Source organism: Ziziphus jujuba, chromosome 2, assembly GCF_031755915.1.
Source record: "Ziziphus jujuba cultivar Dongzao chromosome 2, ASM3175591v1".
In the NCBI taxonomy this organism is placed as follows: Eukaryota; Viridiplantae; Streptophyta; class Magnoliopsida; order Rosales; family Rhamnaceae; genus Ziziphus; species Ziziphus jujuba.
In genome coordinates, this window is record NC_083380.1 from 23,922,336 (window position 1) to 23,994,424 (window position 72,089).

At 31.5% G+C, this 72,089-nt stretch overlaps 2 protein-coding genes and 1 non-coding gene across 4 annotated transcripts; 2 read left to right on the forward strand and 1 right to left on the reverse strand.

The window, feature by feature from the left end:
• Positions 1-4,971: 4,971 nt before the first annotated feature.
• On the reverse strand, positions 4,972-18,548 carry LOC107419093 (uncharacterized). 2 transcript variants are annotated; one of them, XM_016027827.4, is made up of 10 exons: positions 18,269-18,548; positions 14,018-14,077; positions 13,654-13,899; positions 10,856-13,509; positions 10,602-10,744; positions 8,136-10,100; positions 7,470-7,518; positions 7,116-7,363; positions 6,894-7,001; positions 4,972-6,714 (listed from the first exon to the last, which is right to left on the reverse strand). In XM_016027827.4, exons 3-10 carry the CDS (start codon positions 13,844-13,846, stop codon positions 6,483-6,485), a joined length of 5,592 nt encoding a protein of 1,863 aa, XP_015883313.3. In that variant the 5' UTR covers positions 13,847-13,899; positions 14,018-14,077; positions 18,269-18,548; the 3' UTR covers positions 4,972-6,482. The 2 variants fall into 2 exon arrangements, with proteins under 2 accessions (XP_015883313.3, XP_015883312.3); XM_016027826.4 differs by having other exon boundaries at positions 13,654-13,903.
• A 23,945-nt stretch (positions 18,549-42,493) lies between these two features.
• LOC107419082 (protein LEO1 homolog) lies at positions 42,494-55,773 on the forward strand. Its single transcript, XM_048473726.2, has 12 exons — positions 42,494-42,756; positions 43,669-43,988; positions 44,469-44,601; positions 44,717-44,902; positions 46,377-46,553; positions 48,658-48,789; positions 49,433-49,612; positions 49,696-49,827; positions 50,135-50,239; positions 50,330-50,587; positions 54,863-55,014; positions 55,461-55,773. The coding sequence occupies exons 1-11, from the start codon at positions 42,640-42,642 to the stop codon at positions 54,995-54,997; spliced, it is 1,875 nt and encodes a 624-aa protein (XP_048329683.2). The 5' UTR covers positions 42,494-42,639; the 3' UTR covers positions 54,998-55,014; positions 55,461-55,773.
• Positions 55,774-64,986: 9,213 nt separating this feature from the next.
• LOC112491890 (small nucleolar RNA Z247) lies at positions 64,987-65,124 on the forward strand. The gene has a single exon (XR_003056227.3). It is a non-coding gene; the product is annotated as a small nucleolar RNA Z247 (small nucleolar RNA).
• The last annotated feature ends 6,965 nt before the right edge of the window (positions 65,125-72,089 follow it).

Here is a 72,089-nt window from a genome sequence, read left to right on the forward strand (position 1 = left end):
AGCAATCATAATGACGTTTTGGATTTGTTCCCTTAGTTGTTTTATGTCTTCCCGTATACTATTTAATGGTTCTAGCTCCATCAAAGAGATCTTGGATCCTTCTTTATGAACATGTTATCTATTCTCTAGATGATGACAAAGATCCAATCTTTCTAACCACCATCCAATTCTAGTTGACTCCACATTTGTTTTTTATCCTTCAGGATTGTATGGTGGGTTCTCAGGTTCTCCCTCACTACTAAGAGCTCTTTCATCCTGCTTGTTTTGATCCAAAAGTGCTTTTTTACAATTAAGATTAGTGCACTCTAATAGAATATTCATGATTTGGTCAAGGCCACCCATGTAATTCTCTAGGGCAGTGAATCGAGCCACATAAGTATGTTTTAGCAATTTCTTCTTTTTAGCTACAAGAGGATTTGGGTCCTTGCTCTTTTCCTTATGACTCACAATTGAGTGAGAGGAAGGGATGATTCATCTTGATTGATGTTGGATTGAACTTCATCGCTTCGTTGGCACTCATGGTAAAGCAATGACTTTGACGTTGAAGTTGTAGCTAATATCCATTTTTTTAGTGGCAATATCGGAATTCTAGTATCTAAGAGCGTCAACACAATCGATTTTCATGAATTGGCTCTATTACTTTATCGATCAATTAACAATATGATTAATTATTTCATTTCCTCAGTATTCTACATGTATAATACAAAGAGAGTATGATAAAAATATGTATATAAAAAAAAAAAATAGCTTTCTGCATGTTGTGTCTAGTGCGTGTAGAACAATACCTACTCAACCATTTTAATTCTTTATGTTATATTTTTCTTCCATTCTTTTTGTTTCTTCATATTTTAACACCTTTTACCATATAGAATAGTTGATTCCCGTTAGGCTTGTCTCTAAAGGGACTATGAAATCGTCTCCTTCATTTGGTCCTCTAGCAGCAGCAATTTTTGGGGTTAAAATCAATTTTTGTTTCTCTCTCTTTGTTCCTCTTTTCCGTGTATGAGATCAGCTTTTTTTGAAAATATGAACAATGACTGCATCCAATACATTTGTTGTAAATTACTGATAATTTTGAAGAAGCTATTTCCTTGCCTATTATTTATTGTGCTTTTGCTGAATACTTCATTGTCATTGAGAATGTAAAGTCAATTCTATTGGAATATTTTCACCCACAAAAAAAAAATATATATATATATATATATATTTTTTTTTTTTGGCTTGGAAATATATATATATATATATATATTCATATTGGAATATGATATATAATTATAACGTGAGAATTTGTGCATTCATCAAAACAAAGTGACAGCTAATTATTGCTTAAACAAATCTTGCTGGCACATGGCACATGTGGGATGAACAAATAATTAGCTTTTTAAGATATAATTTTGCAAATATCCACCACCTCTGTTGACTAACTAATTAATTACGAAGAACCAAATGGCATAAAAATAAAATAATACATATAGCTTGGATCGATATATAGCTAGATAGGGTTAGTAGCAATCCTGTTCTTTTTTTCCTTTTCTTATTTACCATTTTTTTTTTTTTTGGTTTATTGAAAATATTAATGGGTCTAATAAGTAAGGGGGTGAATCAAGTAGAATAAGAAACAATAATGTTATAGATACCACGGTAGTTTATAAGAAACAATAGTGTTTGCATTTTGTTTTAGGCCACAACGCGTGATCATCAGAGTTAGTACTATTAATGTTTTGCCCAACAAGGAAAGGAGTAACTATTGGTATGTAGTTGTTAATTGGTTGCCTTTTAATTTTTTAATTTAAATTTTTTAAAACTAAAAATCCAGTATGGAAAAAAAAAAAAAAAAAGTCAGCATTTTTTGGCCTCTTTTCTATGCAATTCAAGATAACTTGAAAAACTACTTTTATCACAATATTGCAATCAAGGAAGAAAATATCGCCGAAATCATCGAAATGTCGTCGAAAGTTTCGGGTATCGCTAAGCATCGACACCGATAGAGAGGGGAAGAAATTTCTGTCAGTGATGTCGTGGAAACATCGCCGATCCCGTGTAATATCGTCGTTATTGGAAGAAATCGGTTGAAATTTTCGAAAACTTTGTGGGAATCCAATGGAAAACTAATGGAAATCGACGAAATCTCGGCTACCTTTGTTTCTCATCTCTTTCGATCTTTCCCAAACCAAAAAGGTCCAAAACTGACCTCAGCCAAAATCTCACCGATTCAATTGAGAAAAAGATGAAAAATTTTCTAGAAAAATGACCGAAAAATGGAAAATATGAGATAAAGAAAATAAAAAACAAAACCAAGAGGGGGAAACTATAAAGGGAGAGAAAGATGATACCAATGAATCTAAAGATGGATAGATTTGATGAAAACCCTCGTCAAGGGCCTACCCAAGATGTTAGGACCCATCCATTCGACTTCGTACTCACTGAAAAACGGCGATCGGAAAATATAATCCCCATCAGTTTTCATGATTTTCTAGCGAACCTAAACCATTTTATGGCCGAATAAAGGTGGCTATAAGTTCCTGGGAATGTGGGTATCAATTTAATATAAGTATTTTTTGGTGGGTGTCCAAAAATAAAAAGAAATTGTTTATGGGAGTTGCTGCCGTAAGGTTGCTGGTTTCTTTCTATTTTCTTTTGAGTAATCGGGAAGAAGAATGAAGAGGACAGTGGAAGAATGAAAAATATCCCTAGTAAAAGGAATAAAAAAATTAAAAATTAAAATAATTAAAAATAATAAAATATTAATAATTTACAAAATATATATATACACAAAAATAATTAACGGATTGATAGATTTTAATTACCCAAAAAAATAATATTTTAATAATAAATTGTACGATACGTAAAAATGGTAAATGGTAAATGGCAAATGAATTGTAAATGGTAAGTTCTTTGCTTACATATTTCTAGTATTTGCCCATTTGTTGTTGTCTTTGGTTAACAAAATAACCATCATAATATTATATTCTATTTTTTTGTCAAAAATAAACTGATTTTGAAAAAAAAATTGGATTCTTCTTTTTTTTATCTTTTTTAAATTTAGTTTTTCAAAATAGTTTAAAATCAGTTAATTATAGTAAAGATATTAATAAATAATTTTTTGCTACTATAATATGAAATTGCAAATTATATAGATTAACAAATCAATTTAAAACACCAAGGAATTCTTTTTGGTATTGATGATGGATTATAAATTATATTTGATAATTTCATATATCTTAATATTATTTGTTAAATTTTCTATATCTTGGTGATAACAAATATTGTATTTTTTTACTTATAATAATTTTTAATATTTATGAACTATGTTAATATCTTTACATTCTAATTATTGTATTTTTTATATTATTTTACTATATTAATTATTTCATATGTGAAAATATATATTCTAAACTTAATATTTATAGCTTTCATAATTTTATCAATATTTCTATCGATACCGATATTTCTATCGATATTTTCATAAAATTTTACCCTTAACATTTCAATCGATACCGATATTTTCATCATTGATTGCAATAGAGAAACTTCTTTTATAACTTTTGATTCAATAAGGACTCAATAAGAACATACTTAATATTTTATTGAAAACCCCAATTTTCAAATATATCTAAAACTTAAATTTATTATTTGAATGGGTAAGACTTCAACAATCCCTTTTCTACAGATTCCCATTTTCACTAAGCAATTTTCAATATTTTGAGTTTTACCAAAAACAGAAAAAGCCAAACATAAATAAATAAATAAACAAATAATCTATTCTTTCAATTTTGGGCCTTTTAATGAAATAAGTTATCAAAATGAAGACGTACTTTTTTGCGCTTTGATTTATGGCTCTATAAAGGATTTGAATTAGATTTCTTATGATTATTTTCTTTAATCATAGATTTTCAAATCAACAGTCAATTGTTTCAAACAGCTCAGGCCAGCAATTATTCACCAATCGAGGATTCCAAATGCGGCTCCTACGTAAAATATTGTACGATAGAAAATTATTTCTTTGCCTAAAAAGAATAATAAGAATGAATAACATAAAACCAAAATAAAAATACAAATGATGAAGAATAGAATAAGGAATGACAAATTTGCATGAAATATCAATATTTATGCAAGCATAAGGAGATTATAAAAACTGAAAATGTACTTCAATTGCTAAACTTATGTTTGTCAAAATTTAAAACCAAATGATTTAATAGATATGTATTGTTTAAGAAACGTTATAACCACTTCATATTTTTTAAATTTACAGCAATAGCCCACAAGATGTCGAAATCTTTTGCACTTATGCATAAGCATTTTATACTAATAAACACATATCTTCTACCGAAAAAAAAAGAAAAAAAAAAAATGTAACCTCCGCAGAAATGTTTCTCTCTAATATTACTGAATAAATATAAATCACTTGTAAAAAGCAAAATTTTATTAACTACTTGCATAAATTTTTAACTTTTAAGACCAAAACTGCTATGGAGTCAACAAAATTTTTTACCAAAATGATTTGCATGATCTTATCGGGTTCACTTTCCACAGATATAGGATGTAGTTCTTCTATTAACCACTAGTTTCATACCACATTATTTTAGTCAAAAAATTTTAGTGCCTCTAGCATTACCCTTTTCATACAAGCTTGTATAGTTTACACATTATTGACTTACCATTTGACTAACAATGTCAATGAAAAAGATTTCAAACCTGACCAGATATTATTTTTATTTTTAAGAATACAAAGATAATAGGAGAAAAAAAATAGAAAAATAAAACAGTGTTAAACACAATGTGCTACTGTAAATTTCTACTACTTGCATGGAAGACCTCATTTATCTATTTACCACTAAAATACTATCACAACGATGAAGCCCAAGTTATCCTAAGAAAAAATATTCGAGAAGGCAAAAGAATCTTTTAAAGCATAAAATTTTGTATTTGGCTGCTGCAGATGCTTCTTTAAATACCATATAGCACGACCCACAACAACATTCAACTGCTTATTCCTCCAGAGAAATTCTAGTTACAGGAGATTTGAATAATACTAAAAGTAGAAATTAACCACAATGCAGCTTTGATCCCATAAAACAAAAAACAAAAAACACAATGAATTTGCGTATTGTCTCTTGTACCAGCTGAAATGCAGCAGCTTCCTTAAAAACCATATAGCACGACCCACAACAACATTCAACTGCTTATTCCTCCAGAGAAATTCTAGTTACAGGAGATTTGAATAATACTAAAAGTAGAAATTAACCACAATGCAGATTTGATCCCATAAAACAAAAAACAAAAAACCAAAAACACAATGAATTTGCGTATTGTCTCTTGTACCAGCTGAATAATTGAATACAAGCACCTTACTATCTTGCCCTTAAACCACTCTCACCCATCCCACAACTGTTCTCAGCCAATTTTTCAGAATTAGTTAACCTTCAATTTGTTTGAATAAGTCTACAAAGTTCTTCAAAGGCCCTTCAAGATGGTTAAACAATAAATGGGCAAAGCACAGACATAATAACAGGCCACAGGAACCAGAACAAAACCATGAAGAACTGAACAAGCAGCAGACATAGGAAAACATCGCCTAAAGTGCTATTCTTTTTCGGGTTAACACTACCTAAAGTATTTGCAAACATGAAAAAGAGAACAATCTGAAGATTGCAAGAAAAATGTTTTCAAACCTCACAAAAGATAAACAAAAGAAGAAGACATCTGAGGATATTAACTAATTATGTATCTTTAGGAACAATGCACACTGACAGAAGCAAGATCACACAATAAAACACAAGAATTAAATGAAAGCAAAACATAATTAACTAAAAAGACAGATCAAGTCAGGGAATCGAACCAGAAACCTACACCAAATCGAGGATAGATCCCTATAAAAACTAAAATTTCATAATTTTTTTCTCAGCTCAAACTCAATAAGAACAAGACTTAATCTTCAGTAAAAATTCATACATGTCACATCAAATAATTAGAAAAATCGAAAATTTTTAAGGAACAATAGCTTATTCCTGGTGTAAGACTGGCAATTTAATTGAATCTATGGACTGCAGAGTCAACATCCACCCAAATTCATGAATTTCCCTAGCTTAGTAACAAGAAAACATGATTACCTGTATTTACAGCAGTATGAACACGTTTTAGAATCTAGATTTTATCCTCCCCTTTACTGAAGAAGGGAAAAAAAAAAAAAAAAAAAAAAAATTGAGGGGCATCACAGTTCCTTTTCAGATTTTCAAAGTATACAAGGACCATTTTATAATTTCCAAGAATGAGATCAATGACCTAGATTGCAAAAGATCTAACAGTCTCCATCGCTTTTAAGGAGACAATCTAGTATCCATTCTTCTCCTACACTCCCATTGGTGTGGTAATGTTATGGCGAATCATGTGCCATTATATAAGTTGAAAACAAAATGGACCAGAGAAGCATGGGGAATGTGGAGATAATTGGCCAAGCGAGGGAAAAATCAATTAATTAATAATCAAAGTGAAAGACATTGTACCCTGTCTGGCAGATTTCTAGGTATTGGAAGCGCAGTAACATATTTCTGAGGACAACATTTCTGAGCATTTGCAGGTGTATCTGATGATGAGGTCTCGGCCCCATCAGCTTGTCCCCGGCCATGAAACTTGGCAAACCGATTGATCACAGAAAACTTTTCCATATCTTGACATTCCATTCTTAAGTCCAAGATTGAGGCTCTCTTATCCAGTCTGCATGAATAGGAGAAAGCTTAGAAAACATATGGGCACACAGAGTAAATAAAAATATTTTAAGTGTTTGTAAAAAATTAAATAGAGGGATAACATCCAAGACAAGCAAGCAGGAACCATTATTAACCATCCAAAGGGGAAAAAAAAAAAAGGGTCAAAAACAAGGAGAAATAGGCTACCTTAACAAATCACTCTCCAATTTCCTTGCTCTACCAATGAACTCTTCTACAGCTTTTGAGAAGTACACATCTCCATTTCTCTCAGCCTTTTTAGGCTCCTCAGGCGAGCTACAAAACATATTTCTAAACCTTAGTATGTGGAAAAAGAATAGGCCAAAAATCAATATGATCCACAGTAGGAATAAGGGGAGAATTTTAATAATTTAAGAGTTTAAATCTTACAGGTTTTTACTGTTAGGAGGCAATATGGCATCATTTCCTGAACAAGATATTGCACAGCATGCATCGCCCAATGCTAACCTAGCAGCAAAGTAAGCCACACTCTCATACTGTGAGCTAGCATCAACAGAGAGCAACACTGCTGGAGGAGCATGAAAAAGTTGTTGCATAAGTTGTGTTGTAAAGATAAGCCTTCTTTTTGACCTCAGAATTGGAGGTGCATCTTCATTCATTTCAGCTTCATCTTCCACCTGATGTATGACATAAAGCAATTAAAAATGCTCCAGAAAAATAATTAAAAAAATAAAATAAAGGGAAAAATATAATACAATCAAGCAATGAATAAGTAGTAGTTACCTTCTCAACCAGTCGGTTTGTCGCTTGGGCCCAGTCTGCTTCAGCCATACTGGAAAAAAAAAAAAACAGTTAGCATATGGTTAATAGTCAGCATTAAAAGACAAACAAAAAGGTAGGTTGCTGTGTATATATATATATATATATAGAGAGAGAGAGAGAGAGTGTGTGTTCAAATAAATTAAAATAAATTGTATCATCATTTGATAAGGTAACATCAATGTCAAAAAGTTGCTAAGGAGTGAACTCAATTGTACACCAAGCAAATACAACAAAAAATAAATACTCCCATATGTAGGCCCCACGAACACCAAGAACCAAACATGGGCCTTGCAGAGATATAACCACATACAGAAATAAACCACATACAGAATAAGGGAAGGGGTCAACAACACTAGAATACAAGATCAAACTAACCTCTATATGTGATATCAGATTATCAAGTTAGCATCAGTCCTAAAAACTATAGGCCCAATATATATATATATATATATATATATAATATGAAGCTAGCACAAACGCACAAACACCATTATTTTAAGTAACATAATATGGTCAACTTTTTGGTGAAGAAAAATTAAAGAAACCAATTCAAACAAACATTAAAATTGAAGCATTTTTATACCAACCAAAAAGTAGTCAAATAAAAGTGCTATATGTTCCAACCACCTGATAGTCTGAAGCCTCCGAGAAACCTTCACCACTTCATCATGCCAAGGTAAAAGTTCAGATGTGGCACTTTTACGCTTCTTTGATCTCATCACAACCAAGCTTTGATCAGTGATATCAGGAGGCATTAAAGGAGATGTAAAATGCTCACTGACTGCAGATGTGGGAATAGAACCTTGGGGGACATTACCAAATTTACTACCATCAACAGTAGCATTATCTTTCTCTATTGAATTCCGAGCATGCAGATCATCAGCCTGCTTTCCAACTATGAAGGGCTGCTCCATAGAGTTCGGAGTGGCAGTTCTTTGCATATCATATACCGGCAAAATTTGCACACTTTTAAACGCTCCATACTGATCAAACCAAGATGGTGCCATCTGGGGACTAATCTGGGAGTTTTCACCTTTAACAGGAGGTACATTACTACTGCTAGGAAAATTATTAGAACTGTTCCGACCAAATGCGAACATATCCTGAGAAGATGCATTTGAATCCCGTAAATCCCCAGGCTTGGATGAAAAACTAAGCATATTTGGGTCAACAGAAGGAACCGCCGTATGGTTAGCTGATGAATCTCTCACACTAGAACTACATCCATATGGTGATTGCTGTCCTCCAATTTGACCTACCTGCTGAGGATCTACTCCATAATCTGAACCCTTCAATCTCTTCACACTCCTATCACTTGCATCAATCTCTGTGCTCTTCATAGCCTGCATTTGATGCAGTAAGGAATAATTATGATGCAAACTGTTATTCGGTCTTAACGAACGGCCAAAAGCTTCAATCTCTCTTTGGGTAGCAACAGGATTTGATGATGCCTCAGAAAGATTATTTGTAAATGATTCCTTTCCTTGTGAAACATATTGTGTCTTTTGGGCAGAATCATTGTTGTCAGACAATATTTGCTGCCCATGAATTTCTTTGACTGGTTGCTCCTTCCCAGCAAAGCTTTCTGAGTTTGCAGAAATACCATGCCCGGGTAAGCAATTTCTTCCCTCCAGGTTATCTTGCTCAGTGAGTTTAGACGGTCCAGGGAAAGGTGTTACCAAATTGTTATCATGCTGAAGCTGGGATTTGAACAAATTAGAAGCATGCTTGGAAGGTTGTGCACCTAATAAAGGTTGCTGAGGTGTAACACTGGTCCATGCATTTGAAGACACTTTAGATAAGGCACCTTGTTCGGACATGCCTGATGTAATAGGAGGCTGAGTGACCGGAGTCAGACTTGACTCCAGAATTTGCCGGGCTGGATCTCTTGAATGCGTTTGCTCAGTACTGCTCAGACGGGATGTCTCTGCAGAAGCAGCAAAATTATTTTGCAGAGTACTTCCCGACATATCTGGCACCGACACTGGAACAGAATGACTAGTTTGACCTCTCTCACAAGAGTCATCCATGTGTTGGGAATGGGAAGAAAGCCTATCAAAAGGCATATTAATAGCTATTACTTGTCCACTTGCAGCAGGCACATGCTGATTTTCAAGATTTCTTGCATAAGGAAAACCAGGTGTGAAAGCCGTAGAAAAACTTCGCTGGATATTGAACTGTGAGGCTTTATTGCCAATTTGTCCAAAATTACCAGAAATATTATTGCTAAGACCTTGAGATGGTTCACAAGAAGAGGGCAAGGGCAGAACAGAGGCTGTGGAAGATAACTGTGCAAGACCCTTTTCTTTTATCTCAGGAATGACACGAGTTGAACAGTGAACTGCTTGTGAGGTGCTCTGCGAAGATAAGCCATGATCTGCAATAGGCATACGTTGAGATGGAGGGGCCAATTGCAAACCAAAACCTTGAGAAGCAGAAGACTGATTCCGCTGAATTTGACCAATGGATCCATCAGAAGTTTCTGCCTCGGGAATCTCAGAAAATGTATTGCGGTCAGAAGAGCTTAAATGTGAAGAAGGGCCACGCTCCCTTTGATGATCCACCTTATGAAGAAGCTCAAGCATATGTTGACTGCAATAAATTGAAACAATCAAGGCCCTCCAAGAATCCAATTCAACGATTCGTTGAATTCATACTTGTGTGTTTGCACGCATTGAAAAATATATTTATACCAACCAATTCTAAGAAACAAAATACATGCACAATACAAAGAGTACACAATATATACAAATTAAGCCCAAAAGCAACTAAAGCTACAGAATGAGGAATCTAAGAAAGTTACCGAAATATAAAACTAATGGTAAGAGTAAACAAGATATAGCAGGCTTTAAAAAGATGAACATGATTATTGGCATAGGCAACTTAATCTCCTTCATAACCCACCAGCAGTAAATATAAAACAAAATCTTAAGAATACACCGCTGGAAAATATTTTTCCATTATACCGTCCAATTTTTCTTAACTAACCAGCATTTTGATGAACATGCACAAAGATAAATCAAACAATAAGGTCAATACGAACCACATGACATCAAGCTAAAGCAACAATAGATAGAATATTTTATAGATTACCTTGCTGGAGCAGCCCTGTTTGGGGTATAATTGCCAATGCCTCTGTCAAATGGAGCAGACGTATTTGGTACAAAACCTGAAAACATGCTTTTTGAAGTTATTTCATCTACACCTTTTATGTCTCCCTGACCAGATAAACGCACCTGAAAGAAAGGTCAATAAATTTTTCAGTTTACATAATGACTTCAAGGGAATTAGAAAGCATTGATCAAAAATCAAAATCACAAAACAAAGTAATAAGATATAATAACCACCTTCTCCATTTCCATGGAATTTTTATCAGCATAACCACCAAATTTTGACTGCCCGATATTCCCTTGGTCATTTCCTTTTAATCCCCGAGAGACCTGCTGAGACACAGTCTGTGAATGTGTCTGTTTTGTTCCATGTGAAGGTTCAACATCCACATCAACATCTCCCATCGGGTGATACTGAAATTTGCGAGCTCCAGGGGTTTTTCGAGCAGCATTACCAGACGATTTTTGTTTGTTTCCAGGTAAACTACGTGAATCACCAGCATCTGACCAAACATTTTCCCTCAAACCACCAGTGGAGTTATGGAGTACACTGGAGCGAAAACTGTCACTGGAATACTCTTTTTTATTAAAGTTCTCCACCTCATGCATTTCCGCTGTTCCCTTATCCACGCAATTATTCCCTGATGACTCTAAAATTTGAGGACTTTTATCCATGTTATGATGATTTTTTCTCAGAACATCACCCCCCTTAGAGTTCATTGAAGAATCAACTGTTTTCCAGAAATCAAGTTTGTGACTATTTGGGAGCTGTTGACTGCTTTCTTTAGACCTCATGGTGCTGGAATTTGGTACTGCAGCATTATTTATACTGGAACCCTCTCTCCCTACATGAGAGCTTCCTACAGCAGATTTTGTTTGTTCAAGCTCAGCATCTGAATTGGGAATAGAATCAGTCCGCCAGATACCAGCAGCATGACCAACTTCCTCATGCATGCTTCTCTTCTGATCACCGCTCTGAGCAGGTTGCAATGAGTTTTTCTTCTCATGGATTCTAAAATTATCACCACCATCTGCTGACATAGACTCAATAAAGTTCCAACCATTTGGCCTATTGCGGGGTTGGCCATCACTATTATGAGAGGATGTGCTTTGAGGACGGCCCCAGGAACCAGATATGCTATTCATATTTGAATCTACACCAGGTGAATTACCAATATTTCCATAATTTTGACCACCTTCCACAGATGGCCTTCGCGGAGGGCCACGATCTGACCATTTATTTGCTTGTTCTGAGAATTGTGGAACAAATTTTTGAGAAGAATCAGCCTGCAACATCTCACCCCGCCCTTGTGGAGTTCTGAGCCCCCGTTGCTGAAATTCTGGAATACTAATAGAATTAATACTTGAACTAGGCCTATTGGGATCCACCACAAGGGGACATGATCTAGAATTCAGAGCAGAAGCAGGTTGCACGCTGTTATCAGCCCAAACCAATTGTTTGCCACCATCATTGACAGTTGATGGCTGCTTATGGGATTTTGGGGGCTCAGGACTTCTAAAGCTGGGGCCACACCACTGCTCTTGTGACCCAATATCACCACTGGAAGTTTCTGCAACAGCAGACTGCATGAGAGCACTCCAACTTCCACTTTGAACAGAAGGATATCCACTAAAGGAATCTGTACCATCCAACAAAAAACCTCCCATACCCATGTTGGTATTCCTACCAAAGGCATCCCAAAGATTATCATCAGAACCAAACAAAATCTTCTCTTCAGTTGGATCTAGGGTAGCCACATTCTGCGAAGATGTAACTTGCACAAAAGCTTTCTCCTGTGATGATTCTGAGGATCCACCTACCTCTTGCCTCCCTTGAAATTCCTGCATGGATGCAATTCTTTGCTGGGGATTTATTTGCTGCAAGTTTTCCAAATTGAATCCACTGCTTAAACTTTGACCAGTACCAGGCCCAAATGTATTTTTCCCTTGAAAGTCCTGTCTAGGAGCCTGAGTTCCATCTTGCATGCTAACCTGATCAGGAAATGCAGCATATGGATTGCCTGAAAAGGAATTACTATCGCCTGAAATCTGCTGCTGCTGCTGCATTGCAGACTTATCCATTTGCATATGAGAATACGGACCAGCTGTGCCACTTGTGCTAGATATAGGAACCCCATAGAGAGATTGATCAGCCTGTTGAGATGCCAAACCCATCATGCGCAGTGCCTGGCCTTGCTCATGGGAAAACATATTTCCAGCAGGAGAGCCTTGCATAACAGGGGATGCACCACGCTGCAGCCAATTTGTGTTACCTGCCATAAGCTCAGGCTGCCATGAATTGTTAGATGACTCATTAATGGGAACACCATTGATCAGGGATGATGAGTGGTTAACAGCTGCCTGTTTTGCAATTGGGGAAACCTGATTTGCAAAACCCTGTTGTCTTGTTTCTAGTTGCTGGAGTTGTTGCTGCCTCTGCAATTCTTGAATTTGTGTGAGCATAGCATGTCGCTGTAATAGCTGCAAGTCACTCATCCCTGATTGCTGCCTTGGCAAAGATTGCAGCATATTGAGATGCTGGCCACTCATTTGTTGTTGACCTCCAAAAAAATCAAAACTAACAGGAGATTCAGCAGTTTCCAACCTTGCTGATTTTTTTTTATTATGTTCCAGACCATTTCCTCTTAGTGACTCATGTGTAGACAAGCCTCTTGATGTTAAATTATGTCGATCAGATTCTGGATCCATTCCCAAAAAGTTTGCTTCATTCTGCCTTGTCTGTAACATTTGATGCCCATGTACATAGCCATTTAGAGCTGGCTGTTGGTTTGAAGACTGAACTCTACCAAGCTCAGGCTTCAGATTTGATTGTGCAAAGTTCAAACCATGAGGTACATGTGAAGATTGACTCCCATGACCTCTATCAGAATCTGCTTGTACCAACAAAGATAATTAATAAACTGCAATAGCACTCAAACACTAGCAAAATCATTATGATTGTGGATTCAAATAGGAAGCACTTAATAAAAAAAAAATTTTTAAAAAAAAGGGTACAAGAAGTTCAAAATTGATACCTGGTTGCTGTACACTATAATTCTTTAAATTAGAAATAAAGGGAGGACCAATCTGTCTCTGGCTGCCAACCCATAGATTGTTACTTAGCCCTGGCCAGTTCCCATCAATGGTCTGGGAATGAAGCTGACCCTGTGACAAGTTTTCTTGGCCAAAGAAATTGTGGACCCTGTCTCCAACTTCGTTGCCAGGCATAGATAATTTAGCCCACAGATTTTCAGCAGCTCAAGTTTTGCAAGAAGTAAATCCTACCTAAAGAAGATACAATTAAAGTTCAAAGTTTACCATATTCCAGTTTTATTTAAGATCATGCAACCATATGAAGAAGTTATCTCAAATATAATCACATTTAGACTTCGAACACACCTCACTGCAATCATTTAAGTCTGGCTGCAACTGCTACGTTCCAGATCCACCAAACTAGTCCTGCATAAAACCATGCCAACGCATCAAGTAAGATTACAATAAAGCAGTATGAAACTAGCAAAGTTGAATTCCAGAAGACATTCCCCAATAAATTGAATACACTTGCTATAACTTTAATCTTTTTGCATAAACACAAGTGGTTGCTAAATGAATGACGCTCAAGAAATTATTACTGGCCACTTGTTGTACCAAGAGGTCCAGCACTATTGTGTGAATAATTTAAAATGTTAAAGCACATGTAACATACTAGAAAACATTGCTCCTTATTTCCTTTGCACCACAGCAAGGACATCCTCTTTTAGGAAACAGTTCTATCCATTCAATGTTATCTAATTAATATCAAACATGGCTTAAATGCAAATGTCCCAAACACACTTGACTAAAATTCTATCAAAGAAACAACTAGCCTCCTCTATAAATGATCAGATACTTCAATCTTTTGAATATTCTTGGAACCTATCCCACCAAAATACTTAGACAAGTGTTACTCTACTCTCATAGTTAATAAGATTAGTAAGAAACTTCCATTTACAAGCCATAAGTGACGTAGTACTACAGTTATTTTAGCAACATTTGAACAGGAAAACCTCTACAACACTTTTCAAATACAACATGCCCCCCTTCTCAAACCTACATGCCTGCTCCTCCTTGCTCAGCTCAAATACAAATGTACAAAAACAAAGAGCCTCAATCAACTCCTTGGAAAAATCATACTCCATTTATTAGTCTCCACCCAAAAAATCTATATCTTTTGGATGAAAAATAAATTAGACAACCTCTTTTATGTGTAATTTCCTATGACTATTTTTAAAGAACTGATACCATTTTCAGAACAGCTTGGAAAGAACAATTTAATCCCAGAACTGAACAAGATACAATTAATATGCAGCAAAGACAACAATGGATTAGTTTTGCTTTGATCATTTAGTTCCCAATTAAAACCTTTATTTTCATAATCTTAAGTCTCATCTACAATAGATCACAAGATTTGATGGCCATGCAACTTGAATTTAAATTTTGAGTTTGAAGGACCGTACAGTAAATAGAGTTATTTTGGATGCTTGCTTCAATACAATCAATTTGTTAACCACCATCAATAACAGCTTAGAAAATAATGATTGAAAAGTGAAAATTGTTAATCTACAATGTTACACTAAAGAGGATGAGGAATTCTAAAATAAAGCCAAAATCTAAAACAACAAACTAAATAGTATCCTTCCAACTTATATAAATTAAAGAATAGGAATATCCTTCAACGCCTTAGAAGAAGATTCTCAACAAGAATAAAATAATTTACCACACATCTTGGAGCTTTTATTAAAGTCCTCTCATTTTTTTCCACCCATATGAATCAGAATAGCCATTATTGCACATTACCAAAAGACCAATCCTCTTTTCCTTGTCTCGAAACCCTAAAAATTACTGACAAAGAAGATTCCAGAAATATTCAATGCAAAACCACCTTATTACTGACCAATTCCACATTTAATAGCGACGCCACAATAGAAAAAGATATTTGATCAACTCTCACTCTGTCTACCTATCAGATACCAACTCAGAGAAAAGCAAGCAAACAGTTCTTCTCTTTTGTAACAGATCACAGGTATTTACCTTCCATGCACTATAGGCCAAGAAGCACTTGAACCTCTATTGGAGTTTCATGGGAAGGTTCAAAACTAGAGAATTGTGTCATCTATTATGAAATTAAAGTAGAACATATAAGAGAAAACTTTTGAGCTGACTAATACCCAGATTCTTTTGTCCAACAAATACAGATTAAGAATAAACCCTTCAATTAGTTGTAGCAAATAAAATTCATTGGCTTCTCCATCATTAAAATTACAGGAAAAGTTCAAATTCAAAGGTGCGAAATATGGTTCCAAAAGAAGCAAAACAGCTGATTAAAAATCAATAAAGACAAGGAAACAATATTGCCAAAGGTTGAGACCTCGTTAAAACTTTTCCCACAACCTAAGAGAAACCCTTTTATACTCTCCAATTGATAGTCAAATTATGTTGTTTAAATATACAAATGTGTGTGTGTGTGTGTGTGTTATTAGCAAAATATAGTGCACCAAGAGGAAAAAACCATTGAACAAAAATGCAGGGATAAATAGTAACATGTGTACATGAACCGAAAGGTCAACTATCACAAGAATTGGAAATCAGCCAAAAAAAAAAAAAAAAAAAAGCACCAAAGGGGAAAACGTTTCTCAAAGATCTAAAAAGTAAGACATTTAAAAGAAATAGTTCTGCGAGTAGGAGGAACTCACTTCTAATAACCAAACTTTAAAAGAATTTAGATGTAATTAGATACAAAAAGTTGGTCTGGGGAATGGAAAAAATGGTACTCCACTTCTAATAAGTGCCCTAATGTACAAAAAATCAAAAACGAAGGACCAAATATGAATTAAAAAAAAAAAAAAAAACTGAAGAAAATTTACACTCTTTCGCTATAACTGGGAGGTCATTTTCGTACAGATATGACAAGCCAAAGATTAAAATTCCAAAACAAAATGATGCATACCATGGTTATTGACTTCCATGGGATGCATTTCTCAGAAGACAGATTACTCTACTGCTTGCATTTTTCAGTGACAAATTTTCATCCCCTACAACATGATCTGGCATCTCAATATATTATAATATCCAACGATGATAATTCTCACTATCCAACCAGATTTTAGGGCAATAAAGGCCATAGAATATATTCAAAAATAAAAAGCTTAGAAGGATATTGCATTGCTAGACAGCGCAATTATATGTAAATGTAAATATCTGACCTTTGAAAAAGTTTTAGCAAACAGACTAGAATAATAAACATGGACATGTTCATGAAATAGCTACTTATAATTAAAGTATTAAAAAAATTTTCCACACTATCGTATCTTGACACCTGCCTCCAGCGGATACGAATATGCAATGTAATTAAGGCTGCCTTTTCTGGTTGTTTCTGTTGTCTTTTGTGTGTGTGTGTGTGTGTGTGTGTCTATATATACATATATATATATATATATATATTCAATTATTGAGAAAAGGTCTTAAATCCAAGCATGGTTCCACAAGGTATGTTCATTACATTACAGCCTCATATAGAAGGACTTTTAAGTTTTTAACAAGTCATCAAGCACCACTATCTACTTCCAGGTAATCTAATGCTATGAATATGCATGACCAAAAAAGATATGGTCAATGTCAACCTATAACTTCAACCCTTTATGCTAATCTATGAAGGCCCATTATTTAACATGACCATGATTAGGTATCCAATAGAATCACATTATAAAAAAAGAGTATAACAGGACCAAAAATCAAACATAAAAAGGAATATACAATTGAGAAGATTCACCGGACTCTATAGCATCTCACTAAGAAAAGGTTACCATACAAATCCTAGCACCCACAAGATGAGAAATTAAAATGCATCAGCTATCGTAGACAGCATCCAAGTTTTATTACATTGTTAAACCAATAGCGAGTAGGTCAGTTAGCAAACATATCACCTAATGTTGTAAACCTTAATAAATATGCAGATAATTACGATGTCCAAAGAAATGCATCTATTGAATAAAATCAAAGAAAGATTTCACACTACATATCTTCTTTCTCATTCTTCCTATCTCAGTACCAAATAACAATCACAAATCTGACATTTTAAGTTTTGCTCCAGTTAATTACAAAGGAATGTATTCCATGAGTGAAAATCAATATTAGAATAACAATCATTTTTTTTTTTTCTAAAAATTAGAAACCAGGTAAGGAAGCAGAAACAATAAACGAACTTGAGGTTCAAAGATGAGGGTGGTAAGAAATAGAGAGACTAAACTAAGCCCAGGTATAAACCATAGGTCTCAACCAAAATCTTCACTCCTAAGCGGTAAATAAGAGAAGAATCCTGGAAAAAGTATATCTTTTCCGCATCCATTTTTCTAAACAACCAAACAGAAGCAAAAACCCGCAAAATTTCTTCTTCTTTTTTTCTTTTTTCCCCCCCAAAATATCGCATTTATTCCAAAACATATAAGATCGAAAACAACACACAGTAATTCCGACTCTAAGAGCTGTGACAGAGCTGCCCAGCCCGTAAAGACCAAAACCCTAGCACGGATTTGTTTTTTGCAACACAAAATGCTTCACAGAGAGAGATTAAATTAGGGTTTTCTAGAGAGAGAAATAAGGATGAGCACTCACAGTGACGTTGAGAAGCGACCATTGAAGCTCGAAACCGATCCTCCGAGACTGTCAGATGGCGAAGCGTTAGGGTTTGAATCGGAGAGAGAGAGAAAAATGGGCGTCTTTGAAGCTGAGAGAGAGAGGGAGAGAGGGAGATAAAGTGATCGAAATAGTGCGAAATTTTCAACGAACTGGGCAACAAAACTGAGGCTCGGACAGAAGCTCAGGTTCGGCGAACGAAGGCGGGTGGTTCGGATCCGAAGCTGAGGTTTGGGCGCTCTATCTCTCTCTTGGGGAAGAGAAAGGCGATTCGAGTGGGTTTAGAGAAGAAAAGGGCGTACAGAGGGAGTTGTTGAGAGATGGTAAGAGGGATTAGATAGTCATCCAATTAAATATTGACACGTGGTGGATATTTGTTGGAGCCCCGGCCCGCCTTAGTTTTTTCATTTGATTTTTTTCAATTAAAAAATATAATATATTTTCAAGCCAAACTATAGCATATTTTTTTGTTCTCGGTCCCAATCATAATGAAAGATTGTACCATTTTTTGGCGCAAAAATTTAAATATTTATTTTTGGCGTGGAATTTTTTTTTTTTTTTTTGACATAGTATAAATAAATATTATTTTTTTTAAAACAGTCAAAAATTTTGAACCAAATTATATAAATTAAGATTGAAAGGCCTCAAGAAGCTAATCAGATCCTCTTTCATCCAAGATTCGAAAAGATTCAAAAGAGAGAGCTTGTCAACAGTCACATGAGCTGCTCAATTTGCCTTTCGTGGAACATAACAATATTTAAACTTATGAAAACAAATCAATAATAGTTTAATATCTTCTATTATATAGCAATTGACACTCAAATCTTTACTATCCCCTAAAACTCATTTGAATAGTTAGAAGAGTCACTTACTATTGCACCACTAAAAAACCCAGCTTGCACTAAAAATAAAAGAGCTTCTTTGAAAAAAAAAAAAAACTTAATTGTAAAGGAGAACAAGCCTAAAAAATAGGAAAAACTAGGAGTGGACATGAATTGGGTTGATTGGGTTTCTGGACCAAAATACAACCTAATATATATTTATCGGTTTCCTTAGTATATAATCCAAACTAAACTATAAAAACGTTAAACTCAAACCAAATCAAATCATTTATAATCGGTTTGGTTTAAATTAGTTAATCGCTTTGAAACTTACTAATTTTTAAATATATAATACAAATAAAAAAATTTCAAATATAAAATTTAAATAATAAATTATAATTATTTAAACATAAAATACAATTATAATAATACAACATGGTCTACAATGGAAAATAAAGAAGAAAATATAGCAAATGATATACATCATGCACTTATTATTTAGCAAGCATTAATGTCATCATCTCATTCCTACAAAATCAAATTAAAATTGTTAGAACAAATAATGTAAAATAATATATTCATCAAAATTCATTCACTCAAGAATCAATGCATAATTCTTTTTTTTTTTTATCTTAAAACTTTAGTAAATCATAAGTCGATCAACGTTGACAGGTTCATTAATTTTAGTTGATTTTGTAAACTTTACAAATATCAAAACAATAAAATTTGCAATAAATTATATTTAAATATTTATATATATATATAACAATTGGATACAATATATATAGATATATATATATATATATAATACCTACATCCAATTTGTCATAATATTCCACATCTTCCATATAGAATCTATCAATAATCGAAGAAGCTTTAAGCTAATTTTGGGTGCACCCTAAAACTTCCACCATCTTAGGGGTTAAAAAACTTCGAAAGGGATCAAGAATCCTTCCACCGGTGTTAAATGCACTTTCAGAAACCACAATAGACGTTTGGATTGCAAACACATCCTTTGCAAGTTTAACAAGATAGGATACTTAGCACCATTAACCCTCACCAATTAAGAGCATCAAAATCCATTTTTGATATATCTTCACAAGGATCCAATAAGTATCTATCCACATCATTTTTAATCTCAATAGATTCCTTTGTTGTCTTTTTCCTTTTAAATTTGGAAATTCTTAAGAGATTAATGTCAACTTTTGAATTTTTTTCATTAGTCACACAACTTTCAAGTTCTTTATCCGTTGAACCTTGATTGCAATCAAGAATCGCTTCACTTGCCTTATACCAATCATAAAAGACATTAGAGTTTCTTTCAAATTCTTAGTCATCAAACCAGCAACATTTTCAGCATAAATATCACCAAAACAATACTCCACATAGTCCAATATATATCTAGGATCAAGCACAACAGCAATCAACAACAATGGATTAATATCATCCATTTTATCCTAATATTTATCAAACTTTCTATTCATTTTAGTTGTCATATCACTTAAACTCCATGCATCTAATTAAGATTGAATTGAACAAATTTCATGAAAATAAGCATTGGAACTAACATGCAGTGAAGAACTAAACTTTAAAGTTACATCATAAAAACTTTTAAGGAATTTCACAAAAACAAGAGCATCGTTCCAGTCAATAAAATTAGATGGTCCAACTCTTTTTCTACCACCATCATCCTCCTTAAAATAGGATAGATAATGATTATCATCCTCTTCCAACCTTTCAAAAGCTTTTTGGAATTTGAAAGTTGCTTCTAACAATAAGTAGGTGGAATTCCACCTAGTTGGAGCATCCAAAAACACAAGAGAATTGCTCTCAATTTTCTCTTGAGTAGCATATTCCTTAAACTTTTGTAATCTAGCAGGAGAAGATCTAACATATCTCATTGCATAACGAATAATAGCAATAGAGTCATGTGCTTCCCTCAACCCTTCAAACACAATCAAATTAACAATATGTGCACAACATCTCATGTGTAAGTGATCACCATCCAATACACACCCTTTCCAATTATTCAATTTCCTTTTAACATACTTTATTGCCATATTGTTTGCAGAAGCATTATCAACTGTGATTGTGAACACCCTCTCAATATCCCATTCATACAAACAATTCCCAATTAGTTTCCCTATTGTCTCTCTTTTATGATTAGGGACCACACAAAAATTTAAAATTCGTTTGTGAAGCATTCAATTAGAATCAATATAATGTGCAGTGAGTGACATGTAATTGATATTTTGAATGGTAGTCCAAGTGTAAGTGGTAAAACTAATTCTTTGGCAATTCAAAGAAAATGTATTTTTCAATTGCAACTTCTCATCCAAATACAATGCATAAATATCTCTAACAACCGTTCTTCGAAATGGAGGATCAAATTTAAGACATGCTACATTGCAAAACATTCTAAACCCACGACCTCAACAAAACTAAATGGGAGCTCATCTAAGATTATCATTTTAGCATATGCAAGCCTACATGCTTCCTTCTTAAAACCAACAACAAAAAGATTGCTCCCATCACTCTCATTTTGGGCCCCAAAAGTTAAGATTTTTTTGTTTTTTATCTTGCACTCTATAAGGGTACTTCTTATAGTGATGGTTTAAATAATTCAACAAAGTACTTGTTCCATATTTACTATTTCAAGCATAGTCCATGCCACAATATTTGCATTTACATCTAGGGTTATCAGGATTTGAATTCTCTATTTTCTCATAATGATCCCACACCATAGATGCTTTCCTAGATGGTTTTCTTTTCGCTAAACTAGATGGTGGAAGTGGAAATGGAAGAAGTGATGCAGAAGCTGCTGATTGCGATAGTGCTGATGGGGTACTATGAGTTTCAATGTCATTACTACTATCTATATCTACCACACAAAATAAAATCCAACTAAGAATTACTAAATCTCAACACAAATATTACAATTGCAAATATTTTCAGCATAAATTTTCATCAAATACGATCTCAAAAACTTTCCTACATATATAAATTTACAATACTTTGCACATATTACAATCTCACAGTCACATGTATATTCAATTAGATACACGAAGAAGAAAAGAAAAAAAAAAAGAAAAAAAAAAGACACTTCTCTACCATCACTTTAATCACCAAATTTTGCTTTTTTTCTCCTTTAATTTAGGATTTAAATATTCATGAGATTAAAAATCAAAATTCAACTCATCTGAATTTGGCTTCTGCTGGGTTTTCAAGAACAGGGCAGTTCTTAACCAACTCAAACCTCTTTTACTTCATTTTTTTTTTTTTGTGTTAATTACACAAACAAAGTGAATAAACAAATGCTATTAAATTGATTTTTGTAAAATCATATGCCGGTGAGTTTTGTAAAATCATACGGTGTTAAATTGATTTTTGTAAAATCATATCCTTAAATCTAACCAAAATCATAAATCTTATTTTTCATTAACATTCTCTCATGGATCACAAGCAATAGCAACACTACTCATCATCATCATCATGTTATTAAGAGAAGAAATTGACAAACCTAGACAAAATTCAACAGCAAATGCCGTGACCAATGCTGGTGCCAGGTTTTGAAGCAGATAATGAGCAGATGCTGTGAGCCTTGAAGCAGAGGAACAGATGCTAAACTGGCATAAGTCTTAAAGCCTTGAGTCTTGAAGCTAAGAAACAGATGCTGAAGTTGCTGTGAGTCTTAAAGTAGAGGAACAGATGCTGAAGCTGAGCTAAGGAACAGATGTTGAAGTTGCTGTGAGTCTTAAAGCAGAGGAACATATGCTGAAGCTGCCATGAGTCTTGAAGCAGAGGAGCAGATGGTCAAATCGAAGCTTGGCGTGGTTAGTGGTTAATGGTTATAGTGATGGACTGGTGGTGGATGGCAACGGAGGTAAATGTTTAGTTTAGAGTTACAACTTACAATTCGATTTGGAATTTGTGGATGTAAAAAATATATATATATTAAAAGTTAATATATAAAAATGGAAAAAAAAAGTTAAAAATTAATATATAAAAATGAAAAAAAAATATTAAAATTAATATATAAAAATGAAAAAAATAAAAAATATATAATTTTTTAATTATATAATATATAATTTGGATTGGATTTGATTGGATTGGATTTATATTTTCAATCCATAACAAATCCAATCCATACAATTTATAATAATTTGAACCCAATTCAATCCAATTGATGTAAAAATCCAATCCAAACCGTTAAAAATGGATTGGATTGGATTTTGCCCACCCTTATTAAATCACCATTAGAATTTTGCACTGCCACTCCTACCATAACAGTACCATCAACCTTCTTTATAGCACCATTTACATTATATCTAATGCATTCATTTGTGGATAATGTCCAATGAATATCTTCCCTTTCAACTTGACGAAGTGGCGTAGAGCAAGAAACTTCTAAAAATTCAGCATAAAAACATGCAATACCATCTAAAATATAAAGATCACCTTTCATACCATCTACATGCATGATATTTTTCAAAATTAGATAGATTTATTAAAGCTAAGCAACAAAAATAAGAGAAAAAGTGAAATTTAACAACCTTTAAAGTATAAGAACAATTCGCATTTGTACAATTCCACAACTTGTGAGTAAGGGTTTATGTTAATGAAACCATAATATAATAATTACACACGCATCAAATGCAACACTATAAATCCAGGATCTTTATAGATGCATATACTGTATTTGATGTGCTAACCTTTTATACGCAACCATTGATTTATCATATTCTTTATATCTTTCAACCTGCAAAACATAACACAAGAGTAGTATATAATGGACACACACACACTCTAATCTTTCCTTTTTAGGTTTTCATCAAATAGATATCACATATACCTCCAAAAACCTTAATCACTTAATACATATATCGTATAATGTCACTGGTGACTTATTCCCATTTATATATATATTCAAAATAATTAAAAAATAAAATAATAATAATGTATAATGAATATAATAATAAGAATAGGGAATAAGCCAATTTGGCTTTTAGAGAAAACAGCTCCTTCAGTCCAATGGGCCAACTGAAGTATTACAGAAAGTGTGTGCCTAAAAGCTCTATTGAAAAGGTTAATAAACAAACCAGTCCCATTACTGGTATAAACAAGTAATGTAAGTGAGTTACATGATTTTGGCTAATCTACACAAAATATCTAATAGTCTTCCACTTATACCACATAATCATCATAAATAACAATAAACCAATTTAATACAGAATCTTCCAAATTAAAATATCATTTCATGTAAGCATATAGCATGTCGACAAGACACAACAATATACCAAATTAGGTAGTAGAGGTTTTCTCAATAAATCTCCTAAAACTAAATATCATTTCAACTGAGTATTTTGCGTGCCATAAACTCAATCTAGGTAATAGAAATTTACCTTACCACATGCAATTTTCTAACGCATAATACCATTTTATTCAAGTATATTACATACCAACAGGGTACAATAACATACTCAAACAGGTAGTAGGGACTCACCATGTTACCTGTGGAACAACATACACATATACATAGAGACTAAAGTCTCATATATGCTTGTTAACATAAGGAGCAACAATATGTGTAATAAACATCACATTATAATGATCCACATACATATATGTACTGCTTACAAACTAATACTGAATACATACTACGTACAACATAGAAATTTTTGCAGATTACAAAACTCCTACTAAGTTATAACAGTCTCAACTGCTATACACCCATACAAAGACATATGCTTCTTAAACAAATCTACAGGTTAACATTTGTTAATGGATCTACCATCATAGTATAATAGGCGTGTACACAACAAAACGAGACTTCAACGAAAATAACACAGTCGCGGAATTGCCACAACAATATTATTGGCCATATTACAAAAATGCACCTAAAATCATATATCATAGTCTCAAAACACGCCATATACACTGCCTCTACAATTAATGAAGCTATAAGTATTTATCCAACACTAATTCATAAAATAGCTTCTACTACCATGATAAATAATATTTTGGTGTTAACCGTTTAAAGATCTACATATACATAGCCATTATAATCAGCTCACAAAACCAAGCGCATCAAAATAATGGTGCACCGATCTTAAAACAAAAATGGATATTTTATAGTACAAATAACCGAGATTACTCAAGCATTTACCATAACACACCTACAACATAAACAACATCTAATGGTGTGCAATCTTAAGTGAACAACAAACTGTTAAATGGAAAAAAATATTGGACTAATATAATCTGTCCATTTTATCACTCTCTCACTCTTAAGACACAGATCACTAGAGAGCTTATCAACGATACCACCGATACCATATTAGGAGAATATTGTACATATTAAAACTTCACATAATCTTATCCACATATGCTTTAACTAAGACAATTATAATATATAAGTAGCCTTGTCTTGAAGAATCTTTATTTCTAGTACCAATAAAACCATTTTGAGATCCTTCATATCAAAATGGCTACACACACAATAGTTTTGTCTTAGTCAATAGGTTAGTATCAATAGTAGCTAGTAGTATGTTATCAATAGTACCTAGTAGTATGTTTTCAACGTACAATACTATAGATATTAAATTACTCCCACTGATCCTTAAACATATACACATATCAACAGCATTCTCCTTAAAATCATTCAAGGTGACAACTTCATCAAAAATTAAGATATCACTGCCACAAGGCTTAGTTAAGATCATAAATAAATATCTTAAGCTTACAAAATAAAATTCTCATTCTCCACTACTTGAAAGCCAACTGGCTAGACCATATAGATATACATCCGAATACAAAAATTCCATTTAAGAAAGCAGTTCAAACATCTATCATATGCAATTTCATGTTAAGGTTAACCTCAAATGCCCTACTAATTCTAAAAGTTTCCTTTATAGATACATGAGAGAACATCTATTTATAGCCAATTTCCTCCTTCTAGCTAAACACTTCGATAACAAATCTAGCTTTATAAATGTTCACTTAACTATTAGAGTCTTTCTTAGTTTTATAGACCCATTTGTACCTAATAAGTTTACTATGTTAAGGTAACTAAACCAAAATAAAACACTGAACTGCTTATTGGCTTCCTCATAAGTGACTGGATCCAACTCATCACCTATGTTGAACTCATGTTCCTATAAATAAACCGCATAGTTATCAGGTATAATAGATTTTCGAACATTCTATGACGTTTTCATAAGGCACACATCAGCATCAATTACAACCAAAATATCTTATTCTATCTCAATGGATTCAATCCTGATTGACTACTAGTTCCATAATTATTGAAACAACAAAATTTTTGGTAGGGACATAAACAGTGGAAATTAATATACTTTCCTCTCTAAAAAAAAGCACATTTGAACCTTTGCTCTCACAATAACTGAAACTTCCTTAAAATAAATAGCTATATTTGGCTTAATAACCTTGAAAATGAGAGATGAGCAATAAAATTCGAAACCCTGAATCTTTTCTAAGAATCAACAAAAATAACCACTAAAGGTTTTATGGTCCAACTTCTTGATATCAGAATTATACATCATAACCACAGCTTTACATCCTCATACATAAGAAAAGATGTATCCTAGGCATAATTTATTACCCCTAAAAAAATGGCAAAACTAAAATTTGCCAACAACATCACACTATATTCATCAAGGTGTGATTCCACCTCTTAATTGTGTCATTTGTTAAGGAGTGTCAAGTATTGTAAACTATGCATCAATCCCGCATTCACTGAAATAAATTATAAATGACACTGCATTCTATCCAATCTCATCGTATCTATTATAATATTCATCACCCTGTCAAACCTAATAGCCTTCAACTTCTTATTCTTCTAAAACTTCATTTTTCATCTTTAACTCCTTAAAGACAACCAAAAAGTCTAACTTTTCACTAATAGTCTCAATCCATAGTAGGATAAGTTATCAATGTAGGTATAAAATATCTATAGCCTTTCAAAATAGATGGTATGCATATACATAAAGAATTATTTCAAATTTTGGCATATACTGGTGCAACTATAGAAGTAATAATAACAAAACAAGGAACTTAATACAAGCAACAACTTATAAGCCAAATTACCACAAAAATACCACATAAAGTCTCAAGCGATTTACCATTCCTTATCATCTCCTATTAAGCCATCGGTTTCTAACATTTGACCAAATTGTAGTTAAAAGTTGCACCATTTATGAAAGGATTCTTACTTTCCACCTATTATTGACAAACCACCTTTTGTACCAATTAAAAAAAAAAAATAAAAAAAACTTGACAACAAAGCCTTTATTCTCATTGCCCTTTAGATATTTTCCATCATTACATAAATCTTCTTGTATTTGTCCATTTATTTAGTCATTATAACAAAAAGCTTAAACTTGGTCAACTTGATATTATCCTTCTCATTTTAAAGGAATAGTAGTTAACTCCTTCAAGATACATCCAAGGTTTCTAATGTAATGAAGTTTGACTCAATAGTGTCAAAAAAGACATAAAGCTTACTAAAATTCTTATCAAGGTCCATGAGATTGATATAATAAGAGAAAAGTTTCAAAATAAACTCATTCACACAACTAACTCTATCATATACTATAGAGTTCAATAAATCCAAATGGTGGTATTTCTCAATTCATCAAAAATGATAAATTTACTGCTAATATCAAAGAGCTTATGAACAATATTCATAGAGCATAATACATAAAATATAAAATCATGCACGTGATTCTTCATGACCAGCACACAGCACTTACATAAGTGGTTGAGGTTGTTATACAACATTTAACATTGGCCGTATTGTAAATATTTGATATCTCTTGTAGATCAATTTTCAAAGTCACATCTAGCTTTGAGAGAGTCAAACATTATCATAATCCTTCACCACTTCTGAAAATTAGTCTATTCAATCTTATCAAATAACAAAATTACAAGAATGCAATACATCACAAGGACTATGCAAATGCTATCTTCCCAACCCCTCAATCATATCAACACACATAATATCATTAGGGTCCTCGTAACACAAAGGATACCCATATAAGGGCCGAAGATAGTCAACCAAATCACCGCAATTAAATGTATTGAACTAAGTCACTAATAGGATAACTCAGTACCTGTGATTCATGGTATTCAATCAACTTCCATTGCCAATTCAAGCATCCTACCAAGTAATTAAACCACTTACAGGGCATCCTAATCACCTATATAGATCCTGGTTCATAAATGGGAGAGAATGAGTTACATTGATAATTTCGTGAAATAGGCAAGTTAAGTTTTATGATAGGTATGTGCTTAGCATCCTAACCGCTATGCCAACTACAAATTGTCACCCATAAATTCTTAAAATTAAACCTTATTATAGGTGAGTACATAAAATTACGTTTACTATGTCAACTTTTATTACATTAGCAATTTCATTATGTGGACAAATTAAGTCTCACGACAGGTGAATACTTAAAATTCTATACCATTATGCCAACTAGGCACTAAGCATCATGAAAATTTATGGTTCGGACATACCAAATTTTGAGACAGACGAGCATTTAACCAATTTTTATCACTATGTCAAACATAGCATAAAGTTTTTTAATGGGCAATTTAACTGAAAGATTATTCAATTTGGACATTATGCATTTTAATTAAATAAAAAAAATAAGAAATTAAGAATGGAGTTTTTTTTTTTTAATAAACAAAGAAATAAATAAAACCATAAAGTTTTAGAATAAAATAAATAAATAAATGAATTTTTTGATATAATAAAATAAAAATAATAAAACCATATATAAAATTAACAAATAAAAAAGTTATTTTTTTATTTTTTTTTTATAAAAAATCTGCTGACATTAGCATGACATCAACAAATGACGTGTGTTAACGCCAGCTCACTCTTAACCTCCAGTAGGATTGGGGATCGACCTAGTTTATTGATAAACGGGTAGCATGACCCGCTTCTCCAACCCGATTGGAAAATCACATCTGGCCATCGTTTTCTGTGAAACTGGTACCAATATACTCCTCTTGGCATGGGAAACATAATTTTGGGATCAATTTGGCAAAAAAAGCCTAAAAAAAAAAAGGGAAAAAAACAACACCCAAACTCAAGAGAGGAATTTTGGCCTCACACCGTTTCACAGGATTTCATGCCATTTTGGAAAATTTTTGTTCAATATTGATTCTGTTATTCACATCTCAGTGTGGGTATTAAAACACCCAAACCAATTTGTTCAAAGCAATGCCCAAAAACAATTAAAAAAAAAAAAAAGCCCAATCAAGGTCTTATTCGGCCATGGGTTCAGTTCACCTTATTTCAAGAGTTTTCAGAATCAATTGGAGGTGTTAAATAATACAAGTCAAAAGAAAAAACAATTTTCCACTATGCCTAGATCTCAATTCGAATTAAATAAAAATTTTACATATTTTGCACAAATTCGAAATGAACTAGATATTGCACAAGTTTTGCAATAAATTTTACAAGTTTCACACAAATTAAATAAGCAATATGTACATATTTATTTTAATTAAAGGGCTCCAAAAGATCGAAAGAAGTCAATTAAAAAAATCCAAAACTTAATTTGGACCAAACCACTATCATCATTATATGCAGAAATAGAATCCGAATGCTTCCATGAAATAAAATATATAAAATACAATATAATGATTTGATCTAGACTCTGGTACCAATTGTTAGTGAAACCATAATATGAAAATTAAACATGCATCAAATGTAGCACTGTAAATCCAAGATCTTTATAGATACGTATACTATATTTAATGTGCTAACATTTTATAAACATTGGCAGCTTTTATGTGATGCATCTAGATATACGTCGTTTTCAAAGCTACATGTACCTTTTTTGAGTTACTAATTTTAGACCAGTATTATACTATTTCTCTTGGTGTCATTAGGTCCATATATCTCTTATTTGTTATAGTGCCTTCCATTAGGTCAGATATAGGTGATTGTTTTCCTTATGATTCTCTTATCATTTACAATTCTCTTGTGATTCTAGTGTTGAGTTTCAACTTCCTGATATTTCTTTTTCATGTCACATTTTTTATTCCAAAAACACTAGCAATATTTCCACCAAGTGGGCCAATGTTTTATACTCCCTAAAATCAAATAAAGAGATAAATCCATGAAAAGTCTGTTCATTTATAAGGTCATGTTTAGGTTCATTCATGCTACTAATCATGAGGCTCTCATTTTTCCCATTCTCATTTATAGGATCTTAGAGGCTCATTGTTTGGATTGATATCACTCTTTCTAGTGAACTTGGCATTTTTGCTTGGTCACCCTATAATAGCCTATGCTGAGCTTGAGGATCAGCCTGTTAAGTCTCCACATGTTGCCCCCATTCCTTAATCTTCCTTGGATTACCTTATTAAGTGATTTTACAATAATGTTGACCTTTTTTAGATTCCATTGAGCATCATTGACATCTGGACATGTTCTTTATGGAGCGAAAGTAGAACCAGTGTGACTAGTGGGCTTACCAACAATTTTAAATTCCCTCTGACCAATAGCACTATCTATATCAATGTGTTTCTCAATATGACACTAATGGAGCTCCTTATTCATTCACAGTGCTTATTCTGCTTCTTTCAATTTTTCTAATGATATTTTCCCACCAGATACACATGAAAAGTGATTTTTTTCTTCTTTTTTTTTTTTTTTTGGTGCTTCATGGTTGTACATGAAATTTGAGTTTTCTTTCATAATTTTTTATTTTTATTTTTATCAATGTACATTTTTATTTTTCTTCGATACCATTTTGTATTGTTTTGTATTGATTCCCTATTTATTTTCTTGGTTTGGTTTGTTTATGTTTTTCTCTTTGCCATTTTTAACAAAAAGGAGGAGATTTTAATGTTTTACACATTGTAAGTTGTATATTCCATATCATTATTGGTTTGAAGGGAATGTGTAACTCATTCACTCATTTTTTGAGCTTGAGTATTTATTTAAATGTTTAATTTAAGGGGATTTATAATTATTTTTTGTTTATTATTGTGTAATTGTGTGCCTCTTTTTTTTTTTTTTTTTTTTAGCCATACATGCATTTCAAGGGTATGTTACTTGAAAGTGTGAAGGAATATAGTGCTTGAAAAACCCTTTAAATTTTATGACCATTAGACCTAACTAGTGTTGTATGTATGTTTTGAGTATCAAGGTGCACTTGTGTAGTTTGGGTAGGTTTGTATAGATCAAACATGTTGTATTCTTTTTTTTTTCTTTCCTAAATTAATATGTGAAAGAAATGTTTTCTCATGAAATGCCAAAGGGGGAGATTGTTGAGTCAGTTTTTGTGTGTTGATAATTTCTTATAATTCAAAACACTTAGGTTCAATTAGTTTTCATCACTTATTTCTTAATATAAGATATTTTGAATTGTTAAGACATTATTGATGTTTGCTTTTCTTTTTCTTCGTCTTAACCAATTAAGCTATATTTTACCTCTTACATCTTATCTTTAAATATCTTAGTGTGTTTTCAAAATTTTTTTCCAAAATTATCCATTTATGTTTTTCAAAATTATAAGATATACCTCAATCTTCTACCTAAATCATTCTCACAAATCTGCCTCAATCAATCTCCCATTTTCCTTTTAGATCTGTCCGACTGTCTTTTTTTATGATTGTTCTCTCCTCTCTCCCTCCCCCCCTTCTCTCTCTCTCTCTCTCTCTCTCTCTCTCTCTCTCTCTCTCTCTCTCTCATGCTTTAGTTAAAGCTTTGATTGCAGTTGTCAAATCCCTCTCTCAAATCTCTCTTTATGCTTGATTAAAAGTTTCTATCCTTCAGATCTCTCTTTTTAGCGCCTGCTATTAATATGTTGGAGATGCTGGAGATTGAATATTTATGAAAAATAAAGAGTTTTGAGAAGGAAAAGATAGAGAAGGAGATCCACAAAGATGGAAGGCTTTTAGTTTGTTACTATTTAGCCTTATTTTGAATAGGAATCTTGATTTTTAACAATAATATTATGGCAAATTTATTCATTCAAATATGCAAAATTAATATTATTAGAAGAAGTTTTTCTATTACAGGTATGGGTGCAAATATCCACAATATTGTTGATATTTTCATCAATATTTTTGTATTTTTTAAATGTTTGACAACAATAAAGGGGTAAAATTTATATGTCACTCATATTAATCAAATTTTTAATTTATTGTTAATTGTCGTTGATGTCGACAATTATTGGTAAAAATTGAAGAAGAAATATGGATTTTTATAGAAATATCATAGGAATGTCAAATTTATCAGTGGTTATCGTTAGACATGTTTATAGTGCTGATATACATTATTTGATTACCAATTTCTTGAAGTTCTTCCCCGTTTTAAAAAAATAAAATAGAAATAAATAATAATAATTAAAAAAATATGTATCTTAGATAATATTCATCGTAATTCTCAAGTTTGGAACTTTGACCTAGATGAAAATCTACATTTCTCTTAAGTTGTAATTAGAAAAATAACATTTAACTATTATTTTTAATTAAGATTTTAAATTTATAATAATGTTTAATCAAGCATTGTGGCATGTAATTAAAATAACAATACTTTGGCATTATCATTGTTATTACCGTCATTATGACATAAGAATAAATTGGGTATATATATGTATATATACATATATTATTAATTCCAGACAAAATTGCATACTTTGATTTAATTTAAAATTTTAAATACATGTTTAATTAGTTAAATTTACAATATTTGGGTACTAAATAAGTATTGTATTTGTTTTAATATTTATGGATTATTTTGTTACAATTTTTATTCTAATTATTATATTTATTTTTTTTTACTTTTTTCAAAGGTATTAAATATTTCTTATCTAAAAAATCTATGTTTTAAGTTAAATATTTATAGTTTGAGTAATTTTTTTTTTTATATTTCCGTTAACATCTTCATAAAATTATACGCTTGATATTTTCATTGATACCTACATTTTCATCAATGACTAAGGATAATAATAACTTTTAATAAAACTTCATTATTAAGGTATTTTTATATTTAGATGTTTTAAAAAGAAAAAACAAACATGTCAATTTAGATTTTTGTATTAAATCTTATGTAACATTAAGATGCATCTATATCTATTTAGCTTTAAGAGGGGAAAAAAAACAAACGGGACCTTGATTGTAGAAATATTACCCAAAAGAGCTTAAAAACAACCATTTACAAAACTGAAAAATAACCCTTAAAACTTTATAATAACTCCTAATACTCGGACAACTATTTGCAGCTCTATATGTGTTAACTTTAATATAATTTGGTGTAGGAGCTAATCAAGCAACCGGAATTATTCTAAGAGCTTTTGTAGATTTACCAACAATATGAAGATTGTACAAAACCAATAAATTCAAAAACCGACATATCTATGAAATCATCCTAAACCAAATTGGCCTACCAAATAACTTTCCAAAAATAAAAACAAATTGAAGGATGCACCAATGGTACAATAACCCCTTCAACACAGTTTTGATTTCAGGTATACTACATAGCAACTATACTTATAGCTTTCTAAAGATTAAAAAATTGTGAACTTAAATTAGAATCAAAAGCTTTAATAAAAGAGATTACTAAGTGAACTTGAGAGGTTAAGAGCTATTTGAAAATAAAAACAAATGCTTTCCCATATTTCATTTGCATAAGCATAGGTAACAAAAAGATTATTTAAATCTTCAACATCTCGTACACAAAGATTACAACATGAAGGAAACAAGAACCTAAGATGAGAAAGATAATCGTCATTTGGAATTTTACGATGCAAAACCCACAACACTAAAGTTAATCTTGTAAGAGGAATAAAACTCCTCCAACTATACTTTACCTAAACTAAAAGCTCTTGCCTAGTCTTTAACAAATGAAATATTAGCTGACAACAAGAAACAATCACTAATGATGAAGGTAGCTTCACTAAAGTAGTAGGAAGATTCCTTAAAATCACCATGTCTTCAATCAATTTAGTAAACTACACATTTGTTTAAATGCATCTAAAGGAAGCCAAGAATCATCGGTGCATAAGAAATCCACAGCTAAAATATTAAAATCCAAAAACCTGAGACTGACAATCAATATGAATTACAATAAGAGAGCTTTACAAAATGTCTTGCCTAAATTTCACAAACAAACCAACTGTCATCGTCCATCTACTTTTAAACATGAGCAAAAAATATAACTCCTTAACTACTAGTCAAATAGAGGAACTAATATTGCTGGCATAATTTCTTTTCAACACTAGAAGATAATGAGATCTCAGAAAAAGGAAAGTAAAATAATTGTTTGTAAAGAAATTCCAAGTCAACTTACCAAGCAAATCACGGTTCAAAGTGATCAATATTTTATTTCTAAGCCACTCCCTTTAAGATATTTGCAACAAACATCCTAGGAAATTGTAACAACTTTCCTCTTATCAATCGATCCTAACCAAACAAAGTTCCAAATTGCCTAATTTATAGATTTAAGTAGATCAGTTAGCCACTTGTAAACCTTAAATGTATGAACAAATGTAAAAATGATACCCCAATTTTCTAAACACACCCTGCAGACTATTGAAAGAATATTTTCCTCCTAGTAGAAATTTTGTCCAAAATCCTATTCGTAATAAATTTGAGATGAGCTGATTTTATATTATGTTTGAAGAAAGAAACTCCTAAATAAGTGAAAGGAAAAGAGTCAATCCTCATACCAACAAGCTGTAACAATTGTGTTCACCGATTAAAAGATATGGAACAACTAAAATATATATCAGACTAAGAACAACTAACAATTTAACTAGAAAAGAGTTTCATATAACTCAAAAGCATGTGCTATTGCACTAATACTTTTAACCAATCTTTTACAAAAAAAAAAAAGCAAAATATCATCCACACATAAAAAAATGAGTGAAGGATAAGAGATCGTATCCAAAGTTCCATTGTCTGTAAGCTTGAAGATATACATACTTAAAAATTCCCTAGCAAGATTAAAAAAAATAATGTAGACAACGGTCGATTTATCGTGGGAGTAATAGAGGCAGCTACCCTTACTGTCAAATTTTTTAAATTTTTATTAGTACCTCTATTTTTACTTAAAAAAATTTATAAATTCACTATTATGCCCTCACACTTTAAAGGATAAGTTAATAAATAATCAATTTTAATAAATTAAAAACTTTTGAAGCCTCATACAGAAAGATTATAACAAAAAATGTCATTAAATGCACTTTATCATCAAATTAAATCCTTATTGAATGAAAAAAAAAATGTAAATGACTATGAATTGGTCTTTTATAAAAAAAAATGAAGAGAGCTTCTATATGTGTATTTCTTTTTTATTTCTTTCTTTTTCCTTATCTTTCAAAGCTTCTCTTATGTTTCAATTGAATCATAGATCAATGACTCTTTAACAAATTCTTAAAAGATATATTTATCTATATTAAGTATATTTCTTTAGAGTATTAAATTATGCTTTTTAGATACTTCTTCGAAGGTTTATTTTTATTTTTACTAGCATTAATTCTTGTGTGATATACGGTATGTGAAATTATAATATATAATTTCAAAAATAATCTATAATAATTAATTATATTCAAATATAATGATGACATGTGAATTTTTTTTTTACTATCTTACTTTTACATATAATATAAATAATACTTTTATATATAATATAAATAATATACACATATATATAATATCATAAATAATAATATTTAAGCTTTGATGTTATTATATATTACATGCACGTTTACATACAAAACTTTAAATTATATAATATATATATTATTTACTATTGAAAATAATTTAAAATAATCTAAAACAGTAAATTAAGAATAAATAGAAATTAGATATACCGAAATAAATACTAATAATAATAATAATATTGAACAAAAAAAAAAAAAAAAAACAAAGCACGTTCATTCATTAAACCCTTTCAACATTACTATTTATTATAAGTTTAAAACCTCCCAAAGTCTTAGTAGTTGAACTTTAAACATTCAAAGCATCTAATTAGTATTGATTTGATTGATAAAATTAACCTGTTCGGCCATATTTGAAAACTTATTAAAACTTTTATTATTATTAAGTATATTTGGATCTTATTTTTTTTTTTCAATCTATATCATAAAGTTTGTCAAGAACTAAAAATTTAACATCTATATATAATATTATTCAATTATGGAATTCAAATTTAAAAGTGTGCTATCTAATTTTTCTCATGCTCATACCACTTTCATACCTATTTAATTTTTTCCATTTATAGAATTCAAATTCAAATTCAAATGTATTATTTGATTCCTTGCAAATAATTAATTTTTCTATATTAAATCCTTATAATATGATTTAATTATTATTATTATTATTATTATTTATCCTATAAACATATTTTTGCCTTATAAAATAATTTATTTATGGAATTCAAATTAAAAAATATTTACCTATTTATTTTTCTCCATATATGGAATTCAAATTTAAATATATTTATATAATTTAATTTAAATTCAAATGTATGTTGTTTAATATTTTTCATCTATATAATTCAAATTCAAATTCAAATGTATTATTTGATTTCTTGCAAATAATTAATTTTTCTATATTAAATCATCATAATATCAATTAATTATATTTATTACTATTGGTATTATTATGATTATTATAACTTATTTATGGAATTTAAATTAAAAAATGTTTACCTATTTTTTTTTTCCATATATGAAATTCAAATTCAAATTCAAACATATTATTTGATTCCTAACAAATAATTAATTTTTTTATATTAAATCCTTATAATATAATTTAATCATATTTATTATTATTGTTATTGTTATTATTATTATGATTATTATAACTTTATTATTATTATTAAAACGTATTTATGGAATTCAAATTAAAAAATATTTACCTGTTTATTTTTTTCATCTATAGAATTTAAATTTAAATTCTAATGTATTTATATAGTTTAATTCTAATTCAAATGTATTATTTGATTTCTTGCAAATAATTAATTTTATTATGTTAAATCTTTATAATATAATTTAATTATATGTATTATTATTATTGTTATTATTATTATAAAATATTTATGGAATTCAAATTAAAAAATGTTTAGCTATTTATTTATTTTTCCATATATGAAATTCAAATTCAAATATATTTATATAATATCTTCTATTTATGGAATTCAAATTCAAATTTAGATATATTATTTGATCCTTTACAAATAATTAATTTTCCTATATTAAATCTTTATAATATAATTTAATCATGTTTATTATTATTGGTATTGTTATTATTATTATGATTATTATAACTTAATTATTATTATTAGTACAACTTATTTATAGAATTTAAATTAAAAAAATGTTTATATATTTATTTTTTTCCATCTATGGAATTTAAATTCAAATTCAAATGTATTTATAATTTAATTCAAATTCAAATATTTATATAATATTTTTCATCTATGTAATTCAAATTCAACTTCAAATGTATTATTTGATTCTTTGCAAATAATTAATTTATCTATATGAAAACCTTATAATATAATTTAATTATATTTATTATTATTGTTATTATTATTATTATTATTATTATTATTATAACTTAAAAGATGTTTACCTATTTATTTTCTACCTATGGAATTTTAATTCAAATTTAAATATATTTATATGATTTAATTCAAATTTAAATGTATTTATATAACATTTTCTATTTATCAAATTTAAATTAAATTTAAATTTAAATGTGTTATTTGATTCCTTACAAATAATTAATTTTCTGTATTAAATCTTTATAATATAATTTAATTATATTTATTATTATTATTATTATTATTTTATAATAATAGATTTTATATATTTTTGGATAGATCCATAAAAAATAAAAAATAAATTCATACTCTTTCAATCAATTATATGATATTATAATAATAATAAAAAATATATTTATGGGTAAAACTAATAAAATGTAAAAAAATCTCGTACTTTTAAATAGTTGCTCAATTTGGTATTGATTAATATTTTAATAGGATCATAAATACTAAAAAGAATGAAATATGATTTTCTTTTATTAATGCTTTTGGAGAGAAATTGGAAGAATATGAGGATGACACGTGACACTAACTATTATACTTTTATAGATCTTATAGATTTTTTTTTTTTATAGTCTTATTTGATTAAAAATTGAAGATGTTTCATATTACTTTCATGCATTTATTTATGTTATATGTTATTAGATTGTTGGTGCTTGATTTGAACATAATTGAGTAAAAATTTTGGTAGTTGGTAGTCAAAATAATTATATTATGTTTAATGATTCTAAATACTAAATGGATTTTTAATTTGAAGATTTTTTTTCCAGCTTTTTATAGAAAAAACATTTTTCTTCTTACTAAAGGATAAGGTAATAAAAACAAAAAAAACCCAGTAAAGAACCTTTTAGATTCTTCAATTCATAGTGTATGTGTATAAGCTATTTTCAAAATATGTTTGATGCTAATATATGTTCATTACTTATTTTTAAAATTTATATAGTTAACATATGTCGTGATATAATTTTGGATACTATGTTTTGTTTAAATTATTTCAAATAGAACCGATGTAGAAAAATATTTACTATATATTTCATAAATTAAATAATTTTTAAATTCATACCATGACAAGCAGTGAAGTGCCAAAATCATTACTGACGTGGCAAAAGTTTAAGAATTAGAGTTTGAAAATTTCTATCCTCATTATCCAAAAACCAAAAAAAAAAAAAAAAATCCTCTTAATTTGCCCCCACCACCTTAAATTCCTTGCTCCTCTTGAATGAAGATAGTGGATCATTTTCCCGGGCCCCGTTTCAACATCTAAATAACCTTGAGGACATTGAACAAGAACGAAATTGTAGCCGAATTGGAAATATATATTATCTGGTTACAGAAACTAGCTGAAAAACCAAAAATTCTTTAAAAATAGCAATAATAAATGTCCACCTCATTGAATCGAAAGCATTCCTAATGTCAATCTTCTCTGTAACATTGCCTCAAAAGCAATGCTTGTTCAATAAATTAGCATAATTCAAGGCAATTGTAATGCAATCCTCAATATGTCTCTCATTATTGAAACTAAATTGATTTGGAGAAACAATTTGGCTTACAATTAAAGAAAGACAATTAGACAACAATTTAGTAACGATTTTATGCAAAAAAATTTACCTAATACTATTAGTAAAAACTAATCAGTTATAGCTAGAATCATAAAACTAGAATTCAAGCTAGGAGAAACATTGCCTGAAAAGAAAGACATTTTAATTGTTAAGATAATATCAACCCTCCTAACAATGATTAAAAAAAAATCCAGCAAAACCATTAGGGCCTAGAGCACTAATGGAGTTTATAGAAGATTGTTTGTTTCAGCTATTCATTGAGAATAACTGCCATGATGGCAGCATTATCGTCTTCACCTTCCAATCTTGGCAAAACACCATTTAGAGGATCAAAATTATTAACCATAGAATTATTAGTAAAAAAATTCTTGAAGTAAGATATAACATGAGATTAAACAGTCTGCTTATCCAAAACCATGAAACCATCAATGCAAAGAGAAGCTAAGGAATATTAAGACTTTCTAATCTTAAGCAAAAGAAAGTAGAGGTTTTATCCCCATCATGAAGACATTTGATTCTGCATTTTTTTATCCTGCAACATTTGCTGTTTACACTTTTGAAGCTCATCGAAATTGGAATGAGCATGAACTTCATCTTGAAATAAGAACTTAGAAAACCCATATGTGGCAATCCTCTCCTGAAATTGAATAAGTTGTTATTGAACCTCCTCAATTTGAGCATGATGATTCCCAAATATATATATATAGTCAAAACCCATAAGTTACAATTAAATCACCTTAATTTTGCCATCATTTTAAACATACCAGCATCGAATCACCTAATCCAGCTTTCCTTTGTCATATCTTTAAAAGAATTGTGAGAGATCCACATAGATTGAATAACGTAAAGGATGAGGTTTCAAATAACATCCTTTGTCATTGTAACCATCAACTAATTGTGATCTGAATGATATCCGGGCAAAAAACATAAGTAATTGAAGCCCAAAAATCTAAAAAAGTTGAAAAGCACAAAGCTCTATCAAGCTTAGACTTCATAGAATTGCGAGCACCCATCCTTGTCCAAGTGAAGCTTGAAATTTTTAGTGTCCAATTGAAATAAGTTAGCATCATTAATGGCTAACTAAAACTCCTCACAAGCAAGCCTCGAAGGAAAAGAACCAGTTTTCTCCTGAGTTTTGAGAATTGAATTAAAATCCCCAGTTAATAATCAAGGATTGATGATAGAATCATACAGAGTTTTTAAACTATGGTACAACACATGAGCATACATAAAAAAAAAACAATGCAAGGTTTCATTAAAAATTACCTATATACATCTACAGCCGCAAAAACACAAATGAAAGATAACCATAATAACAATGATATTATTATTATTATTATTTGTGCAACAAAAAATAGCTATCAGTCAATTATATTTTAAAGTTTCGAATATCCTAATAATAAAAGACTTTAACAACTAAAAGATATAGGAGTTAAATGCAAAAATATTTATGTCTATTTGTCTATGTTTTATATTTTCAGTGTTTTAAACATTATTTTAAAAATAAAAAATAAAAAATAATTTTTATTTATTTTATGAAAATAAAGGATGTATAACCAATAGTGTTTGAAAATAATTTTTAATTTAAAAAAATATAAAACAGAAAATATTTTTTTAATATTTTTTAAAATTATTTTTGAAAATTGAATTTATTTTTATTATAATTTTTTTTTTATTTCATGAAACAGAAAACTGTTATAAAATTAATTGGTCAAACAAACTCTTAAAATCTACTACCAATAAAATAACAGCCAAAAAGTTAGCTCTAGAGCATAAAAGCCAAGACGAAGAAATAAGCAATATGAGAGCCAACACTATGCTGAAGAATTAAAAGCTATAGAGAGAAAATAATCTACGAAGGATGCATGCATGGCGGATGAAGAGAGAGATTCTCTCAATGTGTGTAGGAGACTTCTATAGAAGATGAGCCACACAAAATTCTCTTTCTTTTGTAACAAATATTTGGCTTTTGATTTTTCTTTGAACATTATGTTTTTATTATTCTAAACCAAAAATATTGGTACAAGTAGGAGTGATGCTTGCAAATTTCATAACAATATTGATGCTAATTCGATATTATGATATTATATTGATAAAAAGAAAAAAAAAAAATCAAAACTAAAGGCATTGGATCCTTTTTAAAAGCTACAAATAAATGAGTTTTTTGTTTTGGTAACGGATTGGAGATTTTGATTGACTTTGAAAAAGCTTTATCATTTCGAGGCACCAGATACAAGTAAATGAGCCCAACTAAAAAAGTTGAAGAGCAAACCAGCCACATAGCAAGAAATAAAAAAGGAACATTAACATTTTGAATCTTTAATAATTTCTTCAAATTTTAATGACTGATACTCATACATGGTTTAAGAATTTAACCTGTATACAATTAAAATATATACTATAAAAGCTTATAAAAGCTTAACACGAGCTTTATTCCAAACAAAAAAAAAAAAAAAAGCTTAATACGAGCTGGATTTTTCTAGTTTGTCTAAAAAAATTAAAATAAATTTAAAGTTTTCCTGCTAAATAAAAAAAAAAAATCAAATTAAAGGGGGTGTATTCAATTTAGAATTTGAAGAATTTTAAAAGTCTTTTAAAGTTTTGAGGTATTCGATTTAGATTTTAAATGAGTCCATACAAATCTAATGATATTCAATTCAGATTTTGATGGATTTTATAAAAGTCCATTAAAATCTAGATATATTCAATTAGGACTTTATAAAATTCTTTTAAAATCTGATGGTATTCAAAAAGTCATTGATTTTAAAAGACTTTAAAAAATGATGAATTTTAATGGATTTGAAATGATTTTAACAGGGAAATTGTGAAGAAAATTCTCAATATGAAATCCACCTTTAAATCCAAAGATTTCATTGGATTCTTACAAAATCTTTATAGAATTTGTAGAATTCCATAATAATCCATCAAATCCTTTAAAGTCTATAATTCATTTTAAATCCATCAAACTCTAAATTGAATACATCCCTCAAAATTATTTCATATGAGAACCGCGAAATCGAAGACTTCCAGACAAGACCATAGACATAGATTGCCACGTGTAAATTTGCGGGTCCCACATCATAGGATTAAGATGGAAAATTTAACTGCCACGCAAGCTCGCGCATGTTGCACTAGTGGCAAAAATATAGCAATTTTTCTCATTTAAATAAAAAAAATATTTAAAATTGATTAAAAAAATTAATATAATTTTAATCCTCTCACAAAACCCAGAATTGCTGGGCCAAAAACGTAGGGGGAGAGAGAGAGAGTGAGAGAGAGAGAGTCTCAGATCCGCTCGCTGACCTATCGAAACGGTCGGAGAAAAGCTCATTCACAGAGAGAGACAGAGAGAGAGAGAGAGAGAGAGAGAGAGAGATGGGGGGAGAGGAGAAGAGGCACCAGATGATGCAAAACCTCTTTGGCGATCAATCCGAAGAAGAGGAAGAGGTGGATTCCGAGCACGAGTCCAATCCCCAGCCCAATTATGCCTCTGTAATAATTTTAATTTTTCTTTTTCTTTTTCTCGAATTTTTGTTTTAATTTCAGATACAAATTTCATATTAGGAATGCTGAAGTGATTGATATAAGGTGATTGATTTAGGTCCCCCCTTTAAATTTTCTTGCTGGCTTGTTAAGTTTTCTCTGCATGTATAGCGTTTAGGGTCTGGGAAATTTTTCTTTTTGATGATTAATAGTTGGTTTGTTGAATTATATGTGTATATATATATATATATATGTAAATATATATGGCTACTTTTTAAGTTAGAGTTAATATATTGGCTTATGGACCAGTAAGTATAACTTATAATCATACATTACTTTTTGTTTGCAAGTGAAGAATGAGAGCAGGCTGTGAGGAAGTGGAGCTTGTATTATTTTTTTTTTGATTATGTATGTAATATTTCCTATAAACTAGAGTTCTTTGGGTTAATTAGTTTTTGGGTTTAAAATAAAATTGTCACTTTATATTTTCCTTTTGAGTTTATCAATGGTGATTTGGAAACGCGATGGTTAGTGTTTAAGTAATAATTGGCTACAAAAAAAACCTCCCCGGCTCTTTAATTTCCAATGGGCTTTTTTCCAAGTTCGTGTGACATGGTTTACTACTTGCTCAAAACGCTTCCTTAACAACCGAAGAAGGTGTGGAAACATCTTTTTATTGGACATTTAGTGGTTATTAGGGGAATTTTCGATTGTGAACGATGAGAGAAGTTGAAATTTTCCCATAGTGATAAGATTTGATGGGGTCAAATAACTTCTGTTGACTATTTTCTTTTGTTTATGCTTATGGTTCCTCGAGTTTTCCTACTTGGTAAAACTTCCTTCATGTTTATTTGTTCAAGATGCTATATTGTACGTGAATGACTAGGTGATGGTTTTATTTAATGTAATTATTCTTTTCAGGATGAAGGAGAAGGAGGGCTGGAGCCTGAGGGTGAAGGTGAAGTAGAGGGGCAGGGAGAGGTGGAAATAGAGAGTGAAGGAGATCTGCGTGAGGTAGATCCTGATCCTGGAGAAAGTGAGGGTGAAAGAGATCAAAGTTCGCAAGAGGTAGAAGTAGGTGATCAAAGAGAAGAAAGTGAAGGAAAATATACTGATAGTGATGAAAAAGAAGAGCTAACAAGCAGGAGGCGCAATGTTATTGAAAGTGGATCTGAGAGGTCTGAGGAAAACCATTACCCTGACAATGAAGACGATGAAGTTGATCAGACTAGAAGTCCAAGGTATATATATCTCTCTTACTCTCTCTCCCTTTCTCCCCCCCTTCCCCCACCTTTCTCTCTCTCTCTCTCTCTCTCTCTCTCACGCACACACATGTTCCAATGTATAGAACACCATGTTTTCCTTATTTCTTGCTTTGACTTTTGCAAACACCTATTTTCATATACATCAAGAATATTTTTAGTTTTTTCTGGCATACATTTTTATAATTTATTTGAAAAAGTTTTTCAGTTTGAACCCTGATTAATTTGAAATTTTGGATGAAAAATACATTTTGTTAATTTGTTTTAAAAAGAACATTCGCTACATGGTCTTTCAGGTTTTGCATCCATTTTAATTATCAATTATGACTGGATTTGACTTTTAAGAAAAAGGAAGAGAAGATATCAAGTCCACTATCAGATACTTGTGTGTACTTTTGCTTGCAAAAACTAAGCTGTCTGGTTTGACTCTTAATGTGAAACTTGTCTTCTTATCTGTAGATCACCTGAAGAGGAGGAGAAGGATGGTACTCATGTTGCACATACTGCTGCTGTGCGTAATGTATTTGGGGACTCTGATGAAGAAGATGCTGCAGGTTATGCCATTCCGAATGACATTGAGCATGACTCTAATGTGTGTTTTTCTTTTCCCTTTCATAAAGTAATGTAGTCAATTTTGCATTTGTTGATACTATCGTCATCCTTGGAGTTATGGTTAAAGGATGATATGAGTTATTTTGCTGCCTTAGAGATCCCCCATGGAAGAAGAAGGAATCTATGAGAAGAGTCTAAGACCAGAAGATGTTGTGCCTGATGAAGATGTTCACTATGAGTCAGAAGAGGAAAACAATGAGGTGAAAACGAAAGAGAAACCAGTTGGGCCCCCATTGGAGCTAGAGATTCCATTGCGGCCTCCTCCTGCTCGGCCTGATAAGGTTTTATCTTCTTTATCCTACACATTTATTTGTCAAATACTCTTTCTTCAAGAGGTTGTAAGACCATTTTTAGCTGGATACATTTTGTATTGTTCTATTTATATAGAAGGTGATATTATTTATAATTTTCTGGTCTAGTTTTTAATAACAATCTTATATGCAAGTTTTAATGTTGTAAGAAGTGGCATAGCATAGGATAAACTATCTCTTGTTGCAGTTAGGGTGTAACTTTGTTTAAAAAAATTTGCAAGATAACTGTTAGTTACATACTTGGCAAGAATTTATTCAAATAGTGAACCAGATTAAAATCAAAGAAAAATAAAAGAGAGGAAAGTTGTTTAAGTTTTTCTCTTTGTTGCAAAATTTAGCATTTGAGGTTGGTTGTTATGGCTGGGGAAGGGCCATATATATATATATATATATATATCTTGGTATCTGTTTTGGATCTAATCAGTATAGAGCTGTGTTTTGGGAGCTAGTGAAAGCTAAAGTGTTTAAGAGCCTTGATGGATGGAAAACAACCTTTTTCCCCGGGGAGAGAACGTACTTTAGTTAAGTCTGTTTTCTCTTGGTATTACCATGTATTATCTAAGGTTGTTTAACTTTCCTAAGGGAATGGGAAGGAATTTTGTTGAGAAAGTTTTGTGGGAGTGGTTTGGTGAAGGGTTTCAGGTGCATTTGGTTTAGACTTTTTGACTTTAGATGAAATTAGAAAGTAAAAATTTGTGGAGATTAGTATTTTGGGCTATGTTAGGTAGTTTGGGTGGACAGGAATGAAATAATTTTTGAGAATAAGTTTCATGATGTGAATTACGGTTGGGATTGGACCAAGTTTAATAATTCTTTTTGGGCATCGTTTTCTAAATGATTCAAATAATCTTGTTTTCATGACTAATTTTGTTGGGAGGATGTTTTGCATAATGATGAAGGCTTAGCTTTTTTTTCCTCTTTTGCTCATGTTAAATTTTGAGGAATTCTCATTCTCTATTTATGTATTGAATTCTTTTTTTAAGAATTAAAATTTTTTATCAGAAAAGAAAAATGGAAAGAAGTTTTACTCTTTATTGCTATTCCTAGGATGCATGAACAGGAACATGCTAAAACTATTGTTGTTTGAGATGTCAATATTCTTAGGTCCAAGGTGTTTGCTATATAAACATATTTTCATTTATCTCCTTGAAAAAAGAAAATTAAGAATTTGAATACGTTAATGAGATGATGGCCATGCAGTGGGTTCCCTTTGTTAAAATATATATGCTACATAATTAGGGCATTATATTGATGTGTAATTTTTCCTTTCAAAGTGCTGTTATATTCTTTGTTTCTTGCAACAATAATTTGTTTTGTTTATTCATTATATGTTTAATTCACTGTCTATAATACTCACTGGCCTTCTGATTTCTGTGAACTTGAGAAAGTTCTACACTAAATCAATTTCTTGCCTTAATGCATTGTCAAATTTTATTTGTTGTAGATGAACATGATTAAAGTTTCTAACATCATGGGAATTGATCCAAAGCCATTTGACCCTAAGACGTATGTTGAGGAAGATACATTTGTGACGGATGAATCTGGATCTAAGAAGCGTATTCGCTTGGAAAATAATATTGTGCGCTGGAGGACTGTTAAGAATCCGGATGGCACGACCTCTGTAAGTAACTACACTTAATTTTATTCTGTCATACATCTTCAAGCATAGATATATTCTATGTGAGTGTCATGGTGAGGCTCTGCATGGGTCAACTGTTTTTGTACATGAGAAAGACACGTGCATGCTTTTTTATATTACATTCCACTTAGGGAACTAATTTTAGCTGCCTGGATTTTTTTTTTACTTTGCAACTTTTTATTTTTTTATTTTCCTTTTATGTTACTCTGTTTTGTCAATGTTTAAATGGATTGTACTTTTGCATACTTTGTTTCTACTTGGGTTACTTTGTAAGAAGATGGAAAATTCCTTCTTTTTTGTGGTTCTGATGAATGAAATGGTCCCTTAGATGGCAAGGAAAAAAAAAAAAAAAAAAAAAACCATGGATTTTTAGTTCTTGCCATTGGTTACTGGTTGAGCCACTGGAATGGAATGAGATAACATCAGAAGACTACGATCCCCCCGAAACCCGGAAGGCAGAGTAGTTTATCAGGGTGTAGGGCACAATGCATTTCTTTGATAAGGGTTTACTTCTTTTACAGCATGCTTCTCGCTGCCCTCTGGGAGTTATGAGGGGGGAATGCTCTCTTTCTCAAAGGTTATGTACCATCAAGCTTTAGCATATGATGAAGTAATTTGCAGTTGGCAATTTGCTCTTACAGAATGTGAATGTAAGGGTTGTATTTTATACTTTATATTTAGTCATCATCAAAACCAAAAGCTTAAAAGTCAGGTACGGAAAGTGGTTCCTACTCATGGAGCACAATAGAGTTAGTTTTGAATGAAAGAGCTCTGCACCATATTAATTTACCATCAATTGTAAGAAATTAAAATGTTAGGAAGTCAACCCAACTATATAGATCAAGCAAATGCAATAGGCAACCAACATTTTATGAGTAAAGACGATTATTATCTCCCCTCTTATACTTCTAGTGTGTAATGTAGACCAAATCGTTTACGGTGCTTGTTCATGAAATTATCACTTGCCCAACAGAGAAAGCCTCTATTTCAGTAGCAATGGGGTTGTTTGCAATATCCAGTTTTTTCACTATTGCCTTGATGTTATACTTTGGTCTTGCAAACTAATATGTAGTCCAAAAAGTTTAAAAAACTGGTTTATATGTTAAAATAAGTCAATAGGACATTGAATTGACCCTCTGTATAACAGTTTTAGTAAATAATACAGGAAAGATTTTGGGTAAAAGGATGCTGACAATATTTTTTTCTCTAAAATTTCTCTAATGTGCAAATGAATGCCTTTTGTGTCGCTTACCATACATGCATGAAGAGTGTGTATGAGTTGCTAGTGTTATTGTAGCTTTGGGTTAAGAATGGTAACCTAGCTTCATATAGTGTTATGGAACATTGTTTTTCGTAGCTTTCTTGTCTGTTTTTGTTATTTTTTGGCACTCTTCTACGGTTTTTGGTGTATCTTTTTTCACTCGGTCATGATTGAACAAAGATTAATTGAACTATAATTTGCTGTGATCTTGACATGGAAGACAGGTTTAATATTTTGTATTTACTTATTGGCATATTACTCAATAGAGAACTTTTATTTGGATGTGAACTTACATAAAGTATCGTCAACTTAAAGTGAGCATAGGTCAGTAAAAAAAAGGTCAAGAAACTATAAATCATGCATTTGTGTGCATGATGAATGAGTACTTAAGCTTAATTCTTCTTCATTCTACCTCCTTTATGTGGTAATGTGAGTATAATATAGTATGGTTATATACTCAACTAAATCTTTATGCAAATTAATAATTGACCATGTGCCAGAATATAGAGCCGACTTGATGGTATCTATAATTTACCAATTTCTTTTATACAAATTTTTGTATCATGATCAAACAAGATTTTAGAATATGCTTAGTTCATAGCATAATATAACCATCTATGTACAAATTGTTGATTGTTATAGATGAATTTTTAAAACTTAGGACAACACTTGTTAAAAGTAATTATTCAACTTGTTCATTTCATTTCTTTTTTGGCTTTATGAGTGAAGTTTACTTCAAGTTTACTACGGTAAACCATTTTATCATCCAAAATAAAATTTTGCTCAAACGTTGTCTAATGAGTGTTTGTCCATTTTGGTTTTTAGCGTGAAAGCAATGCTCGCTTTGTGCGCTGGTCAGATGGCAGTTTGCAGTTGTTAATTGGCAATGAAGTCTTAGATATATCTGTGCAAGATGCACAACATGATCAAGCACACCTTTTTCTCAGACATCAAAAGGTGAGTTTCCCAATACGTTTGATGTTTGTTACATATGGTATCATTTTATTCTGCTTCCTGTTTGATGAAATCTGGCCAGCCTGCAATGTAGGATCTAGAGAACCTTGAATAAATTCCCAAAGTGTGAAACCTTTCTTCATTGCTCTTTTTGCTTGGTTTGGTTACTAGAACCATTAAACTTCTTTAAATTAATAGTTTGCTTATGATAATTTCGGGTAATACTTTCCTCAGGCCATACTTTTATGCATTCCGTGATACATAATTTTATGCATTCCCCTGTATGTTGGATTACCATCAGATCAATTTTAAATTCCTGGTTGTTCTTGGATGCCAGTTTGTCCAGCTATGATGATCAGTATGTCATGTCCATTGTTCACTGAATCCTGAATGTATATGTTGTTTTGGAAGCCTTCTCTAAAACCTTTCATTGTGTATGGATGTCATGGTGTTTTATTTTCAACTCCATATTCTTCTCTCAATTTCATTGTGTATATATGTATATATATACACACACACACTTATGTATTGCTGATGTCTTCAGCATCTATATAAATTTTCAGTTTTTCTCTTTTAGCGGTTTATCAATAGTCTACTTTATCTGGTCTTTATGGAGAAGTTGTTCCTGAATCCTTAAAACTTGCAGGGAATCCTCCAATCACAAGGAAGGCTTCTGAGAAAGATGAGGTTTATGCCATCATCCTTATCATCAAATTCCCATAGATTGTTGACAGCTCTTGTTGATTCACGGCATAAAAAGGTGTACAAGGTTAAGAACTGTGTTACAGATATTGATCCTGAGAGGGAAAAGGAGGAGAAAGAAAAGGTAAATGGCTGCATAAACATCTGAAGCGTGTTTGGTGTTGAGTGTTGTGTAATTACCAGTCAACTTTTCTTGTGGTGTTTTAGGCTGAAAGCCAAACAATCAGAGCTAATTTACTCCTTAACCGGAAGAGGGAAAAGGTGAGCCGGAAGTATACACCAACTGTGGAAAGGCGGCGTCAACTCTCATCTGGGTTTTTGGAAGATGCTCTTGATGAGGTAGGGGGAAGGGTATTCCTTATTTATCCTTTACCCTGTAAGAGATTCTATATTGTCTTAAAATTCTGTATCCAAATATTTTACAACATGCTTCAATAATTAGACCACCTTCAGTATATTAATTTTTATGTTATTATTATTATTTTATTGTCTTGGGTGGTCGTGTGGGGTGTGTGTGTGTGTGTGTGTGTATGAGTGGTGATGTGCAAGATGCTATAGTTATCTAGATGTATGTTTTCTCAAGTGTTGTTTGTGAGACCATTTATTCAATCTGAATTGAATCTCTTGATTGTCAACTTTTGTTAAGGATGATGAAACAGATTATTATGATTCTCGTCGTCCTCGACACCGCTTTGATGAAGATCTGGAATTTGAAGCTCGGGCAGAGAAACGCATTTTGAATGCTAAGAAGGTCTAATGACTTGGATTTGAGTGCATTACCTTTGCCCTGGTATGAAATTTATTGCTGTCAATGCTAAACTGTTTGCACTTTCAACTATAGTCACAGGGAACCAAAGATGTCTCCCGTAAGTCATCCTTGCAAACTGCCAAATCGTCAAAACGACCTGTGGACTTCTCTGACAGTGATAGAGGTGATTCAGAGTATGAAAGTGATGGAGAAGAAGATGAGAGGTCTCCACCACGTAAAAGAATGGAGGAGCCTGAGTTGGAGTATGAAGAAGATGATGAAGAGGACGAAGAAGAACATGAAGAAGAAGCAGAAGCAAATGAAGCATCTGATGAAGAGGAGGAGGCTGAGGTTTGTCCCCTTTTTGATTTTTCTCCGTCAAAATAAATTTAACCCGATGTTCTGTAGTCTTTACATTTCATTTCAGCCTGTATTATGTCAGATGACTCTAGTACAGGAAATAGACTTGGGTGGTGTTTGTTCATTTTTATTCTTAACATAAATTGATTTGAATATGACTTAACTCGAAATAGACCTTACCTTAACGCATAAGTATTTTTCGTTTGATCTAGAGGGAAGTGTTAAGTTTGTTTGCTTTTATGTGTAGAAAATTCTACAAAATAACACTCTACTTAGTTGTTTTATAAATTTTATGTGTTATGACTTGAATTAAATTATTATTAAATTCATTCCTACTAATGGTGATGATTAAAAAATATATTTCTTCCTAATGATGGTAAAAACTCAGTAGGATGTGGGGACCCTGTGTAGAACAGCAGGGGCTTTGGTAGGTAATAAAATGGAGATGCGATTGAAAATGGAGAAACTCGAGGACCAGGACAGTCCAATATAATCAATTGAAGAAACCTTCAATTATACCGAGTGGAAATTTCTGATATACCAGAAGGTTTTTGCTATCAGTACGGTTAAGGAGCTTGGGTACAGTAATTTTTTTGAGTTCTTCTGTCACCACCTGACACCTCTGCTTTCTTGTTTCTTCTTCCTCTTCCCCTTTGGATCTCTTCAATTTCCCTCAAGTCTATTTAGACTTGCCTTTCTTTTTGAAAAACATACAAAATACAAAGAGGAAAATCATAGTTGAAGAAAAATCAAGGCCAGTCTGAAAATGGATGTTAGAATTAGGGTAGTTTATCATTCATTAGCAAATGAAGCTTCTGTTCATGACTAGTAAAAAGAGTGAGCCAAAAGAATGGTGATGGAGAGCATGGGAGTGAGGGGGGCAGAGAGAGAGAGAGAGCATGAGAGAGGGTGGATTGAATTTGGGTTCTTGGAGGAAGGATGAACAATTTTGCAATTTATTTTATTTTTTTATAGTTCATGTAAAAATCATGAACTTTGGCCTTTTCTTTTAAGAAAAAAAAAATGTTTTAGATTTAGTTGAAAGGGCAATCTTATCTTTCAAGCAACTGAAGAAGAGTCCTTTTTTTTTATTTTTTTTATTTAATGTAAATAAATAAATAAATAAGAAGGTATGATAATCCTTTTTTTATAGAACAATTAAGGTCCTAGTTGTTTTCGCTTTTTAGAAAACAAAGTCTTAGTTAATCTTGTTTTAAATGATAATTGTTTTTCAAGTTGACTAGAAATACCATCTTAATCTAAAGTGCACCGTGGTGTGGTTCAAGGTGAGAAGTTGCAGAAACTCTCAAAAGCACTGCACTAGGGAAGCTTAGGGCCCACTGGGAATGATTTCCATAGTGGTCGCTTCTCCTTCTTCTTAGGGCCTGTTTGGGAAGTGATTCCTCCCCTCTAAGAATGGAAGATTCACCAAGTAGTTGATTCTTCTCAAACAAAATCACTAAAATCATTTTTAGATTTTATTTTGCCAAACACCATAAGAAGTGATTATATCTTTGCAGCAGTGCTTTAGAGCTATAGGAATCACTCCCAGATTTTCCCTAACCTATTGAGAGCTTCTGAATCATGCTTTTACCTGAAAGGAAGGAGAAAATATGAGCGTGCTTCTTCTAAGCTTTTAATGCCTCTAATATTTGACTGTCCCGATTAAAAAGGTGAAAAAAAAAAGATTAGACACCCCCTCAAGCCACAGTCGTATCCATAGACAATGCACACTACATACCACGTACACTACGTACCACGGTCATTCCCACACACCAGCAGCCACCATACCCGCAGCCACAGCCTTAAAGAGCAAACAAACAGTTAAGAAGTTGTTGTTGTTGTTTTCTCTTTTTTTTTTTTTTTTAATTTTTTTTTTAATTTTTAATTTATTGAAAAAGTCGTAGTTTATCTTTTTTAAACAATAAAACATTGTTTTGCAAATCTAGTAACTCTATTAACTATATATCTCTATCTAAAGTGTTCTTTGGGCTGTACTTCGGGGTGAGATGTTTGAAAAATTCTCCGAAGTGTTGTACACTTGTGTAGAGTCCTGAGGTGGTGCACTTCTCTCATCTGAGGCATAGGCCTCATTAAGGTTATAGCATTGAGGCATCCTATGGCCGCCTCACATCGAGGCGTGCTTCTAGGTGTATACCTCCCATGCTTTTTAAAACAATTTTTACAACCTAGGAGTGATGAAGCTTACACCCTTGTATGCTTTTAATGTCTTCAAGATCTGAGCATGCCGTGAATGCTTTTAATGCCTTCAAGATCTGAGCACACCTGTATGCATTTAATGCCTCCAAGATCCGAGCACTCTTCATCTGATGTTTAGAAAAGGTTCAGGGATCACCATATCCGCAGCCATAGCTGTGCCTAATTCTAACAGACACTACGTAGTCATGACCTTTCCTATACTCCGGTAGCCTTAGCCTCCGGACACTCCATCGTAAAGCAGCCATCATTCTCAGACCCATAGTTGTCAAGATGTGTATTTTGATATGTTTCATTTTGTGAAAAAAGTGTCATGTATCATATGATATGCTCTTTAATTATAATATGCTATAAATATTATATAATATATATTTATGTTTGTGTGTGTATTTATCATATATAGTTACAGGTCTTTATGGTATTGCCAAAAAATCATTTTCCTGGTTACATTTATACATCTTAAACATAAATAAAAAGCTTCAATAATTAAGTTAAACTATGAAACTCATTATTAGATCATAAGTCCTAAAACTTCCTAAACAACTAAATGTTCATTTCTCGGTCATTAATTTCTTTTTTAATGGCATCATGATCTTCATCCTTTAATGTGAAGAAAATTTCACTCGTTAGTTTTTACAAAATAACATAGATTTACACGAAACTTAATCTGTTTCATACAAAAAGACATTTTTTTGATAAATTATTTTGAAACATACTTATTTTTATGACATGTAGTGTAACAGATGATACGTTACAATTTCCTATACACGTAAGATTCTCGGTTTTCGGTCTGTAACAATACATTTTGTATGTATCGTATATCATAAGATGCTGACAGCTATGCTCACACCCACTGCCAATTAGTACACTCCATCACAGCCCACAATGTATGGATATATCTGCATAATTAGCAGTCTTTTTAATGTCTCTTTTGGTCTTTCCCGAGATCCACTCTCCCATCTCACAAGAATTTCCTAAACTGCAATTTTTTTACTTCTATTCCATAAAAGTCTTACCTTTTTACTTAATTTATCTTTCCACGTTTCTAACGGGGTTATAAATGACAGAAATGAGACAGCTGGATGATTTTCCTTTGCATTATTGCCATGTTTTGATAGCTTATTGATGGAGAACAGAAGTAATAAAGTATTTAGGATTTTATGTTTTATTACTTTATTATTTCTATTCTCCATCACTTATTGTTGATTTAATGATCATATGGTGATGAATGTCAGTTTATAGGGCTCAAAAATGGTATGCTTGATGGTATATGCTATGTTTATAACCAAACATATTAGATTGATAGGCTGTAGGAAATGAATGCATGAATGGTATCTCCTATATTATGCTAGATTGGGAATTTGTTTGTTACTATAGATTAATCATGCTTGTACTTGTAAATCTTAACAATAATAGTGGAAATTAGATGATTGAAAAGCTAATGCTTCACCAGCTCAAGGTTTATGCCTTGTGCCATGGATAGTTAGACAGCTAGATAATGTTTGTTTGCATTTTAGTCACCCGATGATTTGAGATCATGTGATTTGAATGATGATTATGGGTATATAGGGATCTGTGAAATGTATTTTGCATGAATGGTATCTTCTATGGCAATTTCTATAATTATTTTATTTTAGATTTGTCATAATTATAATTGTAAATCTCAAGAATAAATTTCAAAAGTGAATACCTGGAAAACTAACTCCTTTACGCAGCGAGGTTTACGTCTTGTGCCAAGGCTAGTAGAACTCCTTGTAGTGATTTGGAACATTATTTTAATGAAGCAAGCTTTAACTAATCAGGCAACTAAATCAAACATCAACTAAAACCAAATCAAATCCCAGTAATTATCCAAATCAACATTTAAACCTAAATTACTTAAATACCCCAATTATTTAATAAGTCCTGGTAGAGCCTCTGCATCATGTGGTGTATGACGAAAAACAATAAGTGCCCCATCTTATGTATCCATAATTAAAAGTTGCTGGGGTCTATGACTTAAAAGGATTAGTATTTTTTTTTTCATCCTGTTTCTTGGTTATTTTGTAGGAGCCAAGGCAAAAGGGTAAGGAGTTGGGGCAGAGTCTTAAGCGCAAGGGTTTCGAATCAGAGGAGGAATCTCCTCGAAGGAAGACTTCAAGTCATCGCCGAATGGCAGTTGTTTATGATAGTGATGAGGACTGAAAGTTCAAGAAATTAAAGTGAGTGTTTTTCTCAAAATAAATGATAATATATTTGGTCCTTAACTGTTCTATCTTTAACTGTTCTACCAGTGTTGGAAGTTGAACTGACTTAGAGAAGCTACAGAAATGACTGGTTTTCCAATAAGCTTAGTGAATTTTTTTAAAATATTTGCATTTTTCTTTTATGTAAATACAAAGAATGCTGTTTAGTAAGGTTTTATCTGATTGATTTATTTATTTTTTTTCCAAATTTGCTGCATATTTCCATCCTATTTTATGATCTACTTAAGAACATCTCATCTTCTCAAGATGGCGGAAATGTACAAGGTTTTGGTGCTGTGTTGAATTAGTGGATATGAATTGTTTTGCTTTTTGTATGGTTGATCTCATGGATAAAGTTTGGCCAACTTTTAGCAGCAAATATTTTTTAGGTTTAGTCATTGAACTCTCTGACATTGTTTCAGCAAAAATTTGGTTACTTTATCTTCATCTTGGGAATGAGCTGGAGACTGAAGTGGAGAAGATCCATGCTATTTGCAGCGGAAAACAGTATATGAATTATTTCTTGCTACTGGTATTGCAGCAAATTGTAGAGGTTTTCACATTTTTTTCTTGTGGTTTATTTTTATATAGACTTGTCATAAATAAAATTTTATGTTCACTTTTCATCATCGGAAATCATTGTTTAGATTGTAAATATTCAACAAGAGATGTTTCTGTAACATGGAGGATGAGTTAAATTTCTGGAAATTTTATGGAACAATTTTCTTCTTGATATATGGGAATACATTTTAAGCCCTCCAGCCCTCTTCACCATACTACAGACAAACCTTATTTGTTTGTTTATTTATGGGAGACTGAACTGTGATATTGGCGTGGGTTTTTAGTTAAATAGTGTTGTGGAAGTGACACAGTTATTATACAGGGTTGAGAACCAAGTTGGAGATGTTACAAATAATTTAGAATGCAAGAAATTTTTTTGTTTTTTTTGTTTTTATATTCCGAGATCATTGTAGGGTTATATAGTGTTGTTTTTGTATAGGTGTTATTATTATTTTTTTTGTTTGCTCTAATTTGAAACTAGGCTAATTGATTCTTCTTTCATAGTCAATTGGTAATTCTTTTTAATGGGTACTTTCTTGGAAGGTCTTATTTGGTTCTTATATATTTTTGTGGGAGTTTCTTTTTCTATGGACATATATATATATATATATATATATATTTTGAGCAACTATGGATATTTATTTGTACCAAGGAAATTTGAAACAACTTTTAAAACAAGAAAGACTTTGGAGACTGGCCTATTTGTCATGTTTCTCTTGTTTTTCAGAAATCCAGAAACGCCTTGCATGTGGGGATGTTTTGCAAAGGGAGGGATTGGCCTTTTCAATCCTTGTTTCCATGGGGAATCTATATCTCCATTTTTGCCTATTCCTCATACCTCGGTTATTGGGAAGGGATTCCGCACACGGGAAGGTTTCCAGAGTCCCTGTTTTTGTCTTAGAAAACAATTCTTTGTTTTACAAAATAGAAAGCTGTTTTTCAGTTGAATTTGGCTTTTTGTTACCAGTGTTGATGATTATAAGTGGAACCAATGGAATCGTTGCTGATTTAAGTTCGAGAAATTACCAAATTTCTGTTTGAATGTGGAAGGATGGAACATGAAACACGATATTGCAAACAAAGTTACCAAAAACGCATTCCTGTGTTATCTTTTTTGTTCATGATAAAGATCTAAAAGCCTAGGCCACTTTAGTCTTTACTAAAAACGGTGGTCACTAATACTTTTGTCAACAGAACTAGCTCTTTTATCCATGGCTATTGTTTCATTCTCTATCTGGTCTGCTCAACAGTCCAATGCGATATTTTCAACTGTGGTATCTATATATCATGCACGAAGGAAAATATTTTTCTCGGGGCCTCTCGATCAGCGGGCATCAACTCATGGTCACCATTGAGGAATTATCTTGTAATGAGGATAATGTTAATCCAAATTTGAATGGTGTTAGTTTAGATTCAAAACTTGGATTATCTAAATCTTGTGCATATACTAAATTAGTGGACATTAGTTATGAATATGAAGGAGCCCTGCAACAATCCATTATCATCAAGTGGAGTTAACGTCATTTTCAAACCCCCTAGATTGGTAGGATCTACTCAATTGCACCGTAAACTTTTCAAGCAAAATTTGCCTTCTTTTGCAGTGTTTAATGCGTATATGGTTCTAAATGATATGACTGAAGGTAATGTGGTGGAGTTAATTGATAAAAGTTCTTTGCCGGATATTACAGCTTCAAAATGCCTTTTAACTCTTCTTCATTAAAGATGGTAACAAACAGTGGAAACAATTGATCCGAATTCGATGGGGACTTTAAATGTGTATGATGCAAGACTAACTCAAAGCGTAATATTTGTTTCAAGCCTTGTTTCCCTAAGAAGCGTAAGGAACAAGAAAATGCTCTCTTAAATGAGGAAAGTTTAAAAGAGGTTGAAGCGGTGGATTTAGCTGCCCCTAACCACCTTCCACGGTCCAAATGATAATGACGTCATGGAATTGTCATGGTTGGGGAATTAAAGGCTGTTGAATGCATTTTTTCCAATTCAAACCTTAAATAGTTTGTCTTTTGAGACTAACGTGGTAAAGTTTAATTTTTATCGTCTTCGTCGAAGATTGCATTATCGTCATATTGCCATGGCAGATGCAGTAGGAGGCATTGTTATTTTCTGATAGTTGGGATGTCAAATTGGCAACTTATCTTGTTCAGAAAAATTGATAAGTTTCTTCTGTTTTATAGAAGGGTTTCCTTTGTTTATAGTTGTAGACTTTTCTGAGATCATTTGAAATCATGGGAATGGATTATCCTTTCAAATGATTCTTCTATCCCTTGGATCTGTTTAGGAGATTTCAGTGAAATTATTCCAAGAATATAGATATATATATATATATATATAGAATTTTGTCGATAGCCGTGGTTATATATATATATATACACACACACACACACACACACATATATATATATATATATATAGAGAGAGAGAGAGAGATTAAATTTAATGGAAACTTCTTTGCTTGCTCTAATAGAAGGCAAGGAAAGACTTTAGTTTTAGGTCACTTGGATTGCATGTTTAGTAATACTGCTTTTCTTAATGATTTTCCAAATGCTGTTGTAGAGGTTCCCTCAATCCTAGAGTGTTAAGAATAAGAGATAAATCTGTTATTAGCCATTATGCCACTTCAAAATTTGAGGTCGTGGAAGAACATGAAATTTGGACCTGTTAGATAAAAACAATGACTGAGGTAGAGAAAGTTGAAGTCTACAGCAACATGTTTCATTTTTTAGTGAAAAAGAGGATGGGAATAGAGATATGTAGCCCTTAAATTGTCATAGTATAGTGCTGGTGGTGTGGAGAGGGGAATACCAAGTTCTGTGAGTAAATTCTCTACCCAGCATGGTTCAGCAATGGCATTTGTAGTAGCCATGTATTCAGCTTCGATTGAGGACCTGGAGATGGATTTTGTTTTCTTGATGTTCAAGAAATAGGATTGGTAGTGAGAAAAATAATATAGGCAGTGGTTGAACTCCTGTTATCTTTGTTTATGGCCTAGTTAGGAGGAACATGAGAGGCTTATTAAACAATTGGAACCGGACTAAAGGACTACTGGACTTATAGTCTTGGATCAACTTTTGCTTTTTTCTCTTTTCAAATTTTTTGAAAATGATATTTGCTTGGTTTTTTTTTTTTTTTTGGGTGAATTGATGTACATTGATTGTTACTACTTGTAAGGCTTTTCTGACTCTTCAACATAGTTTTATAGAAAGTATGTAATGCATTGATCAGTTTGTTAAAACTTTTTTTGTGACTCATCAACAGCCGACCTCAAAATACGGTTACCTTAAAAATAAGTAAAGTCCACTAAAACAATGTCCTTTTTCGTATATAAAGTGCAGTAGAAGACCAATAAAAAAATTGAGATTTTTTTAACTTGATTTTGAGGCATATTATGGATAACATTCGTTTGGCGTCGGCCTTTAGTGGCTTGACTCAAATGCATACAACGAATCCAACTTAAAAGAAAGGATCTTGATGTTTAGATAATTTGGTATATGTAGTCTGCACAGAGTTAAACTGGAATGTAAATAAAAGCTCCAAAAAGTGAGCCTTATCAAGAACCAAAATGGAGTAGATGCTACTTTTTATTGGACGTCATTAAGGTGTCATTCATTAAACCATAAGCTCAGCTCAACCATTTGATGAGCTTGGTCTATAAACACAGATTCAACCTTGTAAAGTGGGTTTCATTTTCTCTTTCCTTGGAAAGAAAAAAGATGGAGGAGCGGTGTGTTAAATTTTGTAGTTGGTTTTCCTTCTTCCCCTCTTAGTTTTTAGTATTAAAAACAAAATGGAAATCTAGAACTTTGTTTATATTTCATACGATTGCTCTGAAATTTATATCAATTACATTTTAATCCTTTATAAGGAAATGTGGATGAAAATTCAGAGATATAAAATAATAATAATAATAGTAGATGAGGAAGATGATGATTTTTTAAAACCGAAGAAAACATTATGATACTTTTGAAACCAACAAAATAAAATTGTATTTATACCAAGACTTTGGGGGTGGTGAACGATATTAATGCATAAAACTTTCACACCAATACAATCCAATCCAATGATTTTACAAGTTGAAGTTCATAGCAACATGCTTCATTTTTTAGTGAAAAAGATGATGGGAATAGAGATATGTAGCCCTTAAATTGTCACAGTATAGTGCTGGTGGTGTGGAGAGGGGAATACCAAGTTCTGTGAGTAAATTCTCTAGCCAGCATGGTTCAGCAGTGGCATTTGTAGTAGCCATGTAGTCAGCTTCGATTGAGGACCTGGAGATGGACTTTTATTTTCTTGATGTTCAAGAAATAGGATTGGTACTGAGAAAAATAATATAGGTAGTGGTTGAACTCCTGTCATCCTTGTTTACGGCCTAGTCAGCATTTGAAAATGCATGGAGGGAGAGAGGGGAAGAGTGATGGAGTGTAACATCCCAGTTCATCCGCATCTGATATTGTCTTCTTTGGGCCTGGGGAATCCTCTTGCAACCCAATCCTTAAGGTTTTGTCAAAATGCATCATACGGAAAAGGTATCCACACCACCTTATAAGGCGTACTTCGTTCCCTTTTCCAACCGATGTGAAACTTCACAATCCTCCCTCCTTGGGACCCAGCGTCCTTGCTTGCACACCGATCTGGGTCTGGCTCTGATACCAACTGTAACAGCCCAGTCCACTCGCGTCCGATATTATCCTCTTTGGGCCTGGAGAATCCTCTTACAATCCATCCCTCAAGGTTTTGTCAAAACGCGTTGTACGGAAAAAGTATCCACACCACCTTATAAGACATGCTTCGTTTCCATTTCCAACCGATGTGGGACTTCACATGGAAGGAGAGAGAGACCAAGATTAGAAGTACCCTTCAAGTATTTGAGTACTTGTTTGATTGCACTCCAATGTACTTCCATGGGTTTGTGCATGAATTGGGCTAGTTTATTAACAACAAAGGTGATGTCAGGCTGAGTGATAGACAAGTATTGAAGACAGCCAACAACTTGTACCTATTGATTTACATTTGAGAGGTTTTGTCCATCAAAAAGAGAAAGTGAAGAGGATGATGTGATCTGTGCGGGGAACTCTTTGGCGCTACTTATACTGGTTTTGTCAAGTAGGTCATGGATATATTTTTGTTAGGAGAGCAGTAAACCAATGGTAGACTGTAAGACTTCCACACACAAAAAATAATAAAGTGCACTAAGGTCCTTTAGCGAAAAACGTTTTGATAGAGCAAGAATGAATTGTTGGGTGAATGAGGAGTTGTTTCCTACAATAACAATATCATCTACATAGACCAATAAGTACAAGATGTAGCCATTATTAGTGTGATAGAACATGGAAGCATCAAAGGCTGAATTTTTAAAGCCAGAATGAAGAAGAAAGGATTTTAAAGCAAGGTACCAAGTTCGGGGGGCCTGTTTGCGTCTATAAAGAGCCTTCTTGAGTTTGCAAACAAAGGTTTGGATGAGTCAACAAAGCCTAAAGGCTGGTTCATGAATACCTCCTCATCCAGTTTGCCATTCAAAAAGGCATTGTTGATGTAAGAGCAAGACTTAAGATGATGCGTATGGTAGCTAGTTTGGTAACAGGACTATAAGTATCAGAGTAATCAACACCAGGCCGTTGATGAAAACCCTTCGCCACTAGACGAGCCTTGTACCTATTAAGAGAGCCATCTAGATTTCTCTTTATTTGAAAGATCCATTTGTGGCCGACAATATTTTGTCCAGGAGAACAAGGTATTAATTCCCAAGTGTTATTTTTTAGAAGGGCTTAATACTCACTTTGCATGGTAGCAAACTAGTTTTTGTCAGCCAAGGCTTAAGCAACAGTTTGTGGTTCTTCAGAGGTGACAGTAACTGAGTTTGTGGCCAGATAGAAGTGCAGCTTGGATTTAAAAAATATTGTTGAGGGACCTAGTACACATATTGTGGATGCTTTTAGGGGGAGAGGGGGTAGTAGGTGTGGCATATTGTCGATGCTTTTAGGAGGAGAGGGGGTAGCAGGTGTGGATTGTTGAGAAGGCATCGGAGAACAATTACATGCTGCATGTGAGAATAAACATAGGAGTCTATAAATGGCATTTGCGAGTGTATTGAAGAAAAGGAGTTTGTAATCGAGTTGGAGTGACTGCTTGTGGGGATGCTGGAGTTTGAGAAGGTAAGGGAGTGTTTGTTAAATGTGTGGAGAAAGGTTGAAATAGAAGTCTTGGAGGCTTGTGTTTTAGTAGAAAACGGTAGTAGTTGATGAGGGGAATAAGAAATTGTTATAGATGACATGGCAGGAGGGGAGGTGTGACGGTTTTTTGAGTGGACAGAAAAGAAATTAGTTTTAAAAGGAAAGTTAGACTTGATAAGTACCACAAGCCGTGAAACATATATTTTATCAGTTGAAGGATCAAGACACCTATATCCACTCTAAGAGGGTAGATAACTTAGGAAGAGACAAGGTTTTGAGTTGGACTCAAGTTTGTGTGAATTATATGATTTCAACCCATGATAATAGAGGAACCCAAATTTATTTGAAAAATTATAATTTGGGGATTTATTGAATAATATTTGAACAAGAAAATTATTGTGAAGAGTTTGGGTAGAAAGCCGGTTAATAAGATAAACAGTTGTGGTAAAAGCATAGGACTAAAAATTTAAAGGAAGGTTGGAATTAGAGAGAAGTGCTAGACCAATTTCACTAATGTGCCTATGGTATCTTTCAGCATAGCCATTTTGTTATGGTATATAAGGTGTTGTTAAAAGATGACTTATTCCATTGTCTGCCAAAAAAAAAAAAATTAATTTTAAAAATTCACCTCCATTATCAGAATAAAAGGAGATGATTGATGTCTGAAAGAAATTTTCAATAACTTTTTAAAAATTAATAAAAATTTTGAAGACATCAAACTTTTGTCTGATAGGAAACAATCATATACATTAAGAAAAATGATCAACAAAGACAACGTAGTAATTGAAACCATCAGAAAATTTAATTTTTGAAGGTCCCCATATATCAGAATAAACTAGCTGAAAAGACCTACTGCTTGACATAGAAAACACACCAAATAGAAGTTTGTGTGTTTTATTATAGTTACAAGCATCACAATGAAATGGTTTAAAACTAGACATCGGAAGAGAAAATTTAGAGATGACATGATGAAGAATTGGACTAGATGGATGACTAAGGCGAGAGTGCTAATCAGATAAAATGGCTTTATGACTAGTCAAACCAACCGGGTGAGACACTTGGGAAGGCCATTCATAGACTTCTTGATTGTGTGGACCCCAGAGCAGAGGTGATCCCGTCTTCAAATCCTTAACAACAGAAAAATGAGAAAAAAATTCAACAGAAAAATTGTTAGCTTGGCATAATTTTGATACAGACATAAGATTTCGAGTCATGTGTGGCACACATAATATGTCAGAGAGCAAAAATCATTTAGAGGGAATTGGAATATGGATAGAACCAATATGAATGATTGGAAGTTTCGAACCATCTACATACCCATACAAATCGTAGGCAATGAGTAAAGAATCAAACTGGGTACGTGAAGGCAAATAAGTGGTCTCTGTAAGATGAAAAGGAGCTTGAGAAGCAACATTCAGAACAACTAGGTTTTGTCTGGAGAGTGTTGGTTCATTTTGCACAGTGACAATAGTTGTAGAGAAGGAAACTTCAGCTATGGAATGTTGAACCACGAAGAATAGGTAGGATAAAAAAAAATGATGAAGTTTTAAGGTTTGATACCATAAAGAACAGCAGAGATTTTGGTATGAAATCTATATATTATTAATGTATTGAATCACCATATAAATCTAGCAAGCAGGTACAATAGATAAACATAGAAATAATAAGGCTATACATAAGCTGTTACTGATAAGAACAAAAGGTAAATCTTTTATTAGCCATTACTCAATAGGTGGAGATAAAGCTCTTAGACCTGATAATTTTTTAGGAGTTTTCTTTTAGGATAATCGGTGATTTTTTTTAAGATGATTTCTTTTACTCTTTTTGAAGTTTCTTTTACTCATGTATTTTTTAAATCTCTGAATGTTACAAATATTGTTTTAATCCTTACAATGCCTAATATCCAAGTGAAGTGGGTAATTTAAGGCGTCGTAATTTCTCCTCTAAAATTTTGTCCAAAGTAATTATAAATAGATTACAACCTAATATCATAGAAATAAAATGCTTTTTTATGTGATCGAATAATTCAAGATAACAATATAATTGCCCAGGAAGCCTTTCATTTTTCTTAAGAATAAGCATGGTGGGAATGAATCCTTTTTGGCCTTTAAATCTAACACGGCAAAAGCATAAGACATAGTTTGCGTGGATGTTTTTGGAATCGCTCCTTCTAAAGTTAGGTTTTAATTCTCATTTAATTAAACTTATAATACATTGTGTCCCAATTATATCTTATTGAATACTGATTAATGGAGTGAATGGTATTTCTTTTTTCCACAATGAGAATTACATGAAGGTGATCCATTGTCACCTTGTTTGTTTATCTTGGTCGCAAATTCTTTTATCATAAAAGGTAAATAGATCTGTTGGTTGGAGGTACCTTGCATAGATTGAAAATCTGAAAGAACTATTAGAAAAGATATTTGTGAAGATTCTTAGTATCTATATTTATATGTATCCATATATTCTCTTGGTTTATTACCTTAATTAGTTTTTATGTACTTGTATAAATTGGATCAATGTCTCAATAAAATATAAGGTCTATTTTATGCCTTTACATGGCAATAGAGCAACCTTTGCTTTAAATAGCCCTTTTATTTTTTTATTTTTATTTTATACAAACTCTAGCCCATGCTTTCTTATCCTTGCTTATTTTATTTTATTTTTGCTTTTCCATGGCTAATGACTCCTCCTCTACTTGTTCTTCTACATTTGATCCCCATACTCCTAACATAGCTGAGCCTATTACTACCTCACTTATAACAACTTAATCTCCATCAACATTGTTGCTTAGGCACCATTAAAATTGACTTCTGAGAATTATACTGTTTAGCTCACACAATGGTATTCTCTCTTCATTGGGTATGATATTATGGGTTATGTTGATGGATCCCTTTGCTGTCATCCTCCTTTCCTTAATAATGCTGCAAATCCATCTCATTTGTTTTGGGCTTATCAAGACCATCTTCTTTGTAGTGCTCTCATTGCTTGCTTATCTCCTGATTTAGTTAATTTTGCAGCCTTTTAAAACACTTCTGGTGAAGTATGATAAAAGTTTTTCATCATGTATGCTAAGCCCTTTATGATATACTTATAAACATCTATGAAACACTTAATAAACTCATGAAAGGCTCTCAGTCAATCTCTCTTTATATGCAAAAAGTTCAGACTCAAAATAGATTCGCTTACTATGGTTGGTGACCCAATCAACAATGATGAATTAGTCTTTCATATTCTCAATTGACTTGGGTTCGACTATGATCAAATCATGACAGTGATTGGTGCACGTGATACACATATCTCCTTTATTGAATTACATGATAAACTACTGAATTTGACAGCATTTCTGCAACATTCCAACTCTCCAACTAATTCAATTGTGAGGTTCAACCTTCTTTTAAATCCCAGCCTATAAGGGCTTTTTACTTGTTTCATAAGTTTATTTAAAAACTAAGTTTACTTGGTGGCAAAGTTGTTTGTGAAATGACAACCTTAGAAACCTTATAAATAGATGTTTAGTTTTTTGATGTTATATCACATAGATCACTGAAAACACACTTTTTTTTTAGAAACTTCAGAGAGAGTTTTTTGTTGTATTAATTTCATGAAGCTTGCACAAGGTTACAAGTTAGAGATTGAAGAGCTAGTTCAATATTGCTTTGCAAGTTTTTCATTCCACTACAAGTGTATAAAGCAAGATGAGGCAATGTTTGGGCCATAATATTAATTTTTCAAATTAATATTTTTAATTTATTGAAATATTATTTTTTGGAGATTAATTAATTTTTGCATTAGTCCCACAGTGATTGGAGAGTAGAAAATCATGTGATTTGCACATGTATAAATTGAATTTATTGAAGATATAGAATAACAATAATCCCATATCGAAAGTGCATGAAACAACTCAAAGTTTTTTGCATGTATAAATAGGACGCATATATGCACAACTACAAAACAATGGACTACTTATTTTATTCTTATTTTAGAATCGATTAGAGTAGCCAAAGTGTTCTCTATTGTTTTTAGTTGAAATTTTATTTTTAAAATCCTTTATTTTAAAGGTAAAAGCAACTTATTAATTATTGTGTTCTCCATAATTAATAATAATTGTCTAAGTAGTTTTGATTTGTTTTAGTGTACTTTTTTGTTTCTTTAAACTATTATAGGTTTGAATTTGCACACCCACACATCTAAGAGACAACAAATTATTGAAAATTTTCCCAACATATTCCAAAAATCCCATTCATTATCAAAGGCTTTTGGTATTTATTTTACTAGGACAAAAAAATGCTATAATATAATACAAATTCTGAGGTTAAAGTAGGAACTTGGATAGAAAGAGAAAGAAAAGAAAAGTGAGATACAAAATTGCTAAAGTGAAATTGTAAATGAAGATCGAGAGCAGTGATTTTTTTTTTTTTTTGGGGGGGAAATAAGATCGAGCATAGGATTGCTGAAGCAAAATTGCATACAGAAATAAATGCAAAATATCCAAAGAAAATGGAAAAAGAAAATAAATGGCAGCTAAAAGAATAAAAACCCCACACTATATATGAAATTACTGCCAAAAAAATTGTAATTTTAATAAAGTTTGATATTCATTTACCATCAGAGGCAAAAAGTTTGGAGAAAAAGTCTCAAGTGGCTTTTATAATATATTGAGGAATATTTCATTTACATCTTGAAGTTTGAGATAAATAGAAATACATTCTCATGTTTCTAATAAATCATTCACATTTTCTAGTGGCAATCTAAATTACTTTTATGCATTTAGTAAAATTAAACTAACTTTTCATGTTTTATTCCTCTTTTCTTTTTGTAAAATTTAATTTTTTGGGTGATTTTGCAAATATTAATGTGAAGGCTTAATTTATTATTCTATAATTTTTACTAATTTTATTAAACTACGTGGTAGTTTTTCAATTAAAAAAAAAACTATGTAATAATTTATCAAATATATTTAACTAAATATATTAAAATGTATCATAATTTGTCAAATACATTTAACCAAATATATTATAATTTTCAAATATATCCATCTAAATATATTTGTCAAATATATAACTCGTTTAAAAAGGGTTATATAACTAAAATTATCATATAGTCCTCTTTTTTTAAAAAAAAAAAAAGAAAAAAGAAAAATTATTGTACATCTTAAATAAAATTCAATTAAATTTTTTTTAAGTTTTCAAATTAATAATTGCAAATAAAATAAGAAGAATAAAGCTTTTTAAGGTAATTTAGTTATACTAAAGGTACCAAGGTAATTTAGATTGCTTTTAAAGACTGCAAAGAGTGCGAATGATTTATTTGAAATCTAAGATTTGCTTTTGTATTTAACCCAAACCAAAGTTCAAAATTTCGATAAGGTGGAAATATCGAAGGTTTAAAACATAAAAATTTTCATGGAAATATAGAAAAATATCGAATATCGATAAAAATTCTTAAAAAATCATGAAAATTTATTTTAAAAAAATAGAAATTTTTATTGAAAGTTTAGTATTAGCTTACTTAAACAATCAATTATAAAATTGATTATAAAAATTGCAAAAATATTGAATAGATATTATATTTCTATAAGGATCTATTTGGTATAATTAATGAAAGTAGAGTTTTAGTCTGTAGAGTTGTATAATAGATATTTTTGAAAAAGAACTTTTATTAAAAAACTAATAAATATTTAGTTGTAAATAAAAAATGGCTATATTAAATGCTCATTATATTTCCATATAAGCTAAAAAAGCTATATTAAATGGTCATTAAATTTCCATATAAGTTAAAAAGAAAGAGCATTTTACAAAATTTGGGCTTGCTTAAAACAGCTTAAAAAAACTGTTTTTTTAGTCAACAAGTGCTTGTTGGCTCTTACCAAACACTTTTATTTTTTAACAAAAGAGCTTTTGGCCTTTAAGTAGAGCTTTTGGTTTAAAAAAAAAAAAAATTCTGCAAAATAGACACTTAATCAATTTAATTTACAGTAAGTGGTAACAATCATTAATAAACTATTATTGATAAAAATATGCAAAAAAAAGAAAGTATATATTTAATTTATTATTTAAAATAAAACAGTCATTACAATTATATTATATTTCATAAATATCATCTCAATACTCATAGAATTCTTAAATAATTGAAAATTATTAGTATCTTTCTTGTTTTCATTTTGAGATGTGAAATGTGAAAAATAATTATTAAAAAAATATATCTCTTTAATAATTTTTCGTACAATTATTTATATGCCAACCATAAGGATCTTGTAGTAAATATATTTAGTATAATATATTCTATCATCTTTTTTATTTGAGATGTGAAATGTGAAATGTGAAAAATAATTATTAAAAAATATATCTCTTTAATAATTTTTCGTACAATTATTTATATGTCAACCATAAGGATCTTGTAGTAAATATATTTAGTATAATATATTCTATCATCTTTTTATTTTTGTTTGCTTAATATTATTAATTTAAATGCTATCAATATCAATTTTACATAATATTATATTTCCATGTTATTATTTTATGATATTATTTTTCATTTTTATATAATTAATTATTAACTTGTAATTATAGGATTTTAATGAATCCATCTTATACAAAATGTATAACAAGTTTATATATTTTATCAATGAATAGAACTTGTTTAGGTTATTGAATGCAATTCACTCTGTTTGGTTTATATAATTAAATATTTAGAAATCAATTAAAAGGTTAAAAAAAAATATCACTAAAGTTAATTTGGTAAAATAATTTACTAAACATCAATAATATTTTTGAATTTTTATAAAAAAATAAAAAAATTTCATAGATATTTTCAATATTTCCATAGAAAGTTTCAGAAATTTACATGGAAATTTTTGAAATTTCAAGGGATATTATGAATTTTTTAACCAAATTGTTAAAGATTTGATGTAGATATTTTGACTGAGATTTCTATGGAAATTTTGATGAAATTTTGGAAATATCAATGGATATTATGGAAATTCTATCCGTTTCTATTTGGAATCTAAATTTTATTTCGACTCCTTAAAAAAATAAAAATTTTGAAAAATTTTTTGGATATTTTAAACCTTGCTCCAAACCACAAGCGTTTAAATGAAATATTCTATAGTATATAGATATATTGAATTGTTTGAAAAAGATTTGAGAAAGGAACTAACTAGTTAGAATACATATATATATATATATATATATATATACATATACATACAATCTTGCTTAGAATATCCTGATTTTATAAATATTTTGATTTCATAAAATTAGGATATTATGCAAATAAGTCAAAATAAACTGGTTATTTATACCTTACTTTGACTTTTTATATTGTATAAAGGCTCTATTTGACAGAGTTATTGGAAAGTTAGAAGCAACTTTTGAGCCTTAAAAACTATTAGTCAGTAAAGATTAATTTCTTTAGTAAGTACTTCTAAAGACACAAAAGTAAACAAAACCGGTGCCAAACATGAATAAAGTCATGAAATTTGAATATGATACAGTTTTCGAAAATGTTAGAATATGTTAGGAAAATTTCCAACAAATCCTAGGTATGTAGGCGTGTCATTTTAAATCTGTAACAGTTCAAAAAAAGAAAAATGTGCACCAACTGAATCAAAATATACAGAAGATTGTATTGATTATTGGAAAATAAAATAATTTACAAGGTTCAATTGCCTTAATGATTAAAGAATTTTAAAAATAAAATTTCAACTAAGAATAACTAAGAAAAATCGACTAATTAAAGCAAATTCTAATGAAAATAAATTAAGTAGTCTAGAGTATTATAGCTGTATGTAGAGATGTGTGTTTTCTTAATAAAGCCAACGAAGCTCCTATTTATATATGCAGAAAACTTTGAGTTCCTTCAGGCACTTCCGATATGGGACTTTTGTAAAAATCCAGTTTCAAAATTTTAATTTATACATGTGCAAGCCACATGGCTTTGTCATCTTCAATCAATGTGAGACTAATGCTACTTAATTAATCTTTCAAAAATAATATTTCAATAAATCAAAAATGTTATTTTGGAAAATTAATATTATGGCCCATTACCCCCTTGCTTTGTAATTTTATAATAAAATGAAAAAATTCCACAGCAATATTATTTACTTCAAGTCAAGTCTATAGCCTTGTACAAGTCTCCTTGCAAACCAAAATTCATAAATCATGTGCTAATATCCTCATGTAGTCTTGGGTTCTTCCAAAAAATAGCTTTATATACATATCTTGCTTTTATTGGGTTATAGCACACCAAAACACATGCTTATTTGATTTCGTGCCACTAAACCTTTATTCTAACCATGTCCTAAGACGTGGCAATCCACCTAAACTTGCATGTATCCGTTAAGCTCCTTCAAGGGAATCAAACCCATTAGCCATATTTTGCCTTATTTTATATTAAGTTTACACCATGGTCAACTTTCCAAATTAATACAAGGAACCTTGCATGCCAAGATTCATAATTAACATGTTGCAATAATCAAATTCATCCTTCAGTTGCACATTATTAATGTTCTTATGTATCCCACCATATATATCAAATAGTCACATTAGAAACAATTTCTTCTTTTAAACCCAGAAACTTTTCTTTCACAAAAGCTTTCATCCTAAGCCTCCTACTTAAAGGGATTATTTGAAGATAAAGATTTAGCATTTCCCTTCACTACTTTCCATGATTTTTTCGAATTCAAAGAGGGATATTTTCCAAATTTTATTGTTCTAGGTATCTTGTGAGGACAAAACAACCATAAATATATACCTATATATATATATATAGTATTCCAATCTCTATTGCCATGGTTGTTCCTTGCTCTAACCCTCCTTCGATCATGGTGAACATAAATTCTATAGTTTATTGCTCAAGCCCTTTCATCTTATAATCTCTACTTCATGCTGCTTCACACCTTCTAGAAGTCATATGTAAATTTCACCTTGTGCAAAAACATCGCTTCATAGGTAAGTTTCCATATTTCTCCATCATCATAATCCATGCATGTTGATTAGACAAGCACCCAGGCTACATTTTTTTCTCATGCTTTAAAATTCCAATAGTTTGATCAATTTCCACTTTTTTTTAAAAAAATAAATTGTAGAGAGATCTTTAATAAAAGCATCATATATATAATCCTTTAAATCATGCTTTTGTGAACAAATGGCTTTTTCTTTACCAAATCAAGTAGTAAACTCCATGCATCCTCATCGTTAAAAGTTAATAATAGGTATGCCTCCTTTTAAAGCCTAACTTCATTATCTTTGGCCCTCTTGTTGATGAGATAAAATAACGCACTAGTTGTGCACCCAATTAATTCCAATATTGCTTTTTCCACTAGATGACCATTCATCATTTTTCATGTTGCTCTCTATTTCATGTAGGCCAACATCTCATTTTTGTGCATTAAATGTTAGATAAACCAACTAATTTAATTATCATCCACTTAGAAAAGAAAATATATCGAATTGTTGCCACACTAGCTTCTTCCATAGCATGCCATCTTACATGATATTCCACTGATGAGGTTTTTTTTTTTTTTTTGGATTTTGTTCCAGGTTTAGCTCCACCATGGATCATACGGACACAAATTTTCCTAAGCTAAATTACTAAAAGATGACTTTGTCAGTCTATTCACATGGCATCAAGGTGGTGCTTTAGGATAGCTTTCATGGATAGACCATTGGATGGACTATTGGATAGCTTTTGGAGACATTTGGAGATTTATCTTGTGATTCATTTATCTGATCATGACAATCTCGTGTCAAATTTCTTGAAGATCTAAGGCAAAGATGGAGTGCTCTCTTCTAAGAACATTTTTTCTTTTTTCTCTTTTTGTTTTTTGCAGGTGACCTTTTTTGTTGGATTGCTTGAAAATCCACCATGGTAAAGATGGACCATCCTTGAGAACATCTACCTATGGTTTTGTAGGTATATATATTTTTTTTATCTTTAATGCAGTTGACAATAGATTTTATTCACATGGCTTGAATTAGTGCCACCAGTACATCCACTATATTTGGCTTGCATTTTCTCAACTCCACGATAGACTTCTAGATATGACGTCCTTAATTGATTTATTTCAACGGTTTATGTATTTGATCTGCTTAGCACGTTCTTAGGTATAATCCATTTTCTTCAATGTTACGAATTTGATTTCTCTGACGATATGGGTTTGACTTGTCTGACAATATAGATCCTAGTTATCCAACCATGTGTCCATCCTATTTGATCTCGTATGCATCCTGTCTAACTTAGTCGATGGCATGGATTTGACCCCCCATCTTCTTATAACGTGGCCATAATCCAACTATATCTAGC

Bases quoted from the DNA above. Each gene is read 5' to 3' on its own strand.
- LOC107419082 (XM_048473726.2), top strand. From the start codon at position 42,640: ATGGGGGGAGAGGAGAAGAGGCACCAGATGATGCAAAACCTCTTTGGC. The intron at 44,602-44,716 runs GTGTGTTTTTCT...TTGCTGCCTTAG, and splicing joins ACATTGAGCATGACTCTAAT to AGATCCCCCATGGAAGAAGA. The intron at 50,588-54,862 runs GTTTGTCCCCTT...GTTATTTTGTAG, and splicing joins ATGAAGAGGAGGAGGCTGAG to GAGCCAAGGCAAAAGGGTAA.
- LOC107419093 (XM_016027827.4), bottom strand. From the start codon at position 13,846: ATGCCTGGCAACGAAGTTGGAGACAGGGTCCACAATTTCTTTGGCCAA. The intron at 10,101-10,601 runs GTAATCTATAAA...AATTTATTGCAG, and splicing joins AACAGGGCTGCTCCAGCAAG to TCAACATATGCTTGAGCTTC. The intron at 7,364-7,469 runs GTAACTACTACT...GTCATACATCAG, and splicing joins CAAACCGACTGGTTGAGAAG to GTGGAAGATGAAGCTGAAAT.